Source organism: Molothrus ater, chromosome 7, assembly GCF_012460135.2.
Source record: "Molothrus ater isolate BHLD 08-10-18 breed brown headed cowbird chromosome 7, BPBGC_Mater_1.1, whole genome shotgun sequence".
Lineage (NCBI taxonomy): Eukaryota > Metazoa > Chordata > Aves > Passeriformes > Icteridae > Molothrus > Molothrus ater.
Window position 1 is genome coordinate 12,714,280 of NC_050484.2, and position 56,520 is coordinate 12,770,799.

A 56,520-nucleotide genomic window follows, 5' to 3' on the forward strand; every position below is an offset into this window, starting at 1 on the left:
GGCTAAAAGCTAAGGACTTCCCTGACAACAGCAGTAAGCTTTTTATAAGGAATACAAGAACCCCACCAAATGTCAAAATGTGTAAGTTCTCCTAGAATTACGTGAGAAGTCTGAAAATTCCGATTTAAAAACAACAAAAAATACCAAAGCCAAACACAACACACAATTTTCAATTTATTAACAGATTATTATTATTACTACTTTTCATAAAATGCCAAATGGGAACAAGTACTTCTGTGAGCAGAATACTAAAGCTTACAGAAAGACACAAGGAAAACTTAGTTCAGAAATGAACACCAAATCCTTCACTGTGTGTGTGGGCTTATACAAGTCATGGTCCTTTCTGTTGTGTAAGGTTTTATCCAAAAGACACTTTACAGTAACACATATTAGTTGATGGAATGATGTCAGTGAAGTGTCCCAAAGTACCCAGGTTGCTCCAACTCTCCATAGCTCAGGACCACAGAAAAATGGCCCAGAGAGACATAAATAACATATATAAAGCCTTGTAATTCAAACAAAATGAGTGATTCCATAATCAGCAAAGCCTGCTATGCTAAACACTGTTAATAATTATGTTTTCCTCCAGCTACGTGTACACATTTATTCACAGTGCCTAATGCTGAGGAGCCTACTGAGATTTAGAGGCATAAGAGGTAGTAGAGACATCTTCTCACTCAGCCAATGCTGAATTTTGAATATAATTAACTAATATTTCAAAGAAATAGTTTTATTTCTTCTTGTCATCATCTGTACGCCTGTGTTTATGTTTGAAATGGATCAGAGATGAGAATCATGTATCAAAAAGAAACATACTAACAGCAAAAAACTTTGTAACAAAACACTTTCAAAATCCACTGGAATCTCATGATCCTAGATGCTAATTAAGCCTTTGCTTTGATAGCTCAGCTCCAACTATTTTAGAAAAATCTTGTCCTGCATGCCCTTTACTTCTCAATTACCCATCACAGGATATTTCACACCTTTGTTGGAAGCTACTCTCAGAAGACTTAAGAGACTGTTTATTTGGTCCAGAGCAGGAATTCTCATCTTTCCATCCTGCAGTGGTGACCAAGACCCTCTGCAACCTGAATGTAAATAAATAAGGTTGGACTAATAGCAGAGAGGACTGGTGATAAAGTGTGGAGCTTCTTAACCACTACAATTACAGTTAATGAAGTATCAATAGACAGAAGCAGATAGTAAAAATACAATAGTATACTTTGAATTAACAAAGGGCTTCCCAGTAAAATGAGATGGTATTACAGCATTCTGCTGGGACAGCTTATTCCATTAATTTGTCCTCTATTTAAAGAGGTCTCTACAGATGCCCAACATACTCTGGACAACCTTCCCACAATTAACAGTCTTACTGTTTTGTCTTTGCTGAGCTTTAGGAAGACAATACCATTTATTTAATGCAGATTAAAATACACATTGATAATGAAGAACAGATTAGTGAAGTCTTAGTTAATTACTATTTTCAGTACAGTTCACTATCAATTAATTATATTATCATGTAATAGCTAGCATACATCTGTTCCCAATTGGTTAAATACTTCAGCTATACTCCTACTGAAACCCACAGGAAAATTCCCATTGCTGAAAAAAAGCTTTAATGAAGCTCCTAATACTCAGGAAAACAAGGTTAGTCATATGTACATCCATGTTGCTTTGCTAGCATTTGGGGCTTTAAACTAGGTAAAGCAAAGTTACTCTGTTGTATATAGGGCTTGTCCTATAGTTTCAGCTGTGTTATCTGCCACACAGGAGTGCACTAAAGCACAGGTTTGAAGGAGTTTAGCAGCTGGTGTAAGCAGCTCAATTTATGTCATAACTTGGGAATATTTCCTAGAGAAAAATCCTCAGATCATGGGCAGTGTTCTTAACATAAGGACTCTGTGGTTTGGAAAAGTGGCAAAGAGCATGTGGATTATCAAATACATACAACTGCAGCAGAGTAACTGAAACCCAGATATGCAAGAGACAACCATTGCTATAAAATTTTCATGTTAAAGAATTGGTGAAAAATTAGAATAAACATTTTTCAAAAATGTTAATATGCTGGGATTTAACGGTTAGCTTGACTCCAGAACTTGCCACTATTACACAAACTAATACCACATCACAGCTGCTCGAGACATTGCTTAGAAGAATGTATCATAACTTTGGGTTTTATTTAATTTCTCACCCTTTTCAGTCTTTAAATGCCTAAAGACAAGATCTTCTATACAAATGTGGCTCTTCAGATAAGAAAATCTTGAATTAACAGCTATACACTTAGAGTTGTTCTTCCCCTTCACAACATTCACTTGCATTTTAAATAAATTGCTAATCCCTTTAGCAAGCATTTGAAGACCTTGGAACTGTTTCCTCAGTATGTGTCTTTCAAGAAATAATACCAAGATGCCGACATTGTAACACTATTTGTGGAGAACCTGAGAGTCTTCATCACACGCACAGAATCTAAGGCATGGTCCAGAAATTCTTGAGGTCTGCACTCGGGGTGCGCACGACCTTGGGAGAAAGTCAAGGTTCATTTCTTGATGCACCCTCCTCCAGTAAGTGGTGTACAACCTAAAGCACCTATTTCATTGCTTTATCAAACTCACAAAGCTTATTCACTGCATCACTGCCCTGTCTCACTACTAACACAAGTGAGACACATCAGCACAGAATGCCTCATTAGCCAGAACGTATGATTTACAGAACATTAATGTTCTCTGACCACTCTGTGCTCAAGTGTACAATAAGTTTACTGGATGGAGCAGTTGGTCCAGGGATGAGGCTGACTTAAATCAAGGCAGACAGACCTGTTCTGTAGAATGGAAGTTCCAGAATACAATTCTGAATGCTGTACGGGGGACCTTTTGTGCTTAGGGTTTACACATTGTCCTTGTACAGAAGTTTCAGAGTCCAATTTGTCCTCCAGTGTAATTTCAGAGCACTGCTCTACCCATCAAAATAATGTATGTCCCAGCCTAAGAGTCTTGTCCATAAAGATAAGCAAATATTTTTTAAAAAATAATTTCATTCTACATTACTAAAACTAGCAGACTGCTCCTTTAGCTTGTTACCGTGTAACATTTTATTTTCAGCAAATTAAAATAATATTTGTATCTCTTAGTAAGTTAGTGAAAAGCAAATTACTCTCAGATAAATAAAGTTTTGTTAAATAAATTTATCCATCCATGAAGTACAAATTTTTAATTTCTCTGTTGAATGATTACATAATAGTCCACACAATCAAGATCTGGCAAATTTTTCCTCTTTACTTTCTCCTCCTTAAAAAGATTGAATTAATTTTTTTTTGTACAAGACACCAGAAGTATTCCATTTCAAGTTTTCCTATTCCAAACTTCCAGATTCAAAATGTTTCTCATTTTCTTGGCATTAAGCTTCTGGCTTCACAATTAAAACACATTAGATAGATCTTAGGATGTCACCAAAATGTGTAATGCTGTCGCGATGCATGTTTAAATTTAGGCAGGCAAGTAATCTGATTAAAGTCAGTATCTGCAAAGTCAAACACATAAACCCAAGAAAAGGTTTAATATTGTTTCTGCGCTCAGCTTCTCAAGTGCATTCATAGCTATTTCTCTAAAATGTTGAATTACCTGCATCCCATTTAAAAAATACAATTCCAAGATACTAAGTGTGCTGTACAGATATTCTTAAGGGTTCCACAGAGAGATGTGGCAGAGATTAGTTGTTCATGGTATGCCTCTCTTCCTAAAACACAAAACCCATCTAAATAGCCCAATTAAGAGAACTTGAACTGTAGTTGAATTATACTGAACTACTGAATTAAGTTGAAAGTAGCAATTCTATTGTTTAACACAATGGTTAATACAAGAAATCACTTTGTACAGAAACTTAAATTTGGTACTCGAGCAAAATCCTACCGATTTGGGAAGAGTTTTATGCCAGGAACTACAGTGATCCTTCAAGCACTTCTGAATTAGCAAGTGTTAGTAAGGCCGGCAAGCATCTGCAAAAGTGGGGTCTGAGAATTTGGCCCTTTATCTATCTATTTAGAATAAAAGAAAAGGAAATACTAGTTTATGCTGCATTTGTTGAATTCCTAAATTATTTAAGATAATTTATTTGCAATATTTCAAAGGGTTTGCGGTTTTTCAATCATCCTATACCTGACCAATGTTTGTAATCCCTGTCATTCCTATAATGAATTCTAGGTATAGAATATAAAAGTAGTTTTTGCTGAAACAGCTTACAAAGAGAATAATCATACTTCATGCTCCAAAGCATACAATAATGACTGGTAAAATTATGAAGGACCCTAATTTTATTGCACTACTTCTATACAAAATACAAACTCTTTTGGAATACAATATAGGAGCAACATATTTGGGTTTTTTTGTTGTTGTTGTTTTCTAACATCAGCAGAACTATCCATTTGACAGATTAATAACTGAAAAACAGAAAAAAAATCAAATAACAGAAAAACACCTCCCATGCAATAATTCCATTGAATGCAACACTCCAGATTATTAAAAATGAGCTAGGTAGACTAAGAATAATCTAAAAAACTCTGCTAACAAAAACAGTGTGACACAAAGATCAGCTGACTTTTAATTATACTTTAATTGAAACCTATTTATCTAAATGAAAAACCCACTATGAACACACGAGCTACCCTCACCATGCAGGCTGGGCAAACTCAAAGTATGTTTTGAAATGTGGATGTACCTAAAATACGGGATTTTTTTTTTTTTTAAGATTACAAGAACTGAACTAAACCAATATATTTCAGATTTGGCAGGGGAGAGGAGGAGGGTGATAATATACTAAGTAATTCAGTACTTCATCCGTATGACCTTAGTCTGACTGCAGTTCAATTAGTCTATACCACCTGAATAATTTTTACAATGGAAAAAACATAATGTATAGCTCATTAGTTTCCTAATTATTTCCTCTTCCTTCGGGACAAATAAAAAGGCATCTTTGCAGTTCATCTCTGAATAGGGCTGTGCATAATACTACTTCAAGAAACATTATCACAGATCTGCTGAATACAGTGATGTCTTCACCTACAGATACACCACAGCATCTGACACTGTTTTGACAGCACTTAATATATTTTTTACAATCTAATAAAAGAATCTGCAACAAAGGAAAGTAATATTAATTTATATTACAAGATACTGTAGTATAAATTTATAGCATTTCTCAACTATAAGTTAGGAATAATATTCATAAATATAAAGAACAAAGCCCCTAAATCAAAACAGTAAGTTAAAAAGAACCGAAACAGATTTTTAGAAGGCTGCAAAATGCTTTGAAAATATTAAGAACAAAACTCAACTGTTGCCCCCAATTTCTTGCTATGAGTTCTGTTTTTTCACAGCCCATCCTGAAGGGCAGACAATGCTAAATTTATGACAGCACAATTTCTCAGATATCTATCATAGGTTCCTCTCACTCACATTAAATCCTTCATTGTTTCTCTACACAGCCTACTCTAGAAAGAAATAAAAAAGTAAAAATTAAAAAAATATGAGTTTTTTCCTACCTGTATATCCAATTTTATTTACAATGCCTTGAGAGAGAGAAAGACGTTATGGTACAATTACACCAAACTATCCGACATCAATCTCAGCTGTTTACTAAGACTAAGAATACCAAAAAAAAGTTACACAAACTTTCACAATTACACACTAATTTTTAGAACCATCACAAAATGACAAAAAAGTTATCAACTTTAAAATACAGAAAAAAATTACATAGCTTTAAGAACAACGAAGTTACTAAAAATATTTTTTTTACCATACCTCCTTTAATTTTTTTTCCAGAGAGTTGATCTTTACAGATTATTAAAAAAAAAATTCTTCAGCGACGAGCCTTTGTATTTTATTTTTATTAAAAAAAAAAAAGTCACACAAATGATAAAATATTTTGTTTTGGCCATTTGTCTCCCTCCTCCAAATGGACACTTTATAAAAACCTTCTGTACTTTTTTTCCCCCTCCCTCTCTCCCTCGCTACTACCTCCAAGATGGTAGGAAAGTTGTTGTTTTGGAGGGCAGAGGAGCCGCTCTCTGATGTTATGTCCTCGCAGTGCCTGTAGTGGTGCTATAGGAGGCTGCTGGCTCTCTTCTTGAGCAGCCCCAGCAGCCCTGCCTTCTTTGCTGGAGAATATATTCAGGGATTCCCCTTAATAATCACCTACCCTCTGAGCACTTTGTAGTTTTAAAATAATAAAAGAGCCCCCAAAGCTTCCTCCCCACAAAAAGCAGGATCTTCTCAGAGACAGGGGGGCAGCAGCTCCTCAGCACAGAGCCCGAGCACATTCCCAGTCCCTCTGCTGGGGAGGAAACTCTGATCTGTCAGCCCAACAGAGGGAAAGGGGGGAGAGGAGAGAGAGGAGGGAAAAAAAAGCAGCTGGAAAGGTAAGCCAGGCCCGGCCTGCATCCCCGGGCTCGCGTAGCGCGGCAGGCGGTGCGGAGGGTGCAGGGCGGGCGGGGAGGCGGGCTACTCGAGGCCGGGGATCGGTCGGAGTGGCGTAGGCCGCGGTAGGGGGTGCGGGGAGCCAGGGGGGTTTTTGAAGCTTTCGGGCGCCGGGAGGAGCGCCGGAGGGGGGTGAGACGGCCGCCGGGGCACAGCGGGAGGGTCGGGCGCGGCGCCTTTGCCCGGGAGGTGAAGGGCGGCGGGGGAGAACGGCGGCGGGGGGGCGCTAGGCCTCGGCGCGGCGCGGCCCGGCCGCTCCGCTCCCCGCCCCGCCGGGCCCCCCGCGCCGGGCCCCGGGCCCAGAGCGGGCCGAGCCCCGCCGCCGCCGGGGCCGGGCGGCTGGGGGGAAGCAGAGGGGGCGCCGCGGTTGGGGCCGCTCTTTCCCCCCAAGCCCCCCCCGCCCCCCGCGCGGGGCGAGAGGGCCGCGGGACGGGGGGACGGGGGCGGCATTAATTTGCCGAAATGACTTTTAATGAGCGGTGCCGGGGTGGGGGGGCACCCCCTCCCCCAGCCCGGTGCGGGGCCGCCGCGGCGGAGGCGGTGCCGGTCCCGCGGGGCTGCGCCGGCCGCGGCCTGGAAAGTTTCGCAGCGTTTTTGGGGTGCTTTACCCCCCCTCTGCCGCCGCCGGCCACCCCCCGCCCGCGGCCGTGGGGACGGTGCCGGCGGGGCGGGGGCACCTCAGAATGCGGCCGCAGTTTCCCCCCCGCCCGTCCCGTACCCCCTTTTCCCCCCGTCGGTGACCCCCTTCGGCCGGGCCGGCGGCAGCTGGATTCGTCGCACAACTTTTTGGGAGGTAGAGGGGGGCGGTTTTGGGGGTGCGGGGAAGCCCTCGGAGTGTCTCCCCCCCCCCCTGCCCCCCAGGCTGCCGGCACGTGGGGCCCCGGGCCGGCCCCCGAGCTCGGAACGAGGGGCAGGGGCGAGGGGCTGCCCGTGGCAGCACCTTCGGTGCCGGGCCCATGCCGGGCCCGGCGGCTGCCTGAGCCCTGCCGGGGCCGGGCTGGGGTCCCTCGGCCACCCGCTGTCCCGGGACCCGTTAGTGGGACAGGAGCCACAGCCACTGGCACCTCAGCCCGGGGAGGGGAGCGCTCGGTAGCCCCTACACGGCAAGGGCTGTGTCTGGCCCCCTCTCATGTCCCTGTGGGCTGGGGGTGGTCTGTGTGAGGTGCTGCTGCCCCCCAGGACTGAAAATGAAAGGATCCTTTTTTTCAGGGAAAAGAAGGTCTGGTAGTTGTGAAGTGAGTGCACTGGAAGACCCATCATCGCACTTCACCCCGCACAGGTGAAATAGCTCCGGTTTCTAATGCGGGAGGTGGCACGTTTCGGTCAAATATTCCTTAATGTGTCTTTTAGGTCAAAAGTATAGTGGCTTTGTACAAGTAACCTCAAATGAATTTTAGAAGTGACAGTGACACTCACCTTAAAGCCTTATATTATACCATCTGATTAAAATACATAGAGTTAGTTCTCACTTAGTTACTCAACAACGTGCAATGCAGGTTTACTTTAAGGCCTTTTAGTTTTTGAGGGTTGGGAGACTTAAAAATAAAATTGACAAAATTAGGGCAATGCACTGTTCCGCTGTAGACAGGTGCCCTCCCCTGTGGGCTCACCTGTAGTGGCAGTGTTCCACGCTCAGGCCATACCCACCAGGTACCACTTCTGATGGCTGAACTGGAGAGCTCGTGTTTTGTATGAAGCTGTCACTTACAAACTGGTGACATTCAGCCTTTTCATGAACTGTTTGTAGTACATACAAAGATCACACAAGTTTTATTAATTGTAAAGCTAAATTATTTACTGGAAGCAACGCTAAATTTAAGTACTGGGGGTTATTTTGATGTTCAGTAGTTTTGTGATGAGTGATTGAATTTGTGTGTAGGACCTGGTCCTACAGAACTGTGTGTACTATGTTGTCATGGTATGGTAAATCATCAGGAGGTACAAATTTATTTTAGGACCACACTGAAACTCCAATAGCTTATACCTGCTGAAAGGCTCCTCTGTGAGGAGCTCTGTTGGTTTATTTATTGAGTATTCCTACTGAAGCAAGAATGATATTGTATTGTGAGAAAATAAGTTTATTTGTCTTTGTAGTATTGGGACTAAAAATAAGACAAAGGTATTTTGTTTAACCTCATCTGGAAAGGCAGGCTATGTGTTATTTGACTAAATAAAAGACTTGGACTTATTCTTTTTCCCCAAGTATAGATGCAAGGTGTGTTATGGTATGCTTAATCTCTACTTTATCTCAGGATATTGCTTTTGGTATTTTGAGATGTTTCTAAAGTACATTTCTGCCCTGTTGCAATGTCATAAAGGGTCCATTTGTTGCTGTATCTGAAGGCTGCTCTTTGCAGCCCTGCTCATCCTTGCAAAACCCAGCCCTGTTTATAACTACATTGAAATAACCATGCGTGACAACCTCCCTGTGAGGATGTGATAGCAGGACTGGGGCCTGGAGACCTTCTGCTCAAATAGAGAAATCCTTGTTCAAAAAACTTTCAAGATACAGAGCCCATCTTGAACCTTAGGTCAGGAATAGCCATGTATAGGAGATTACTTTTTGAAATCTGTAGGAATGTACTCTTGACAGTAGTTACAAATTTTCCTACGTAAGTTCTTTTTTCTTTACAAATCCTCTGAAGTTTCTAAAATTTGTAGAGTCTTAAATGTTTGTTGTTTTTTAGGGTTTGGGCTATCTTTGTCAGGTTTTCTCTAAGATACTATGAGGTGCAGATGAGTGAATCAGCTGAAATTAAAATTCCTGTTTAAGTTCATGTGGTGTAGGAAAACAAAAAGAACCTGTTCAGTTTGTGAGCAAAGACTTATTTTCCTCCTCATAGTTATGTTTTCTGCTCTTGATAGTAACCAGTTACAAGTCTGTAAGTTCTCTAGCTGTTGCTATTTTTAGGAATAATGCTTAATTCTGTATTTATTGTGTTATATTCTAAAACATAATCTGTTTTACCAGTGTTGCCTAAAACATTCTGCTGCTTTTCTGTTAATATATTGGACATCCTTATGCAGTGTAAACTGCCTTTTGCCAGAACTGAAGTAATAAGCTTTCTAAAAAGGCAGAATGAGGGCAATATTGCTTCTTTCTTCCCAGGTAGATCTTAACATATGAAAAAAAGTAGTCCAAAATACGATTCCAGGTGGTAACTAAAAATATCTTGTAAGATCTTAACATGTTGAATGCCTTGATCTGTCAGGGTACCTGCATGTGTGTTACAGTACCTGCACTTCAGAGGCCTTCCTGAGTAAGGACTGTACTCTAGTTCATGAAAGCGTTCTGTACAGGAACTCTTGTAGCTGATGTTGGTTGCTTCCCAGTGTCCTCTGTCTCAATTTGAGTGCTTTTACTGACAAAAAGAGTCTTGTTTCCACAATTACAGCATTCTTGGTTTGCTAGCTGAGTGTAGTAGAGAATGGAGCTGTTAAAAGACTAGAACTAAGTGAAACTTATGGTTAGATCACAGCATAGGGACAGAAGTTACAACTTTGTGATGTTGATGTTGATCACAATTAGATGTGGTACAGCTTCTCTTGATAGAACAAAACATTTCAAAGAGAGGTATTACTTGCTATGAAATAGAGAAAATGAATGTTTTAGATTCATACTTAGAAGTATACTTTTTACTAATACTGATTGAAAAGTTTTGCTATAAAATAGCTTTAAGTACCTGTCTTTTTGTCATGAACCTTATGGCTTCTGTTCATCTTGGGGTGGATGAAATTCCATGTTTCCAAACATCTTGCACACCGTGTGTTTGCTCGTTTCAGGAAATGGGTCTGACAGTGACAGGTACTTGTTCTTTCTTGGTCAAGAGGAAATGACAAAACTACTATTGATGTTATTTGTGCTTGTGGGGAAGCTGAGATTCTTGTAGATCCATGTTCTACTTCTGGACCCAAGCTGATGGTTTTGGGAACCTACGGAGATGATTGTACCTTGTCTGTGAGATGTCATGAACACACCAAGCAATTTAACATGAAATTTAGGCTAGTATTAGCAAATGCAAACAACACAATAAAGACCTCTGTAGTTGTGGATTTTGTTTGGATGCAGTGTGTGAAGCTCTGAGCTCAGTCCTCTTAATTATACATCTTTTAACCACCAGCATATAATTGCCTTGCAATTTACAATGCATTTGGGGATTCCATTGCCTAAAAGGGTCCTACGTACATTGAATGTCAAGTTCTGAGCATATGTTTAAGATGTTTCAACCCACATGATTTCAAATACTCTAATATTTTCAGCACAGCATTTGCGCAAAATTACCGGTCGGAGTTTTGAGGCTCTGGTGCTTTGGGCTTTCTGTTAGTGAGTAAGCCATTGCCTTCCCTGTAGATTACTCACAATGTCAGGTACCAGATTTCTGTATGACATAATGCTGCTACTTGGGTATGGTTATAGTAAAGATCATCCTCCAGAGTTTGCTGCTACACTGTTTTCCAGCCTCTCTGAAGGAGTGTTTAACTCTTTTGGAAGAGGGTGTGTGGAGTGCAGAGCTACAACTGTGTTGTCTTTGGAACTGATGTGCACTGCAAGGGAGCTGATTATGCCTGTACTGAAAAGCCAGTACTAAAAGGAAGTTGGAAGTTGGCTTCTTCCAGAGGGTGATAGTAGGTGTTGGCAGTTGGACAGGTGTGTTCCTGTGTGTATTGAAATCTTTCATTTCTCTTTTTGCAGTCACTGTGCAAACCACCTTCAGTTATCTTATTGACAACCAGTGGCTGCACTCAGCAGGACAAATAGCTCTGCTCTTAAGTGCTGATGTCTCAGAGTGTGACTTTGCTCTGTGTCCTGCATGTCCTTGCTATAAAGCCTTGCTGGGGTGCTAAGTTTGTTACTCTTCTTCACACGTCCAGATAGGACTTTAGCCAGAGGGAGGAGATTTTCTTCCAGTCAGCTGCTCAAGAATAAAAAATGGGACAAAGGGAGAAGTGAATGTGTTATGAAGTTACAAATATTAGTGATAAACTTATAAGAATGTGAAAAATACCCTGCTGGGTCAGATTACCTTGGATCCAACCTAATGTTCTGTTTAGGGCAGTAGGAATAAGTGATGCTACTTAGGAAGGGCATTAAAGCCCAGACACTTTTTTTGTGCTTTCTTCTCTTACTCCTCCACCACCCATATTTGTTAAAATGGTCGTGCTAGAGAGTGCATCACTTATGTCCCCATTGTCCATGAACTTCTCTATTGCCTTTTTGAACCTGATGGTACTGTCTGCTTCCATAGTCTCAAGTGATTGCAAGCTCCAGCAGTTCACTGCCTGTGAGTAGTAAAAATGAAGAAATACTTCTTTGATATGTTTTGAGTCAATCTCTTAGTAACTTCATCAGGTACCTCTAGCTGCAATATTTTGTGATCTGGTATGGCTGCTCTGTATTTACCTTATTCTGTACCATGATTTTTTATTTTGCAAGGGCACACATTTTTGGATTCCCTTCTGTTCTTTGCCCTGTTGTTTCTTAGTAGCTCAAAATCTTTTATTTAGAATCAGTTGTTTAAGGAAAATCTAGGTTCCTCACGAAGCAGCTTCTGGTTTCTCATTCACGGGTTGTGGCTAAAGTTAGTTTGAGCACATGCAGGCATAATTTTTTTTCCTGTCAAACCTTCCTACATCTTCAATGTAGAGTATAAATGCAAAACTGAAAACAGCTTCCAGAAAGTTTTGTATTCTGATATTTTTATAGTGAAGTACAGCTGCTTAAGCATTTGCTTTTTCCAGGGGAAGTCCATGTTTCCGTCATCTCTTACTGAATCCTGTGGGACAAAAATAATTTCTCCCCCACCCACTATTTAGCTAAGTGTAGTTTCAGTTCTCCTCAGTTAAGTGACATGTGCCTATTCCATGCTTGTGCTACTTTTTACGTAGCAGCAAAAAGCTCTGATAAGAACTCCTGTAAATTGTTAAAAATAAAACACTGCATTAGATGAAATCAGAATGAAGAGACTTAAGTGTCTTCATTATTTTTATATGTATATATTTATATACACACACTCTCTCTCTTATATGGTATGCCATGGAAGTAAAAAAAAAAAGCTCTTCTAAGATTAAGTCCAACTTCAGTCTCTGTTCCTGGCAATGTATCCACATAGTGACATGTCTTTCGGGGAGTCTGTTTAAGAATTTACCAATAAAGATATAATTGCAAGTTTGAGAAAATTGCTGTGTTGTTTTTTTAATATTACATTGGTTGGCTACTATGTTTGTTGGCTTTCTTGTTCCTTGCACTGTAGTTGTACTGTCAGGATTTTTAATATGGCTATTTTTGCATGAGCTTCTTTTAGTGTATGTATAGACCCAAAAACTCACGTTCATGCTTATTGGTTTCCCTGGGGATTATTGTCAGTATTTTTGTGTGAGTGTTTCAAATGGCATTGCCCTTGTGCCCTGTATCTCTCAGACAGGAGAGAAGTGAAATGCTATGCCTGCCTTGACACAGTCAAGTTAAATGCAAAAATAAGACTTAATTATGAGTTAAACCCAAAAATAAGACTGTGGCCACAAGAATAAATCTAGGATTAGTGGCTGGGAACTGTGGAGCAGTTTCCTTACAGAAGCTTAACAGAGGCACACAAGGTATGCATTTCTTACTGTTTACTTTGGAACCATCCTAAGGAACTCTTTCTTTGGTCTATTGCCTGCTAACCTTCAGAAAAGAAATACAGCTGGGTTGTACAAAAGAGGAGAAGGTTAGTGATCCATCAGAAACTTTGCAAAGCGTGATAGTGGTAGTTTAAAAGAAGGTGAAAAATAAACCAGAAGAAAATAGAGAGCAACACGTGGGTCGCTCCAGCTGCAAGATACACTTGGTCTTTCAAGTTTTATGTCCAGTCCAGTGTGCCACCTAATCCAAGCTTTGATAAACTGAGAGAAGCAGACTCTCCAGCAAAAGGCTTTCTGTCAGTGTTGTGTGTGTGGGTCACAAGTAGTTGAGACTCATTTGATTACTTTTGCTGCCATAGTAATAGAGGAGTCCATCTCTCAAGCACCTGGGATACAAGCACTGACCACAACTCCCGTATGGTCATCGTGTTCCTATGAGATTTATGCGTTTTCTTCATGTTGTTGCTGAATACTGGAGGATATATCAGTATCTGCCTGAGCCAAGGTTACTGAAAGGAATATTTGGTGCTTAACATGCTAAAGAGATTGTTCCCTTTTCCCATTCTGTCTTTTTGAAGCAAACAGTCAACAATGAACTTTCTTGTTCTTAAGACTGACATGTTGTAGAAAGTCATACTCCGGTGATTGGTTGATTTCAAGTATATGTGTGTGTATGTACATAGTGCCTTTGAGAAAAGCTGGGAAAGGGGATTGAAATTGGTCCAGGTGACTGTGTGTATGTTGTGGCTCTCTGGTGTAAGCAAAGCATGAGGCTCCTGCCTCTGGGGCTGGCCGCTTCCCTGTGTGCTTGGAAAGGGAAAATGTGTATCAAGAGGAAATACAAAGTTACCATTATTGTCAAATGATTGTTCAGGTTGCTTGTAGTAGTTACATTCTGTAGCACCTGTCTCTATTCATGTGCTCGGTAATGCTGTGTGTGTGCATGTACAGCTGTTCCAAGAATTTTAAGTTTTTAAGTGTTTGTAAGTCATAATACTCTTCTGTCTTTCTGCATTTACAGCTAGATATATGCTAATGAAGGCCAGGTTTATGTTGTTTACTCTGTGGGATAGGGTGTTTTGTTTTGCCCTAGTGACTTAAAATTGGTTTTCTAGATCCCCCAGTGCTGTAGTGCTTTGTCATTTTCTCATGGTACTTTTTTACAGCAGAAGGTGGAGGCTTGTACCTTTACAAGAGGAAAGTACATCTTTCCTGCAAAGTCTGTGTAGGTTTCCTCTTTGCAATTCTGTTCTTGCCATTTTGGGCCTCGGGAACAAGTAATTTCATTGAGGTGGTAATCTGTACATTTGTCACATGCCTCTAATTTATTACATATTTCCTGACTATCATGTCTATGAATATTCCTTTCCTTGTTGTACAACACATATGAAACTGAACTGAGTGCTCAAAAGAGTTCATTCCAGTGCTTCAGGATGACCTTCCTGAATAAAAGCTACCTTTTGCAGGTTAAGCTTAGTGTATCACAGTAGCTGCAGAATATATGTACTATTAATTTTTTTTGACACTACTTTGGAATGGTTTGGGAGTTTTGTTTGGTTTTTTGAAAAGATTATTGCCAAAGACATCCATAATGTTGGGATCTGAAAAAGTACCTTATGGCTGCATGGATTTGCACTGTAGGAACCTGCTTTGGGAACTGTAGGAACCACTGTAGGATCCCAGCCTCTTGCTGAATTGACATTTCAGCCCTTCTGGCATTCATGGGAGTACTGACTGGTATTAATGCCTGTATTTCCCTAAAATAGGTACAGTGAGGTAGGATAAACTTTGAAGAACCATGATGACCTCAGGTAGGACTGCATATGGATGCTTGCAGAAATTGTAAGCAGCTACAAAATCCGAAAGACTGGTCATCAGGTGTGGTAACGAAAGCTTTTCTTAAAAAAAGCTTTGTTGCACTGATTGGCAAAGTAATTTGCAGAGCAAAGACAGTCTGTGGTGGTTTTGTAAACAAAGATACCTTGAAGTAAACCCTCTGCAATCAAATGGGTTAATCATCTTTCAGCTTAATTTATGAAAGCAAGTGATCTAATCTGACACTTAACCTTTTTCAACTTGTAGCTTCTAATCACTTTCTGGTAGATGAGTGAAGTTCTGTTAAAGTGATTTAAGTGTGGTGGCAGTAGAATTTTCTTTCCCCCAGTAATTTCTTTAATGTTTTCCAAGATCTGTGACTACTGATTGAAAACTATTGTGCTGTTGTTTTATTGGATGCTAGCTGAACCACGGGCTTGGTGACTACGTGTGCCTGTTTACTTACTGTAGTAATATCTATTTTATTCCGACTGACAGTGACCCTTTTGATGTTTTCCTTAGACAATCTGCTTCATCTTGGTTCATCATCATTCCAAGATAGTGGTGTCCTTGGGGCTCTCTCTTAACACTGACATGGTGCAGAAGATTTAAAATCAGGTATTGTTTTGAATCCTTCTTTCCGGCCTGAATGAAACACACAACCTAGAACTGAATGCAGTTTTTCTTCCCTTATGTGATTTTTCTCAATATTTTGGTTCTTTCAGCTGATGTTCACAAGGAATAGAGTCACGTGATGTATGAAGGCAAACACATACACTTCTCTGAGGTTGACAATAAGCCCTTGTGCTCCTATAGCCCCAAACTGTGCAAGCAGAGGCGACTTAACGGCTACGCCTTCTGTATCAGACACGTTCTGGAGGACAAGACTGCCCCCTTCAAGCAATGTGAATATGTGGCCAAGTACAACAGCCAACGCTGCACCAACCCCATCCCCAAGTCTGAGGACCGTAGGTGAGTTCTGCTTTCCTCTCTGCAAAGTGGGAAGCGGCTGGGACGTTTTATTTAAGTTGCTGCCTGGTTTCAGGATGAGGGAGGGACTGGTCTGAGTCAATTGTATTCCAGGATGTTCCTTTGAGAATTTTGTTTTAAGACCAGTAAACTTTATTTTCTATGAGAGTCAAGTACTCAGTGAGAGGGCAGTGACTTAATCCCAAGGAAGTTTATGGGAGAGTTCACTGCTTTTCACAAATTCACTATAAACTGTGGATCAAACCTGCTACACAATATCAGCTGTTCTAACTCATTTGCTTTGTCACTCACAGTACATGCTCTTAGAAAGGCCTGCTTGTTAAGCCAGCAGTGCCAAAAGCACACTTCCATCTGCTTTTTCAGGACAAGTAGTTGAAAATGCTTATGTTCTGGACACGGTGGCCAGTGACATGTAGGGACAAATCCAGAATTACAATTCAGTGTTGGTGATATGGTACTGATCTGTAGTATTGTTTTACTGGAATAAATAAGTATTGGTTGATAACAGATGAACCAGCTGGGAAAGTGCCACATACTCCTTTTCTTCTTTGCTTCCCTTATTTCTTTCCCCCTCCCTGCCCAAATGAAGATGCCCAGATAGCCTGGGTATTAAATTCCTTGCAAAATATAGTCCTTGAACTTGTTGAAAGCTGGGAATTAAAAGCAGATTTCCTGAATTGCAGCCCATACTGTAACCACAAAGGCATTCTTCCTTGCTCCTTAAGACTTCCTGAACACCAGTCTCATTGGTCCTGCTCAGGCTGAAATAGCAGAATTTGTCTAATCGTGTCTGCCATCAATATATGACTTTATTTTTCAGAGTTGTCATTGCAGGTATTGCCAGCAATGCATTGTTTAATTAATATGTGTGTTAACTATCTGAGGCTTGTTCTTGTAGAAATGCTTTTTTAAACCTAAAATACGAATAAAATATGCCAAAAAAATCAAGCCACTATTCACTGACCTTTCACATTATTAGCTGCCATTCACTAACCTTTTGCATTATTAGTGGTGTTCCCACTGTGCCCTACATATAACTTCCTTCTCAGCTCACAGCTCCCTCTCTTGTCTGAAACAACAGTTGGACTGTGCTCTAAATTAACTTGCACTTCACCTGCCATTTCAGCTAAAGAGACTGATGAAGTGAGAAAAAAACATGAATGTTTGTCAAAAGCTGTAGGGCAAATGCTCAAATGGCACAAGATGAATAACTTGAAGCTGTAATTTGACAGTCAGTGAGTGTTTCTTTGCTACTGTACAATTGAGGCTCTTTGGAAATAAGCTCACAGAAATGATCATAGAAATTGTTAGCACAAATGGTATGCTGTAATTTCAGATGCAAGAGCTGACTGAGAGAGTTCCTGTTTACCAGGGGTCATACTGAAAAACAATAGAAGTAATAGTACTTAATGACACTTTTTTATGTCTCATATGTTCCCATGGAATTTGTGATTTTTCTTTACACCTTGAATTGAGTTCACACTTTGTTCTTTTTGATTTTTCTCAAGTTAAAGTGAAGTGTGGTCATGACATCTGGTGTATGTTATATTAGAATAATTCAGTTGCATGTCGAGTGTCACATTACAGTACTTGAAGAGGACAGCAGGTGTCTGAAAGAGAAAATAAACTTTTAATTTCAAATGAGAGGATGTGATAGTTGAAAGAATATTTTAAAAGACTGTTTCTCAGGGCAGAGTTTAATTTTAACAATAACATTTAATGAATGCTAGTGATAAGACTGTGACTGTTCTAAACTTCTTTTTGGCAGGCAAACCTGTATCTGTTTCTTAGAAGACTTTTTTCACACTCTGTTCAATATAAAGATGTTTGTAGTGTCTGAGTTCTTCACTCATAGCTTTTCATTTTCTGTGTACAGAATTACTGTCAGATGGTCATTTTGTCACAGTTTTAGACATGGAACTGTACAGGATCAGAAGCAGGCTGTATGATGCTCTGACAGCTATCTTCTTTTATACTTTTAGAAATTGTTAAAAAAAAGTATTTAAAGACAATGCGCGCATTATACGCCAAAAGCTTCATAAGTCTTTCCACAGATAATTAAGAAGAATTATCACTTGACCCCAGACAAATGAGGTGCTACCAGCCACAAAGATGGTTAATATGATGCCATATTATTACATTTCTTATTAACCACTAACATTCTACAAATTAAATCTATTAATATATGTGATTTCATTGCCTTATTTGAAGTCTGATATTTCTATTCACTATATTTTTTTAGAGAATATATATATGTGGGATGATACACACATGGGTTTTGTATCTCTCTTTTCTCTGAAGACATCTCCTACTTATTTCTTAACCAGATACACACAAAGATAATGAAATGCAACTTGATTTCTAAATATAGGTTTACTACAATATAGTTGAGTTAAACACTATTTCGTCTCTAATTCTCCTCACTGAAGAGAATCTTTAAATTCTTTGTTAATATACAAGCTGCTCCCCAGTTTGTTTGGGTCTTTTTTAAGAGGTGGAAATTTATACCAAACTGGGGTGTACTAAGAAGCAGAATACATTTGTAGGTAGAAAAGCTGACTATCTGAATTCTTGCCTTCCCAGTGGATGCAGGAAACAGTCCAGCTGAATTCTTCAGAGCCCATCACGTTTTGTGTGCTTCATGTTATGATAATTTTAATGGATATCAACCCACCATATTTGTGGACTTAATTTGACATAACCTGCACAGAATAAGTGCCTTTGGTGCTGATTGAAGAAGGGGACAACCCCTGTATTAGATACTTATTGTGATACTGTCAGCTGAGCATAACTCACAGACAAGTTACAGAAGTGACAAACTGAGCCTCTAAGACAGGCTTGTTGGAGTTGGCTCTTGTAGGACCAGCTTGACCCTAATGGGTTTTGTGCTCAGAGCTATGTGAAAAGCACTGTGCTACTTGCAGGTTCAGTTCCTGTCTTCCCAGTAACCTGACTTCCATGGGCTTGAACTACTAATGCAGACTCTGCAGCACCCCGTGAAGTCAGAGCCACTTTAGGTCAGGGCTGACTAAAAAGCCATCCTGGAATGTGCAGGATGAGGAAATGTGGGTCCATGCCCCCCTGGCTGTGTGCAGGGCTAGCAAGAGCATGACATGGTCAAGGCTGAAGTGGTGCTAGTGAGAGCTATGCCTAGCCAAAACTGCTTGTGTGAGTCTGCTTTACCCAGAGAAGACTAAACTGCTCTTTCTGGTTTCTTCTTGCTCCTGTTAGTCCAAGCTGGAACAGCCTTGGTTATACTGGAAGACAGGGAGTTGGCAGAGCCTAAAGCACAGAGCCAAGTCAGTGTGTACTGGAATCTGAATATTGTAGCCTGGCATCCGTGGGTTTGTGTCCAGGGGAGCCAGTTGGCTCTCAGTGATGCAGTATGGTCAGCTGAAGAGCCAAAGCTTTATTCTCTGCCATATAAAAATGATTCTGTTAGAGTTAAATGAACAAGACAAACCCTTACTAGCCAAAACTCAGAGAATTTTAGCAAGCTTATTACCTTTCCACAGACTTATTCACCTTTTCTATTTATTTTCTTACTGTTTTTGCAATGAAAACAGACTATGCAGTTCTACCTCCTCACATCAGCACAAGCACAAGATGACAGTAATTTAATTTCTGGACATTATAAGGGAAGCATTTGTGTTGAGTAGAACATGCATTTTATTGGCATAAGAGGGAAAAAAATTCCCTTGTGTTTGTTTAGTCTGTTTATTGGTTTTTTTCTTCTGCCATACCAAAAGTGCTGTGGTAACTGTTCAAACAACATATTTAAAAAGGGCTTAATTTTAAATATGGAAACAGTGCTTGTTGACTTTAAGGGAAGCTTTATTGAGCCCTCATTATATAATTTTATTTTTAGAAGTGCATCTCTCAGTATGAATTTACAGTATTCCAGTGTGTTCTAATAAGGACTGCACAAGTTGTTGGCTTTTAGCTTGCCTCATCTAGGTTTATTTTTTACTTAAAACATAATGTAATGAAGAAATTATTTAGGCAATAATAAGTAGCAGTGCTTTTCAGTGTTTTCTGATTTGTGAAATCTTAGGAGCGTGGTTCTTGAAAGAAACTATACATATATGGAGACCATTAAACAGCATATATGAATTTGCTTTCCCTTTTAAGGACCCTTTAGAGCTGTTCATGCATTGTTTCTTTAGAAATGGGTCGACAAGTTGAAAGTGACTAAACTGAAGTGCTAAACCTTTTTGGGGGTTATTTTGGGCTTTTCTGCCATTTTTTGCTCCATAAAGACCAGAATAATATAATGCTAACCTATTTTTTCAACAAAATTTACTGTTCACAGATTCATACTGATCCGATTTTAAAGAATACCTTCATGGTATTCTATTCATTATCTTGTCCATCATTACCTTGATGCAGGCATCACTCTTTCCTTGTATCTTTGGTCATCCATAAGCTGTAAATTATAGATGGGATTCTGCAAGGGCAAATTTTGATTGTTGGTGGGTTCTACAGAGGCAGGAGTGTCTGCTTGTGGCGTACAGGGAAAGGATCACATCATGGTTCCTAAATTTCTGTCACATACTGATTCCAATCAAACAAAAGTTAATTGCTTACTTTTTAGTATTTAATCTGTGGCATAAATTGTAATTATTTTTACTTTTGTGACAGATATCAAAGACCTTCTCGCTTTCTTTTTTTTTAATAGCATGACTTTGAAAGTTTTTCGTATTAGAAGAACTTAAAATCTGTGCTTTTGGATTGTATATATACATATTTCTGGCATTGTGTAAGTGTTTTCTAGCAGCAGAGAGTTTGTTTTAAGATAGATTTTTATTGAAGAATATTCAGCTAATCCTCTGGCTTTAAAACTCATCATGTTAAACTACTAAAACAGAATTTAAGTATTTATGCTACTTGTTCAGTAAGTGGAAATAGTGATCTTTCATAGCAGATAGATATGTCCTGAGATTGTCCCTATAAGAAACTGCTCCCTACTACAGTGGAATTCATCATAATAATAATAATGTTTGCATTGATGAAAATGTTAACTACTTCCACTGTAGAAAGAATGAGCATATGAAAGGAAGTAGTCTTCAATGTACTTTTTCTTAGGAGCTTTTGAACTGATCAGTTAATGGCTTGCATTCTTGCTACTTTTTATATCAGACTGTCCATTTGTTTTGTTCACTTTGGATTTTGACTGTTTACCCTATTAGAGAGTTAAGATTTTGAATGACTGTATGTGATTTTCCTATGAATAATGAATGAAGAATATTATATCTTAAGATTAGAAATAGTTGCTTGTGTAAGTTGGTTTGGGAGCACCACAGTTATCTGTATTAGAAGTTGTGTACAATTCTTATAAAACCTCTTCTGTTTATATTTGCTTGAAATGTGTCTGTGAGTTTCTCCTAAGTGATGCCTTGCCTTCAGATTTTACTTAGGGAAGTTTAGTTAATAACTGACTGCTCTTACTTTTCAAAGGTACTGCAACAGCCACCTGCAGGTACTTGGCTTTATACCGAAAAAGGAGAGGAAGAAAAAGAATGATCCCATAGAGGAGGTAAAGGTCAGGCATCAGATGGATGCCATGGCCTTCGGTCTGACAGTGCCCACCCTGGCCTTGAAGATGCCCAATGGACTGGATGGGATGTCCCTCTCCCCTCCAGGGGCAAGGCTTCCTCTCCACTACCTGGAGGCAGAATTAGAAGACCCCTTTGCTTTCAATGAGGAGGATGATGACCTAAAGAAAGGGGCAACAGTGAAGAAAAAGTTGCAGAGCAAGTTGGCTCACAACCGGCAGCGCCAGAGAGAGACAGAGATTTTAAAAGTTCGCCAAGAGCACTTTAGCCCCATTCCTGCACCTTTGCAGCAGCAGCCTCTGCAGCAGCAGCAGCACTCCCATCTGCCACCTTCATCAGCTTCGTTAAAGCCGACAGGGCTACCGCAGGGCATAGTCTGCAAGTCACCTCAACCTCTGAACACCAGCCTACCAATGCAGGGAGTGGCACCCACCACACACACTATAGCACAAGCGCGGCAGTTGTCCAACAAGAGACCTCTGCCTCTCCTGCCACCCGCCAGGGCTCCTGGCACGGACCCGCCAAGGACTGACCGGGTCCTGATGAAAGCCACAGCCTTCCCTCCGCACTCGTCCTGCATGAGCCGGCTCCAGAGACTGGTGAAACTGTGCACTCGAAAACAGCAGCTGGACACTGATCTGTTTCCTCACTTAGGTGAGTAGGTCACAGATGCACTGCAGCCATATGTTTTAGCCTGGAACCAAAAGACTGAATGGGAATGTCTTCCTAGCCCTGTCCTGAATTCCTGTGCGGTCCTTACAAAATAACCCTGAGCTAGGTAATCTCTTGGCATCTTGTTTAGCTCTATTGTCCATGAAGGGAATGCCTGGACCCATCCCAAATGGTTTATGGCATTTTGGTTGTTTATTCTTCTTAACATTCTGTTAACCATTTGAGAAACCAAACTGAGGTGTAGAAAACATTGTTTGGGTTGTAGAGACCTTACGTAGAAGGTTTGCAACTTGAGTAGTAAATGTGACACAGCAGTACCACATGAGTGGACAAAGTTAGATTGGGACATTAGGTGTGTGATAAGTGCACGTGACATAATGAATATAAGTGAAAGTGTGGCCATCAATCTCTGCATATTTGAAGTTCCAGTTGACTTAATTGGAAAATTGGAACACATGAGAATTTTTCTTGACTGGGCCATATTTATGTCTATGGATGAACAATAGGAAAAGACCACTTCAGGAGAGCAGCATTGTTCCAGAAGATAGTTGGAAGGGTGAAGTCTTGTCTCCATACCGTGCAGAAATATTCTTCCTCTTACATATAATGATCAATAGCTGCTTACGAAAATATGAGCAAATATAGCCAAATTGGTGTTATAATAGTGCTCTGTAAGCTTTGAAAAGGCAACTGACCTTATGGCTGATTTGTCTTGTGAATATAGACCTAGGCACACCTATCTGTCCTTTTTATCTTCCTCACCCTCCCAAGTTACTTTTCTGCTTAGTTTTAGACTGTACATTTCTAACAAGTAAAATACTGGCTGGGAAAAGGAAATGTGACTCTGTGTGATATAAGTAGGAACACCATTTATGATGTTTAAAACAAAAAAAGACTTCAGATAAACCTGGACATTTCCTATATAATGTCTTATTTAATTGCAAACATCTGTAATTTTTGCAATTTCAATTAACTTTTTCTTAATTTGCTGCGAAGATCTGCCCTTTGGCACTCATGGGATAGTTTGACTATTTGTTCAGGAGATAATTAGCATCCAGTATCATGTCTCCAAAGGAAATTGTTCTTCAGAAAACAGCTTTGATGGTCCTGTATATAGTGCAGGTCTTTAGAGGGATGGCAGCTCTAGAGGCATTTCTGAGTGTCACAGTCCGCAATACCTTAGAAAGTGACCTGTGTTTTGAAAGACTGTAGAAAGATCCTTTTCTGTGCTTAATGTTCAACATTCTCAACTGGTGAAGAGAATATGTGCTCATTTAAAAGAGGCATAGTAAAACTAAAAAACAGTTAGACCTATACATGTACAGCTAGGCAGGTGCATAACTATGTGGATGCATGTAGAACAGTTTATATTTAACAAAGTAAAAGAATTTACATATTAATTACACAAAATTTATTTGTGGAAAATTTATTTGTTATTTATTCATTATAAGCCTTAATATTAAAGACTTAAATGCCAGATCAGAAAATTTCAGGATTTCTTTTCTATATTTGAGCAGCACTAGAGAATCTTTCAAAAGATTAAGCCAGTTTTATGTGTACCAACATCAGAGCCATGTAATTGGATATTAATGTAACTGCAGTCTTCAGTGTCAGTACAGTTGAATCTGGATTAGATTTTATTCCTCCCTTTTTTGCAGTGCCCAGGAGAAGCAAAACAACTCAGTTTCTGATTTTGTTTTTAAACTTAGGGTTTAAACAATTTGTTATGTGGTTGTCAATTGTGGACATCTTTATGGAATGATTAAGTTGTTTTTTCATTCTTTTACGGAAGAGACAACAGGAAAAAGAAACATTTAAGTTGAAAGTATAATTCTGGCATTTTATCAAATGTCTTAAGGTATCTTAATTTAGTTCAAATATAAGTCTTAAAAAATAAAAATAAAAAATAAGTTTTGTAGGATGCTGAAGTTCATGAAAATTTGGATTTCTGGTATCAGTGGTTTATGTTAAAGTGCTGATTCTATATGATGAAGAGTTACCTGATAATTTTACTCCAAGCTTATGTGTGTGTGTCTCTAACTCTAAAAGTGCTTGACCAAGTACTGATGCATTTCCCAGATTCAAAGCATCTGACTTCAGAATCATCTCAGATATAGTTGTTTAATTTAGTTTTAGCAAAAATGAAATGCTCCTTAACTCTATCAATTTTCAAGGAGTGCACAAGGAAATGAAAAAGCAAAGAATGCTAGCTTGTAAATGCAGGAATGGGATTTTATCCCACCTGCTGCAATAAAGTGGCAAGAATTTCACTGGGTGCGTGAGAGATAATAGAAACCAAAAGACGAAGCTCCAGATAAAATGTTCCACCTGAGAACTTACTGGCTGCTTTCTGGCCAGACTGAGGCTGCTGGAGCACACTGTAAGTTGGTCATAGTGCATCATCATTACGTGAAAACATGCTGCTTGGTGAAAGTGCTGGAGTGTTTGTATGTCTCCCTTTAGCTCTTTCTTCCCACTAATATGTGCATTTGGCAGGCAATTACAGAGACTGAGCAGAGGAACATCCTGGGTAGCTGTGTATCTATCTCTGTCCCTGCTGCTGTGTCTTCCAGTTTTCATATTCTTCCATGTTTTGGTGCAGAAAGGGGGTCAGAATATAAACAGAAATGAAATTGGCCTATTTAGATCATACAGTATTAAAATTTCCAAGTAGTCAGTTCTTCATGACAGGGACTTCTCTCTTACTTTTGTACTTGGTTATGAAAACTAGTGTTTCTCTGCGGGTAAGATAGTTGGTGATTTTTCTTGCACTGTTTATGGGTAAAGAAGCCAATAAGAATTTTAAAAGGAAAATTTAGTTATGATAAAAATCAGTGCATGCTATTTGCACACTATAGTGGAGCTGTTACTGTAGCTTTTCCTGCATAATTGAGAATGCTGCATAATTTAATCAAACATAATTATGCTTGCAACTATATTGTACATTCATCTTTTGTGCCAAAGGTTGCTCAGAGGCTTATATGAGGTGTATGCTCTTTTCATCCAGTTTCCATATTTTCAATTCCCTTAGGGCTGGATTGGTCTGAAGACAGTGGAGAAGAGTTGGAGGATTCAGAGCAAACCTCCCCTTACCAGGTCGCGTGGTCTATCCGAGAAAGCCTCGGCTATGAGAGACCTGAGTGAGTATGATTCTTTAGTATTCATGCTGGCCTTGATGGAATAAATCATGTAAATGTGAGCTTCACTTCAAGTGGAGTCAGTGGAACCTAAGCACTTGTTCAAGTGTTTTGCTGAAACAAAGGATTGTTTGAACTCATTTGTTTGTAAGAGCTATGGAACAGCTTGTCGCCTTCTGTCCCAGTTTCCAGCTAACTTAGAGACCTTTGTGCAGTCTGCTATCAGAAGGATGCATCAGGAAAGGATTTAAGCTTGTTTGCCTGAATTTAATTGAGTTTAGTGGGATTTATTCATGAACTTGTGTGCTTTGATGATTGGAGGTGCTGAATTAGAATCAAATGAGGTTGTTATTGGTTTCTTGTCTTTCTACTGGTTGTTAATAACTTTGTCAGTAAACTTGCTACATTTTACTCATTAATTCTTGTAATAATTATGCAGGCTATTGTTTTAATGGGGATTTTAAAAGGCCATGGTATTTCTTTTCATAATTAAGTTTTGAATAAACCTCTGTCAGTACTTGTGAGCATTGGAAGGAAGCTTGTGAGCTTGGGATCAAAAGGATAAACAGAGCAGGAATTAACTGCTGGTGCAGAAAGGCTTATGATGTTCTCTATATACTGCTAAGTCATAAATCTAAACTTAGAGCAGGATATGATAATATAGGTCTACTAATGTAAATTTGAAGGTGCACAATTAAAACAAAGCATCCCAGGTGTAATATTGTAATACTGTTGTATGTCATTAACAAAGAAATTGAGGTCTCACTAGAATTTGATTATAGTTTCTGTAACATGACTCTCATTCAATGTGCAACTGGACTTTTTGATTCTACAACTTTCCCCTATTTTTTTAGTTTTTAGCTATCATGCTTAGAATAATGATGTTAATGAAACCTTATTTTGTTGTTACATTCTGAAAATTCTGAAACTTACTAGAATTTCCTGCCATCTTCGAAGATTATCCTCAAGGTGAACCACAAAGCTGTATCTCTCTCATCAGGACACACACCAGGATGCTAAGTATTAAGAGCCTTCAGTGAATCAAAGCTATTAAGCAGAGTGTAGACTTCACTTTTTTAAAATAAAGGAGTCTTTTTTTATTATGAACGACCGCCATTTTTTAGGGCATCAGCAGTTTTAGAGTGACCTTTCACAAACATTACTTCTAACTTAAAAGGCAACTTTTAAATAAAATGTTCTGGGAAATCGTGGACAGACTTTCAGACTTCTAAATCATACATAATTTTTCACAGCAGATATATCTATTAAATAACTTCCCTTACACTCTTCTTTCTTTGACATTTGATTTGATTCTTCCATAGATCCCTATTTTTTTGTGAACTTATAAAGGTCATCTCTGTGTGTTTTGTCTTCTATTTGTCTTAACTTCCTTTGGATTCTTCCTACTCTTTTCACATACTGAGAGAAAATAATACCTTGTCTTGACATTTTCTTTTCCATTCTAGCACTCTGTGCACCTCAGTTAAATGCTGTCTTAACTATCCATGATGGATAAATTTTTGAATGCAACTGGCTGCTTTTGTACTTCATCAGCCTGCTCAGTGTTAGCTCTTCAACAACCTTACTAATTTTGGCCATGGATAAGCAGTCACTTGATGTCAACCTTCTAAAACTCGAGTTCCTATTCTGCAAACTTCTGTAGTGGTTTTTATTACCTGAAATGTTTCACTTTGACACTTCTGCAGTGTGGTCTGCCTGCTGCTGAAGATGAATTAGTTCAGGCTGTTTCTGGGGAGATTTGATTTGTCAAAATGACTCTGTCCTGCTGATCTGGTGGTACAGATTGGTGCCTCCTAAAGTCAGCCAGTGACTTGTTACAGCTCTGAATTCTGGGGGCTTATTTTATCAGAAAACTGGTGGAGATTATTACCCAAAACTTTTTGTTTTTGACATCTAAACTAAAGACCTAAACTTAGGGGATTTGCTTGCTGGTTTTCATAGTAAAATTAAAGCTCTTTTTTCTGTTTGTTTGTGTCTGAGCTTGTGGTCCCCACCAGCTGACTGCATTCTGTCTTTTTCCTTTTGACTGCATGGAAGACAGTGAGAGTAATGCTTTTCAGAATAGACTATTGAAAGAAAGTGAACAGTTAATTTCTGCTTCACTGTGCAGCTGCTTCTCAGCATTTCTGCTTGTGTGATTGTGGGAGAAACCTCTGTTGAACTTCTTGTGTGATACTCTAGCTGCTCTTAAACTCCCAAAAAATCACCAGATTTGTTTAAAATTATTGTCTTAACAGTGTCCTGGTTTGGGCTGGGATAGTGTTCATTTTCTCCTTAGCAGCTGGCACAGTGCTGTGTTTTGGGTTGGGTAGGAGAACAGCATTGATAACGCTCTGATGGTTTGGCTGGTGCTAAGTAGTGCTAGCCCTAAGTCAGGGACACTTAATTTCCCTGGGCTCTGCCAGAGAGGGGTGCACCAGAAGCCATGAGGCAGCACAGCTGGGACAGCTGACCCCAGCTGGCCAAGGGGATACTCCACAGCCTGGAACATCTTGGCCAGGACATAAAGTGGGGGGAGCCAATTGCTGCTTGAATATCAGTCAGTGGGTGCTGAGCAACTGTATAAGGCACTTGTTTTTCTTGGGGTTTATTTATTAATTTTTTTTTTCATTACAATAAATAGTAGTAGTCTATTTTACTTTGTTTTCATTAGTAAGCTATTCTTAGCTCAACCCACAAGGTGTTTTTTTTCTGATTCCCCTCCCCATCCCACTGGTGGAAGCAGGGAGAGTGAGCATGCAGGGAGAGGGAGCATGCAGCACTGTGGTACTTAGTTCCTGGATGAGGTTAAACCATGACAACAATAGTACATTTTTTGGTTCACTTGCCTTCTGGCCTTTTAATCTGTAAAATTCATACTGTTGCAATCATCTGTGGAAACGCAGGCCAAATGTTTGCTTTTATTATTCTGTGCTTTAATTTTGAAAAATTGTGTTCCTATGGTCCCAGGAGTTCAGGACACAGTGCTTCGAGGCAGGCACAAATGTTTGAGTTCCAATAGCACAGGAGTTGGCAGTGGGCACGGTGCAGGCTGGATGCTGGCAGAGAAGGTTGCTGGGGTGGGAGGAATCCCTTGTGGGAGCAGCAATTTGGAGAGCAAGCAGGGGCTGTTCCCTGCTGCAGATTACTGAAGCTTCCCCCTAGATTATTTGATTACTGACTCTGGTATCTTAGAAAGTGCTGGAAAACAAGTAACTTTATAACAAAGTATTTTTTCACTTCATACTCTGAAATATAGATAAAGCAAATGTTTCAAGTAGCAAGTTTGAAAAAGGAGTATGAGTCCCTCCTCATACCACCTCCCTCAAAGGATTAAATATCAACATTGTTTTGTCAAAAGTTGGATTTAATAACTCCCAATAAGTAAAATAACTAAAAGAAAGAAGGGAAGATTCTTCAAAACACTCTGTAAGGAGGGATTTGAAGTATAGTTGCTGGGTTGTCTCAGAATAGAGAGCATGTTCTCCTCGTTCCCTGGTGGTGCCTGGCTGCTCACCCTTTTGCTCTTCCTTTCTGCTGCTTCGTGCTGTCTTTGTTTTCTTCAGGAACACTCAGCAATAATCCCCCTGATGTTTCCACATGACAGTCTGAAAGGGAAAGGTTGGGAGAAAGCATTTTGGATTATCAAATGGCTTGTGTGCACTTTCAGAATTCTTTGTAAAAATGAAATGCCACACGTAAAGTTGAACTTCAGAAGTTCTATATGCAGCTTAGGAAAATAAACTAAATAGAATTTGGCAAACTTGCTTATGAAAGAGCAACAATAAAAGTATCTTTCATTTTCATGCCTACTGAAGAAAAAAGGTTTTATTTTGATATTTTTAGGTTTCTTTGAACCTAAACATATAAATGTTTTGGCTAATCTTACTGGCCTGGGAACAAAGTTCTGGACAGGTTTTTAGAAACTGGCTTTTAGAAATTTTGGCTCAAAATAAGCCTTTGCACACTGCAGGCGTTTCTTTCTATACCTTTGATATATGTCTTCATCTGTTTTTTAAAAAGATCTCATAAACTGAGGATCAAAAATATTTTAGCATACAATGTCATTTTTTCTGGCTCTTTCAATGTGAGAGAAGTAAAAAGTCTCAAATATTGAGAAATGTATATTAAAAAACACTCTTTCACATGAAAGTAACTTCTTTCCCCTAAGGAATACTTCTGGTATTCTTAAAGTTAATTTTTAACCATATTTAAAAATAAATCAGTTACTTTGTTTAAAAGTCTTGGCCCAGAGCAGTAATGAAATATCTAAGATATTAAACCTACCAATAAATAGATATGCTATCTATGTTTTCCTCCTTTAGTAATACATTGGAAAAGGAAAATCTAAATTAAATAGCCCACAGTCAATTTTTTCTAAACAGGTAGTTTTCCCCAGTAATCATTCTTTCCTAAGAGATCTTAAAAGTGTATTTATTTTAATTTTCAATGTAAAAATATTCTAAACATTGCATATGTTAAATATTTTTAACATAGATTGTATTTGCTGCTAAGCATGTAATTGCAGAGTTTAAGTACTTGTAATTTATGCCTCTAGAAAATAAGCTGTAAATTGTTTTAACAGACAAAATACATAGTATGGTTGACTTTACATGAATCTTCACAAAAACATGCATTTGTGTCAAAGGTTTTTGTGGAAAGCCTCAGTGGAGATGGCTGCAGTCTCTTCCATTTGGCCTGCATGTAAATAGAGTCAGAGTTTGCAGAGAAGAAAGTAGGTCTTCACCATACTGTCTTTCAGGGACAGATCTGCTGTCTGCATTTCTGGATCTTACTTTATTTAGTAAATATCATGGTTGGTATTTCACGTCTCTTGTGTCTCAGTGGTGGCCTCCTTTGCTGTGTGCAGGTTTGGGTGTCAGCTCCTGCAGTCCCATGGGCTCTGAACATTGCCAGCTTTTGATTTGCTTCATTTGTTTCATTTGTTTGCATTTCTCTTCTCTCTCCTGCCCTTTTTTTTCTTGTGTGTTACAAATAGGGAAGTTGGCAAAAAGTTTCTCTGTTCTATGGGAAAAAAATTGGAGGAAAACCTCAGAGTTTTTAAAAATTAGAGGAAAAACAGAGTCTGCTTAGATTCAGCACATGCATTTTGTTGCTCCATGAAAAAAACCTCATTCTGCAAACTAGTGCTTGTTGTGGAGAACTTCTGGGTAGCTTCATGGACCTTGTTTTAACAAGTTCCAGTGATAATTTTCTGTTTCATTTAACTGACTTTTACTTCATTTAACTGAATGTGTTGACATGGTTTGATGGTCTTGTTTATATGTGCCTGGACATTCAGAGAGCCAAGATAAATGGAGAAGGGCTTTCTTAAGCCAACACAGAGTTGGATTAGTCCTTCTTCCGGTCATTGCTTAGCCCTGGTTTGATCTTTCCCTCAGTATCTTTGAGTTAAATATGAATTTCTTCTCTATTATTGTACCGTAACTCAACTGCAACTCTGCAGCAAGGGGAAATCAGTATCAGCTGTTAGCTGTAAATAGTGTGTATTTTGGTTTAAAAAGGAATATACCACCTGGAAGAGTAAAAGGAATTGGACGAAGTCAGAAGCTTAGCTACTTGTTAGAATTTGACCATCTTCTCCAGCATGATCATTCCCCAATAAATTTCTACTATACAATTCCCCACCCTTGTCTTCTCCATTAATTGCACTTTAAGATTGGTCTCATTTGCTGTGACATCTACAGTAAATAAAGGTTAACAGTATAGATTTCTTTTTGAACAGCAGGCTCTAGACATTTAAATGTGTCAGATTTGATGATAAATTGATGTAATCTCTAATAATGACATACTAAGAAGGGCAAATACCTTTAGAATTTAAGAGGGATTCTGCTCTTGCTATTTCTCAAGTAACACTGCCTGATTTCAGCATTTGGATGTTTGTGCGGCTAGAAGATGGATGCCAATTTAACAATTCTATTAGAATAACAAATTAGCTTAGCAGGGAAAAAAAAAGTAGTATCTTAAAGCATATTTGTTTTTATTTTCCCTTCTTCAGGTCCGATGATGACAATGCAGATGACAGGAGTTCCAGGGTGACCAGACTTTGCACTTACTTTCAGCAGAAATACAAGCACCTGTGCCGCCTGGAGCGGGCAGAATCGCGGCAGAAGAAATGCCGGCACACGCTGCGGAAAGCGCTGCTGCAGGCGGCCAGCCGGGAGCCCGAGCGCGCGGGGCAGCTCCTGCACGAGCTCCGGAGGGCTGCGTGCGCTTGCACCAGGTTAGACCTGCCCTGCCGCTGCACGGGCCTGGGGCTGGGCAGGGGGACGTGGGCTGAGCATCCCGCAGCTGAAATGATGAGCTCTGAAACCGGGAGTCAACAACAAGGCAGGAAAACATGACACATAAATACTCCTCAGTGGAGTAAAAGAAACGTGGCATACAGTTTTCCATGAAGACAGGCCTTCTCCAGATTTATGTTGTAAAATGGGGATGGTTTGTTCAGCAGTTTCTGGGCCCAAATATCTGGTCCTTTACTGTGCCAATAGAAGGTGTACAGTCTGGTCTATAGTTCACTGCTCCAATTCAGATTTTGTTTTTCAGACAGCTTTTTTTGAAAATCTGTACCTCCTCTTAATTATCTTCCCAGCAAATTTAAGCTCATGCTTTTTGTTAGATTTAACTCAATCTAACATTAAATAAAACTTGGCAACAAAATACATAACTTCTAACAACTTTGAAGGTTATCTTCTGTGGGAATTCTTTCTAGTTAATGTCAACATCCCTCTAGCTCTCAGCATATGGAGAGTTGGTTGATTCATATTCATGCAGGAACAGACTAAGTCTGAACCCTGGTGTTACATTTAGGGTATCAGAAGCATCCTTTTGCTGTTGGGGTTTTGCTTTACAGGATGTGTGACTGTGGGGTGCAGTGTATAGTATGAGATGCAGATTGGAGCTAGGTATTGAGAGTATATTGTGTTTAATGGGGATGCTTTTGTTCCTGGTTCAGTGGATGTATTCATGACAATTGAAGTGTTCATTGTTGGGGAGGTGGACTGATTCTGAAGAACTGCTCTGAGGTGTAATGTAGAAGTCCATTACCGGTTTACGAAGTTGTGTATAAATTTCTCCAAACTTAAACACTACAGCAAAAGTTCACCTGAACTGACAAGCTCTTGCTGTTTTTTTTTTCCCTATTATTTTTGCCTTTTGTTGAGCAAAAAAGTTTACATTGTTTTGGGTAGACCAGCAAAGCCAGGTATGCCTGTCATCACTGCTCTGGTCAATTTAAATAACCACCGAGTCTTTTCAGATAGAAAATTTTTCACAGGAGTAATGCCACTAACTAAAACTTTACTCAGTCAAAGTGCAGTTGATGACAGAAATGGCTGAAGGAAAACAGTCAGGCTACAGACAACTTTTTGTCAACCTAGAAAACAACGTGTACAGAGGTGCAAGTGAGCCCTGGAATCGCCAGCTTTATCTCCATGAAGGTGACACGTGCCTGGAGAGCAGGCCACCCGAGCGAGCTGTGTAACGCTTCAGTGCCCGTCCACACCGCTGCCTGGCGCCTGCTTGCAGCTCAGGCTCAGAGCACAGAGGCTGTGCTGGGAGAGCCCCGGGCACCTGCTGGTGGATTGGGCTGTAGCACGTTGATGAAGGAGAGCTTTTATCCATGTTGAGCACGCTCAGGCTCTGCCACTCCAGAGCTCAGTCTCAGTTTGTCTGAGCACATGCTTGCATGTAAGCTCTGGGGATGCTCGGCATGTTTGGATTTATGAACAGGCTTGGAAGTGCACTTGACTCCCATCTAGGCATACCCAGTACATTGAATTCTAAAGACTGACCTCATTTTGAGGGTCACCTGTGTTGACACTCACCTATTGCTGCCCTTTCTGTTGCAAGGTATTGTAATATTTACATGGTAGTAGCACATAGCACCTCTCATTACAATTAAGGCCCTGTGAAATAAGAAATAATCCTGTTACTACAGTCACACCTTCACCTGTCGTTGACATCTATTCTGTGTCCCTGTGTAGAGCTTGGTACTAGTGTGCACCCATCTGGATCATGACACACACACGTGTGTTACGATTTTTCATCCTACTGTGCTACATTCAGTATAATAATTGTGTTAAGTAACCACAAGACTGGGGGTTTGTCTGTAAACTCTTTTATGCTTTCTTTTCAGCACAAGCCAAGCAAGGCAGAGAGATGCAGAGCCAACAACCTGCAGTGGGACTTCGAAGGGAGAGCAGTGCACTAACAAGGCCCTTCCATTCACCAGGCACTGTTTTCAGCGTATCCTCTTAACTCTGTTTGGGAGTGGCATTCAGGCATGGAAGCTGTTCTGTTTTAGGGGATTTTTTTGTTTGTTTGTTAGATTTATGCATGATAACTAAGTTTTCACAAAGAAATACCTATTTGTTAGTATATCATCATACTAACAAAAGCAACTTCTTTGCTTTTAATTTGTCTGTGTGATTTAGGTATATGGATACTGAGGATAAGTACTCTGCTACTGGCATTTGTAATAGGAACATCATTTTACTTTGTGAGCTGTATTTAGTGTGGGCAAGAAACCTTTACAAAATGATCATCCTTCACAATGACTTGGTACAAACCATGTGCTTTTCAGCCTCCTGGCTTTCATACAGCTCTTAGTAGATTCCAATAGACCACCTTCCTGTGCCAGTTTCATGGAAAAAGGTTTTTATACATAGTATAAAAAGAGGGCTTAAACTGACTAGAAAGATGGAAATCATACTTTGCGTTGTTTAAAGAAGCAGAATAGAAGGAGTCACAGAACCTCTTAGTCCAGATGAGGAAGGGTTCCCTGTGCTTGGAATTTCAAACAAAGCCTGGAAAGAATGTTGAAAGTCAATGGCTGAAGATCTCAGAAAGAAGAGAGCACAATAGATGTGAGTTTTGGTTCTGAAGATTATAAAAAGGCAGACTTATGACTTGTAATACTTAAAAATTCTGGAGCCTTTTTTTTTTGTTTTTAGCTGAAGAATTGTTGTAGCTTTTGTTGGGGTGACTCCTATTGTTGGATCTTTTGGTTTTGGTATTAAAAGTGACTCGTGCTGATGTACTCAGCCACTGTCAGACTGCAGCACCTTTCCAATCTTTTTGTTTTGCAGATGCCTTGTTTTTATTGTTTGATTTTTTGCAGGCTGCTTAAAAGCAGTTTGCAGAGCAGTTCCAAACCTCTATGAGAGAGCACCATGGCATACAGCAGTATTTGGTTCTGATGGGATTTTTTTGTTTTAGTAGTTTTTAATTTTAAGTGGTCTCGCTTGTTGGTGTGTATAGAGCAGGATAGTCAAGACTAGTGATTTTGCATGTATGCCCATTTTTTCTCTCTGCATTTCCTTCTCTAAAATGAACAGGCTCTTGGTTCTGACCCATCCATCCAAGTCTGCTGTCTGGATTGTTCTGCAGGTTTTTCATTTTCTTTGTCCTTTTTCTTTGTTTTAACATTTTATAAACATACATAGTGATGTTGAGGTCTGAGAACTGTTCAAGATGGAAGGAGTGCTTCTAGTCCTGTTTGAAAAAAGACACAATGAAATATCTGTTTGATTTGCTGTAAGTCTGGAAACATTTTTACTCCTGCTAAGGATTTTCTGAAGGAAATCTCAGCAAGCTTACGTTTGGATTTACTTGACCTTTCTGTCTGCTTGCACATCTTTTTTTTCAGAGGAGCAGGAAGGATCTTGAAACTTCTTTGTCTGTGCTCTAAAGATAAATGCCAAGAATGTACCTTAAAAGATTGAATTAAGAAATACTCTTTCTTTAATGTTTCAGTATGGATTGTCATTAGTCTGTAAGGAAATAGTCCTGGTGACTACACTGTTCCAACTGCTACTATTGATCTATTGATTAAGACTCCAGGAAAAGGCTTCTTTTTGCTAAGAACTCATTAGTGAAATAGCTGCTTTTATAAAACTATCTCAGTATATAATAAAATCATTAGAGATTCTGCATGAATGCAGTTTTTCACTTTAAAAGTTGGTTTGAGCCTTACCTAGCTTTGAACTTGAATAGCAAATTTAAGGCACTCATTAAAAATAGTATCTATGGACAGATAGAGTTGAAGGCTCTGATCTTTATCAGATTGATAAATCAAAGGGCGTTCCTCCACCACTGTCTTGTGTTATTCCTGATGCAGAAATGCACAGATATCTTATTGAACCGTTCTCAGCAGCTCTTCTCGAGTTGCACAGCCAAGTTTGCAGATGGTCAGCAGTGCTCTGTGCCAGTTTTTGACATTACACATCAGACACCTCTGTGCGAAGAACATGCCAAAAAAATGGTAAGTTACAAAGCCATCATTGTATTTATTTGTGTATTGGGATGATCAGGAGTTTTAACCCCAGTATTCTTATGAAGTCTTCCTTGACCACTAGCAAGTTTATGAACTTAAGAGCTTGTTTGCTATTATTTTTCTTAAAAGGGTAAAACTAGACAAACATTCCCAATTAGTATAAAGTATGTTGTGAAAATCTTTTATGTAGTTTTGAGGATATAATGAAGTATACATGGGAATATTCTTCACTGGAGGAAATTTGATTGCTGTCTTAAATTGAGAAATAGAAGATCATTGTGAGAGATCCTGGGATTTATTTGGGGTCACTCCTGGTCCTTGGATCTGAATGTAATGTAAGTGTGATATTACTAACACTGCATCTTAAACAGTCTCAGTACACGGGGCCCAAAGTACTTTCTAAAGGTAATGTAAATAGCAATTACAAGGATGCAAATAATGGGTTTGCTACTTTATTTACCTTTTAGTAACTATTAGAATTATCTCGAACTTCCTTCAGGGATCCATGGATCCCAGAGAAAAAGCAGTGGCCTACCTCCCTACCTCAAGCTGAGAGAATGGAGAAATGAAGTTGATGTCCTCTGCTCTCCTTTTTATGATACCAATCTTCCAGAACAAAACCTTTATGATAATTCACAAACCCACTTCTTCAAGGCTTCTTGTCCTACCTTCAACTAGGTGTAAAACTACTTTTTTTGTTGTTTTGTTGGGTTATTAGAAGTTTTTTGTTACTGTTTTTGTCCAGCCTCCTAAAATTGTGAATTATGGAGTTTTTTTGGCTTAAAATGTGAGGGTTTGTGCTACACAGATCTGTGTGGGGTTTCCCCCTCTTCTAGGCAATCTTCAGTTTGTCCCTCAAGGTTTACCTCTGTAACAAGTATAATCCTCTGCCATACCCAGTATGATGGCAACTGAAGACTGATGATGGTTTGATTTATTTTTTAATGTGTCAGTGATTGCTGTTTAGAAGCAAAGAGGCTTAATTGTTTACCCACATCCTTATCCTAGTCTAGCAGTATTAATTTTGTCTCCTCTGTGCTGTCCCTCTGTTATGTCAGCAGGCACTTGAGGATTGTGGCTTCGGCTGCTGCCTATTATCCACATTAACACCACCTCACAACAGCGTTTTGTCTTTAATACTTACAGGAGTGCTGCTAAAGGTTATGGTTTTGCACTTTTTAGTTAGGGTTTGCTATGATAATTTTTAAAGAGAAACTGCACAATCTCCAGTTTACAATATCTCATAACTTGGTCTATGTTATTTTTGCCATTGGGGTCAGTGAGGAAGGAAACAGCTCAATTTTTGAAACTCTGTCTGTGTGTAGGCTAACAGTTCCTCTTGCCTTACATTCCACATGTATGTGGAATGACCAGGGTGAAAAGAGCTAGGAAAGTAATACTTGTTCTTAATATGCTCCCATTGGTATTGTTTTGCTCCCAAAGGATAATTTCTTGAGAGGGGACAGCTCCCGTAAAGTTCAGCACCAGCAGCAGAGGAAACCCAGGAAAAAAACGAAGCCACCTGCACTTACCAAAAAACACAAGAAGAAGAGAAGGCGAGGCCCACGCCGGCCCCAGAAACCCATTCCTCCTGCAGTGCCCCAAGGGAACCTCACCATGCCTGCCACTGTCTCACTGCCAGTAGACATACCCCACATACGGTCAGTGCTGCTCCTGCCCAGTTTCCCACTGCTGGCCTGAGCGCTGCCAGTGAGCTCTGTACAAAGCTGCCAAGCAGCATCTGGAGCAGGGCTAAAAATTCCATCTCCGTGTTACTGTTGAAAAAAACCTTTAGAGTGGGTCATTTTGGATTTGAGCAATGATTGGGTTTGATGGGTAAAATATCTTGCTCCTGATGTTGCCTCTTACGTAGTTAATGAGTAGCCTAAGTGTAAGCTTCCTAAAGACACTACCTAAAAGCATTTTTTCCCTAGATAATGGAGGAAAAAATGTGTGGGGAAGCATCCATTGTAGATGGATGTGCACTGATAGTTGTCCTTTGGAGCAAGCAGAGTTGAACACCAGGGACTAATGTTCCTTTCTGTTCAGGAGTCCCTCCACTCCAGAGCTCAGTGCCGATGAGCTGCCTGATGATATCGCCAATGAAATCACAGACATTCCACATGACTTGGAATTGAATCAGGAGGACTTCTCTGATGTCCTGCCACGGCTGCCTGATGACTTGCAAGATTTTGATTTCTTTGAAGGTACCATTCTATTTTATGCTAGCATGAACACAGTCAGTGAACTGAAGAAGTGAGTGTTTCTAAACTGCATTTTGAGGAGTTGCTTGCTTTCCTACAGAGGTAATAAATTCTAGAGAAGGAAGTGTGCGTTTGCTCTATTGTTTGGGAGCTCTGAAGTAAAGCAGACTTTAAGAAGGCTGTGTGCATAGTTCTTTGCTTGCTCATGTAATTACTGCTCTGAGAATCATAATTGGTTTAGTATTTTAATAATTCATTTTATATTTTTACTGCCTGTCAGTGTTACAGTTTAATCAGGAGTGTTCTCAGTAATGGCATCTTTCTGCCATCGAGTGGGGCTGGAATCACAGTCAATGTTGGCCTTTGATAAAAAGAGAAGAGAGTGAGAATAAAATCTTTAAATACATTTTTGAAACTAGCTTTTGATCAGAAATGTGCTTGAATTTCTGCATTCTAAAGCTCAGTACCTATAACTTATAACAAAGAAATTAGAACAGCCTGGAGTTGGGTATGTGATTTCTTTGGTCATTTTCTGATATGTGATATCAGACTGTGTTTGAATTGAAATTAACCTGAATTATACTGTCTCTGTAAATTTTAGGCCCAGGCTGTAATGTGGTAAGTAGAAAGAAGACCATGTGTTATTGCAGCATTGAAGATCTTACTTCAGCATTTTTACTTTTAAGTCTAGGAAGTTTAAGAGGCATCTCCTACTATAGTATGTGGAAGAGAAGGGGAAGAGGGAGATTTCCATTGAAGAGGAAGGTGTAATTTCATGGTTTTCTTACCTTGCTTGTCTAGTGAACACCGATGAGTGATACTTTCTCTGTACCATGCTGGAAGGTTGTCATACAATGCAACTCTGTACTGAACTGTCTGTACATCTTCATCCTTTGAGTGCCAGGGCCAGGCTCACCAGAGAGCAGTGCACTAATTGGTGGTGTCCCTGTTTCTGCAGGTAAAAATGGAGATCTTCTTCCAACCACAGAAGAGGCTGAAGAACTGGAACGGGCCCTGCAGGCTGTAACTTCTCTTGAGTGCCTGAGTACCATTGGAGTACTTACACAGACAGATGGCGTGCCAGTTCAGGAGCTGTCAGATAGAGCGATAGGGGTGTTCTCTACAGGTGCTGGAGCTCCAGGAATGCAGTCCTTGAGTCGAGAGGTTAACACGGATCTGGGGGAGCTGTTGAATGGGCGTATAGTACACGATAATTTCTCCGCTCTGGAGCTGGATGAGAACTTGCTCCGTTCTGCTACCTTGTCCAACCCACCTACGCCCCTGGCAGGGCAGATCCAGGGGCAGTTCTCAGCCCCAGCCAACGTTGGCCTTACTTCTGCCACTCTGATAAGCCAGAGTGGCCTTGGGGAGAGAGCCTTCCCGGGACAGTTTCATGGACTTCATGATGGCAGCCATGCCTCCCAGAGGCCCCACCCTGCCCAGCTGCTGAGCAAGGCAGATGACCTGATCACCTCACGACAGCAATACAGCAGTGACCATTCACACTCCTCACCCCATGGAAGCCATTATGATAGTGAGCATGTGCCGTCTCCCTACAGTGACCATATCACATCCCCTCACACCACATCCTTTTCTGGTGATAACTTGGCAGCTACCTTCTCAGCAGAGATGCCCATGATGGCACAGCACTTGCTCCCAACGCAGCTGGACGTGCCACTTAGCGGGGTGGTCAACCCCAGAACTCACTGGGGAAATCTTCCTGTCAATCTTGGGGACCCCTCTCCGTTTAGCAACCTTCTTGGTGCAGATGGACACCTCCTGTCCACCTCCCTGTCCACACCACCTACCACCTCGCACTCAGAGACCACACAGCCTGCCTTCGCCACTGTGACCCCCAACAGCTCCAGTGTGCTTCCGGGGTTACCGCAGACCAGTTTCAGTGGCATGGGTCCTGCCTCCGCTGAACTCATGGGCTCCACCTCCCCCAAACAACAGCTCCCTCAGTTCAGCGCAGCCTTTGGGCACCAGCTGAGCTCCCACAGTGGCATTCCCAAGGACCTGCAGCCCAGCCACAGCTCCATAGCTCCTCCCACGGGCTTCGCAGTGACCGGTGCCACCGCTACCAGTACCAATAACGCATCCGCGCCCTTCACCACCTCCAACTGAGCTTGTCTGCCTGGCTCCCTGCAGGTAGATGGGGGACCTGTGTTTTCTATCTTTCCTTTTTTCCTTTCTCTTTATTTTGTCTCTCTTCTCTTCCCTTTTTTTTAAGAGGGGGTTGAGAAGAAAACCCCTGCTTCAGTACTGACCAGGGTTAGCCCTCTGTGAACCTTGCTGTAGCATTCACATGTGCTCGTTAGGCACCGGTGCTCATTTATTGCAGGCAGGTTCACTGTTCCCCAATAATTCCTTAAGGATACAGCACAGTTACTGGATGTAAATGATCTTAGCAGTAAGACCTAGAAATGGGAAGATACCTCAGATCACTGATGCATGTTACTGATCCCTAGGGTTCGGATCAGTGCTTGCCATCCCATTAGCATCTGGTAGAAGGTTTTCCAGTGGGCAGGAATCTCTTGATTTTTTTTTTTTTTTAATTTACTCTTTTTCCAAAGGTAGAATTTGGCATAGAAAACTTGGCTGCACACATTGATTTGAGAGTGGTGCACTGAAGTCCTAAATCAAGATCACAATTCAAGGATGAGTTTGGCAGTTTCTTGAAATAGTCTCTTGACCTCCTCTGTGTGTGTGTGTGTGTTTGGGGTGCAGGGAGCAGCAATTCCTTTTCTTCTTTTGGTGAAGAAGTAGTTGTCCCCTTCCAGAACTGGTCACTGTTTTTACTGCATGCTGATTTTTGGGTTTTTTTATTATCACGATTTGTAATTCATTGAGTAACAAAGAGATCAGTTGACTGGTTGCCCATAAATTTGAAGGCTGTTACGAAGTTAGCCCAAAAAAACAAAAAGAAACAGAAGGATTGAAATATAGATCATGGATTAGAGAAGATTCCTGTGAGAAACTTCCTTCCTTGCTGAATTACTGTGGCCTTGTAGCATTGATGATTTGCCTTTTCAAGTGTGTCTTTGTCCAGAACTCTCTGCCTGACAGGCTGACGGGAATTTCCCAGCTGGAACAGGAAGAATTAGGTTGGTTTTCTGCCCATCCACACAAGTCTAGGTCAGACCCATTGTAAGTTTCAAATGGATGCATTTCTCACAATATGTCTAACTAGTGAGACTTTCTTGGACAGTTTTTAATCCCCTGAGAGCCATATAGTTTTTCCAACACTTGTAGGGTTTGATGCTCTGTTTGGGAAGCTAAATGTAGGTAAGGAACTAGCAGGTACCTATCAGCAGTAATGGCAAACCAAAAGAGAAATCACTAATGCAAAATAGGTGACAATTCCTTCTGTCTGCAGGATGGTTTTGTTTGTTCTGATCACCTGCTAATGACAGTATTTACTCTTTGGTAGTAATTGCAATTCCTAAAGAAAAGAGTCAGCTAGGTTTTAGATTTCTTAAAATAATAATTTTTTTAAAATTTTGTTCTTTAAACAAGAGGTAATTGCAGCAGAGATTCTGAGCTGTTCACTTGCATCTCCTTATCAAGAAGGAATTTCTTTATGACTCTCGAGGGCTCAAACTTGCTACTGTACCCTGACTTGGACTGTAAAAGTAGATCCTGTTTAATACAAGTCTCTACTCTTCTTGGTTTGTTTCAGAGATGCAGATGAGAGAAAATAGAAAATTCTACATTTCAGTCTTGTACTGTAGATGATGGATTTTATTCTACCTGTGTGAATTCTAGTCTATTTCAGGAAATTAAGAGAACCAAGCACATGTAATAGGAAGGCTTAATACATTTTCTGAGCAAAGGATCACTGAATGGAGTTTAGTTGCTATAGAAATTCATTTTGTTAGCAGTCAGGCACACACCAAAATACCTGACTCAAACCTCTCCTTCCATCTTCTAAGGAACAGAGTTTAAATGGGATAGGTCTTGTGTCTTCTTACTATTGTAGCAATCATATTATCCCTCTTTTCTTGAATGATCTGTCCTCTTTAAATATAAAAGAGTATGGATGATGCATATGTCTTTTTCTGAAATTGCAGGTGTATGTGGGTGGAAGAAACAAAAATTATTTTCATGCTTCTGTTGTTATGAAGTCATTATTTCATACTTGGTAAAATAGATCTTAATAATATAAGCCGAATATTTTAAGTGGTGATTTAAATATGTTTGTAACACTTAAATGTTTTTAAACCACATAAAAAGTTTAATTGAAGCCTATGAAATCCTGCTTGTGATTGTCCTGCTGATTGAGGAATGCCCAGTGATATTGTGAATGAGGCAAATCTGACAAGGCTTTTATTTATTTTTATATTATGTTATCCATACTTTGTTGAGGAGACAACTGTTTGATTTGCAGATGATTTTTGTTGTGTTAATATACCTTCTTCAATGTGCTGGGAAGTCTGACTGAAAAAAAGTGGAGAACTAGTATACCAAATGGTTAATTTCTTCATCTGCTTGTGTATTCATGTAATTTTAGAGGGTGTTAATTTCTATGTATTGGTTTCAGGACTTTGGTCTTGAAATGGTTCTTGTGCCCATCAAACTTCTAATGAAGCTGCAGCTAGTGCAGAGTATATTTGCCCCACACCACATTTCTCTTTCTTAGCAAATGCTTGGGGGAAGAGAAGATAATAGGAGCTGAGAGCCAAGTTCTACTTGGTTGTGTTGGTTTAAATTACAGAGGAGCTTTCCAGTCTAAGGTCACGGTGAGTTTGTAGTGGTCTAACTCAGAACTGAACCCAGCTCCTCATCTGTGCATTGATTTAGACAGGGAATTTCAGAAGCTGTCAGAGCAATGGAGGTCCATGATTACCGTTTGAAATCAATGGCCTTTATGTGCCTGAGTTTCTTTAAAGTAGCTTGGGACATCAAGTCTTTTCCCCACTTAGATTTCAAACTTTGTGTATTGCTTGACAACTCTTGCCTCAAAACTGACTGCGTTACATTTTTCCATGAGCAAACTAAGTTTGCAATAAAACTGCACTTTCAAAAATAAACTTCAATTTGTATACAATTGAAATAGGAATCTTCCTGTCCTGTCTGCCACAGTGTTCTGAAACAGGCTACCACTCTTGCCTTTTCCTGGTTCACCTCTCATTTTTTCACTACCACCAAATCCATGGTTACATGGCTGCCAAGCAGTTACGGGTCTTGATCTTAGCTTTACAAGGTGGATCATTCCAGGTGGGTTTCTACACCCACACAGCATGCTGACTTCAGTGCATCAGTGTCTTACTGTTGGATGCAAGAGATCTAATTGAGAGGTATGTGTAGTCAGAGATATTTCACACCTCTTCCTCTGGGAAATCCTGCTGGCCTGGTTAAGGTGGTCCTCGAGGCTGTTATTTATGTGGTTCCCAAGTAGATTCCATGCTCCCTCACAAATGTTTTTGAGTATCAGCTCTTATAGCAATTAGCATTCTTGTCACCCCTTCACCAAAGAGCCGGTGTAGCAATTTCAGATGCTCAATACCTGTTGTGCCCTTTATGTGTTGACAAATGGAATAAGGCTAGTTGAACCGAAAAGTTAATTCCTTCACATAAGATTGGAGTTTTAAAGAATGAAAAAATTAGACGTAATTTACATAATTTTGGCAATAATAGCACCTCAATTAGTCTCTGTACTAAAGTATTTAACACAAGATGAATTTTGACAATGTACAGAGGCTTATCAGGAATAGCTTCATGCTCTCCTGGTGCATAAGGCATTCTCTAAGACATGCTTTGACGTTTCCTTTCACCCAGGAAGACCTTACACCAGCTTTGAGGGGAACCGTATGCACTTAGATACCTCAAAGTTGATTTGTTCTTTGGCTTCATAATTATGATACAAGAACTCTGTCTCCTCCTGCCTTCCAATTCCTCTGGGTTCTTGCTTAGATCCCTTCTCATTAGTAGCATGCTTCTATGTATGGCTGAGCATAAAGGCACTAAATTGATAATGCTGGGAGGTAGCACAGTTGCAGGTCTGCCTCAGGCACTGTGGGGAAAATGGCAACAGCTAGATTTCCAACTGAAAATGGGGATTTGCAGTTCTGGTTTGGAAAGCACTGAAAGCCCTGAGAAGCTTAGTGCCTGCTAGGCAAAAATCAGAGAAAAGAAATTGTCAAAGAGGAATTGTACCTAATAGCAGGGAGAAGCCAAGGGAAGTGGCCTTTTATTTATGTTTTTTTTTAATAAAAGGAAGATGAGTATTGAAAAATTAGGATATTCTGCTGTGAGCTGTCACTGGCTTTAGGGGCATGGCCAAGGAAAGAGACCTAGGACTGAACCTGCAAACCAGTAGCCAAATTCAGTTTGAAGCTTTGTCTTGCTGTAACCACGTCTAAATGCACTCTGGGTTTGAATCTGCTTGCCAAGAGAGTCCTGCAAAGGTGTACAGTAGACAGTGGGCAGTTTTCTTCCCTGAGAAGCTGGCCCTGGTGGCTACCTATGCTGCTTCTGAGCTCCAGCTGCTCCCTGAGCTCCTGCAGCCTCCTTGCTGCTGGATATCCCTGTAGGCATTGTCAGGCCTCCACGGGTATTTCTCCCTGTCTTTGTGCTGCAGTGAGCTAAATCCGCTCACGAATTCTCCAGCAGTATGAGCCTTTGGGCAGAGAAGAGGGACTTAACCTTTCAAGACTTGCAGGACAGTGGTAGGAGGTGCTTTCAGCCAATGAACAATAGAAAAGTTACCTGCAGTGACCTTCAGCAGTGAAACATTTGTGTGGCTGTCCAGGCAGCTTCCCTGGTGGAACTGGGGTATTTTTCCTTTTGTATTTCTACATGTGAAGGAGTCTCTGTGCAGACCTCTTGCAAGGTCCAGTAGTGGCAGAAATAGTAACTGAAGGAATAGTTTGGGGCTAGTGTGCTGGCCAGATCTTTAGGTCTTTCTCACCTTCTGACCACAAGGTCTTTCTGATCTTCTGGGTAACGTTTAATGATGGGGATCTGTGGGCTACTTCTTGTACCTTCTTTATTTCCTTCCACTCCACATTCTTCATCATTCTTGCATCTGTTTTCCCATTCTCAGACACTTACTTCCAATGTAAGTTATGCCAGCTGGTAAGTCTTCTGTGGTTCTGAGCAAATCTGACTGTAAGATGAACAGGAGGAGAGATTTCTGCAATTCATAACATATATTTGGATGCTAGAATGACAGTGCAATAGATCAAAGTATTTTTCATATCAGTGAGTAGGGAGATGTTTCACAGCATGCTAATATGTCATGAACTCGATGCTGAGGGTACGACATTGATCATGGGAGTGCATATGCTAGCAGTGAACGTTGAGGCATTTTTAGCAAGATTTTACCTTCTGAGACGTTCCTCTTCATTTGAGATGTGTATCAGTAGAAAGTCACGAATTAAAATTTAAATTACTCTTTCTTAATACACACAAGCCCAAGTAAAAGTAAGGAGGGTTGGTGACAAAAATCTATATTTGTGTTCACTAAACTTCAACTTGGACTTCAGGAGAGGTCTGGTCATAAGAGACCTTAGTTCTGATCAGTTAAAATTTTAGTCTTGTCTTTAAAACTAGACAAAAGCACTGTTGTTGGGAAAAAAAGTTTGGGGGAGGAGAAGGAGTTAGAAAATATGCATCTTAAAACAATTCTCTCACTTGTGTCTTCAGCCTCTTTTTAAAAAAAATCCCAAACGGTATTGACTATTTTCCCTTTGCTATCTGGTACTTATGGTTGTTGAGTTCTTTGCTTTGCCCTGTTTTACTCTGCTCCTTTTGTAGCTACTGTGGAATGAAGTAGTGTAGTGGAAGCATGAAAGGACAAAGTGAGCGTGGCTGTAAGTTGAGAGCAATAGTTGGAAAAGGCTTTCTTTATCTGTCTCCTTGAAGTAAGTGTTGGCACCTTTTCAGTCTACTCTAGGTCGTAGAATTCGGTCTGAAAGTGAATAGGATGAACCTTGGGCTTTTGACCATAAAGTGTACTTGCTGTAGAAAAATGCATTCTTCCTCCTCTTCCTCTCGCTAGTCCCCCAAACACACACACAGTGAGATGTCCAGAGTTACCCATGTGTCGACCACATAGGCATGTTGAACTTGGTCCAGTGATGCTAATGTTTAACCTGCTTTCTCCTTGTCAGCTGGTGCCCACGGAGATGAACTCTGGATAGGTAACGTTCCCAGATATCCTCTGGAAAACTTTAACTTTGGTGCAGATTGCTCTGATGTAGCTAACTGCGATGGCATTGGCTTCTACCTTGGAGTGGACTGATTTACCCTGAAATGACTCTCTAACCTGCATCTTAAACAGTGTAGTTGGTTCTGGTGCAAGTAGATTCATTCTGAAGTGATGGACATTTTGATTCTCATGCAAAATAGCTACATCCTAGAAGGGGTTGAACCAGTTTCTCTGAACAGTGATGACCTTCACTGTACAGTTTTGGGTATGTCTCAGGGATTCCTTGTGGAAATAAGGGCAGTTAACAAAAAAAGAAAAAAAAGAAAAAAAAAAGAAAAAAAAAGAAAAAAAGAAAAAAGTTAATAGTTTTAAAAGTAAATAATAATTTAAGTAGAGCGTCACCTAAGTGAGAGCGCAAGAAGGAGAAATCTCTGTTCAGTTTTATAGTCAACAGTGTCTGGCTTACGGACTCTTTCTCTTCTCGGGGCTCTCATCTCAACTTCAACATACAGAATCTTTTTCATCACGCTCAGCTTTAAACTTTTTATTTAAAGATACCCTTCCCCAATGAGCTTTCAGAATACTTATTGTAGATTTTAAGAGAAATGGTATATTAATTTATGCTATTAACATCACCTCATAAATTATAAGTTTTATACTAAAGCTGTATTGAGTGTAATGAATTATGTTGCATATGTGTTTTTAATAGCTATAAAATTATATACAAGCTTTTTTTGGAAAAACAAACTAGTGAAGCACCTTTTTACACTGGATCTTTGCCGTGTCAAGGTGTACAGCTATTCTTTGCTACCTTGCAGATATCTATATCTATATATAGATATATATATAAATAAAATAAAATGGTATCCTGTATCAACAAGTATAGAACTCTTTTTAACCCTTATATTACTGTTCCTATAACTCTTTTTAAATTTTGAGTGTTACATTCTGCAATAATTTATCCGTGGTTTGTACCTATGATTAGAAATTTAGTTACAGGGTAAATAGATCAAATTTAAAAATCCAACTACTGTAGCTGGGAGTTGTGAACCAAGTTTGTAAGACCTTTTCTTTTTTAAAATGTATTTATTTCCAGTTAGCTCTGTGAGTTGGAATTTGAAAAGTTGGAACATTAGGAATCTACAGTGTCTTATTCAGGAATTTTCCCCTCCTTTCCTCACAAAGGAATTCCCACTGTGACTTATAAATAGAATTAGACTGCTTGTGTGCATGTATGTATTATATATACACACAAAAATATGCATTGGGGGGGGGATGTATGTGTGATACGAATGTGTATATTGTATGTAGGTCATAGTTTTGTAAAGAGAAAAGTAGTCAAGAGGTGATGGAATGTATTGTAGAAATGTGATTATTTAGTAGGGGGTTGTTATGTCCTCACTGTTATATAAATAACTGAAACTCTCTACTATATAATCTTCTGTTATAAGGCTAACTCTGATATCATGTCAATTTTACTGTTTTTCAAATGAGTTGCTTTGAGCCCTGTTTAAAATGCCATGAAAATACCAAGCTCCCAAAGACAGCCTTTAAATAAAACAAATGGGGGAGGAGGAGTGATGGAAGAAAGGAGTTTTCCAGGACAAACTGAATGGGAAGGTTTGCATTCAGTTGGATGGAGAGGCATGAGAATTGTTGTATCTTTGCAAATTAATACCTGAATCTCCTACGGTCTGACTTGGAAAATGTTGTCAACCAGCGTTCTTGTGTTTTCCAATTAGATTGTAAGGGGTGCTGTTTGTGCAGTGGTGTCCTTTCCATAAAAGGATCTTGTCTCCAAAGCAGATTTTTTTTCTCTTCTGAGGATATTTGTGTGTATCACTTTTGCCCCAAAATTTCTGTTGTGGGATTGCAGAAGAAAATATGCATTTGGTCAAGGGAGTTTCATTTAGGCTGTAAAATTCTGAATTTGATTTTGACCACTTACCTTTTTTTCATAATTGGAGAAGAAAGATTTCTTTATGGGAGCTCTCACTTGAAATTGTGAGAAGTCAGAAACGTTCTTCAGATTGGCTTACTCTTCATATTGTTCTATTTAGGCTGGAGAAAGTAGCCTAATTGTTATTTATTCATACAGTATCACTTTTATGATGATCCCAGTGACTTTAAAAACCTTTTTAGAAAAACAGAGCTTCTAGTATTGAATGGAAATTTGAAACTTTTTGCAATTTTTCTTTTATTCCCTTCCATATCACGATGTTGATGCTTCCCCAGGCATCTTTCTCCCTTTCCTTCTCTCCACAATTTGTTTCTAGCACATATGCATAGAGGCAAAAGGGTAGGGAGGTGGAAGTTGTCAGAGGCCTTTTCTTCTGCTTATTTGGTGGTAATGGGAATTAGGAGCATAAATCTTTATGCCTTTATGGAGGAGAATAGACCCATTTTTGTGTACAGAGAGGTATATCTGTATGTGAGATAACAGAAGCATTTTGCTGAATGTGGACTTGGCCTCGTAATGTACAATAAATATGTATGAATGCAATCAATCTAAATCTATATATACATGCATACAGATTGATAGGTGGAATATACCTTGTATCACACACCTGTACATTAGCTGTAACACCAGTGAGTGTGTGAGCTAAAGAGAGGGACTGTCCACATAACATATGTGTAACAGGTAAGCACTTGTGCCAGACAAGTTGTTTTAAATTCTTCTGAGGAGTCTGGATGACTCAGAGACTGATCTGAGCTTGGCCACCATTGGCTTGTGTTACCTCAGCCCTCACAGTGGAGTTTCCTTTCTGTGTCCCTGCTTTTGTTTTATATTTAGTCTTGTTGAGGCCTCTTGCAAAATGCCAACTTCTTCTGCTTCTCTGCTCCATTGCCTCCATTCCAGCTCCTCCTTGTCCCTGCATCTCTGCAGTTTCTCTTGCTAGCAGCAATCAGCTTTAATGGCCCAATCCAGCTCTGCTTATGCATGAGGGAAATTCTCTTGGTGACTGGAGTGGTAGCTGAATTGGGCCCTGAGCATCTTCTTGAAATTATGCAACTTCCCCAGCTTCAATTGTGATTCAGTAGGACTGTGATTGATTTGCAGATGAATACGAACTTTTCATGGAACCTGATGCAGAGCTTCCTAGCATATTAAAAGGTTAACCCAGCCTTATATTTAAATGGTCAAAATGAGAAAACTGCCCCCACCAAATACTACCTTCCAATTTTCAACCCTAGGGAGAAAAAAGAAGTTTGATTTGTATCTCCCATAACACAGGAAGTAAGCAGAAGGCAGCCCTGTGCTCTGCTCTGAGCAATGGGGTCGTCATCGAACATATCAAAAGAAACACAGTTTGTTACACTTTACCATAAACCAGATTTAAAATGGAGTGCAGAGTTGACCATTAACATGCTAGCACTTTGCATCTAGTTGTCTATTCGGTAATATTGCTTATGCAAGTAAATTATGGGCTTAAGTGTTTTATTTTCTGTTTTCTGGCTAAATGGAGCTTCTATATCCTTTTAGCAGAAAGCAGCTGTCAGCAACCTGCTCAGTCACATTGAAGTGCTGTGTATCTTAGGCTTCAGTTTCAGAGGAGAATGCTGCTCCAGTTCTGTCATCGAGCCATACTGGATTCCATGTTTTCAATATGGCTATGACACAATTTTTCTTGGCCACAATTCAGCCATGGAATTTTGTCTTCCTTGCATTTCTGTTAGAAAAAGGTAACTGGTGTACTGTTCCATCTGAGCTTTCATGCAGTCACACATGGCTTCTATGATACATATGTTGGGGCGTGTGTATGGGATGTCTGTGTACTGTGTGTGGACAGTGTGGATTGATACGCACACGCCTGTTATGCTATTTCAGTTTGTGTATGTGGAGAATGTACCTGTTGGTTATCTCCTGATATATACTCATGCATACCTATATTAAATATGTATATAGAGTGTAGATGTCCTGCATATACATGTGTATATGTTACGAAAACTTGGTTGGCATTTTTTTTTCTCAGTTTTTTTTTTTTTTTTTGCAAATTGCTGTCCCTTATTACTTATTCTCACTGAAGCTGCATTATATAGAAGAAATGGAGAAATGTGTTATCAAAGTTTTATTTTAAAAAGGAGACTTTTAATTATCTAAAGCCATTTGTAATTGTCTTTTGAATTTTTACTAGAAGGGTTGTTATTTTAAAAAGGAAAAGGAAAAAAAAGGAAACAAAAAAAACAAAAGCAAGCAGGCAAGCCCTTATTCCCACCCTCGTTTAGGTAAAAGAAATGGAAACACAAGTTTCTAAGTATTTATTTCCTTCAGATGTTTCTGAGGCATACAGTAATTACATTCTGCCCCATCCCCCTTTTGTCCAATTATAATAAATGATTCATGATTTTCTTTTCCCCTCATTACTTTTGTAAATCATTGTTCACCTCCTACATTCAATAGTACTGATATCACTAAGGAGATTTCGTGTCCTTCTGTCCTTTTTAGGAGAAATACCAGTGCATCACTATTGTGTTTCATTTTAACATACTTTGTGGAGGATGGATGTTTTTATTGAAGATGTCTGTAACCCGTCTAACTTATTTAATGTGAGAAGCCTTCATTGGAATCTATCGTCTGTTTGTTTCCAACAAGTTCAAGTTTCTGCAACTGTTTTTTCACCAACATGTTAAATAATTCCCTTCTTACTTTTATGCCTGAGGTTTTAAAATTTGGGTTTGTTTTTTGGGATTTTTTTCCCTCTAATTCCCAAAAATATTTATCTGCAAATGGAGCAAAACAGATGTCAGAAGCTCGACCAATATCCTTTTTGCAGTTCAGGGTAAATATATTTATCCTAGACTTAAGAAAATAAGGTGGCAAATGGACAATCTGAAGTGCTTAGAGGGAATGCTCTCTCTTTTTAAGGCTGTCTCCGAGAAGTTTGTGTTTGGTGTCATTTTAAAGGTAGCTTGATCATGCTTTGATATCAGAAACAGCCTTGTAACAAAGAGCCTCATACAGTTGTTCGGTCACTAGAGTTTAAAATGTAAACAAGTTGCAGTGGGAAAGCAAAGGTGAGGCAGTGTATTTTGAACCAGTGAATTGTAGCTTGCAAATGTACTGATTTTGAAGTAACTGCATGGTAGCAAGGATTAGCAGTCTCTTACACCCCTTCCTTCTTCCCTCTCATATCTGACACATGTGTTCAGCATACCATACATTGGGAAAAATAAGCAACTTCCTCCAGCAAGGCTAATCCACTGAATGACTGCTTAAAGGGAACATACAAACGGGCACTGCCACGTCCCATCTCATGGTATTAGCTGGAAGCCTGGCTAATACGCACAAACAGCCCAGCCCAGCTCGCTTCTGTGCATGTGTCCCTTGGGGACAGTGTGGTGAACAAGGGCTCCTTCCTTCAGGGGCCCTGGCAGCAATGGCAACTCACACCACCTCCAGTGCTGGAGGCTCACGGACAGCATTCCAGGGGCGGGGAGGAAAGCTTGTGTTTGTACTTTCCCTTTAAATAGGAAAGGTTGGCTCACATGTTCCTCATACTTCTCAATGAATGTACTGTATTACCATTTAAAAAAAAAAATCAATTAAATGATAATAGATTGGTCTCCTTTTGTTATCTGGTCCTTGTTTAATTTGTTTAAGGGTTTTTGTATACAAAAGTTTACATTTTTATGTATATTTTTCTTGTGTAAAAACTGATGTAATATGTGTATAAAACACTGTATGTATTATCTGTATATAGTGTGACAAAATGATTTTCTTTCTTTCTTTTGGATGTATTAATAAATCTTGCTGTGAAGTAGCTGTGTTTACTATGATGAAACCCTCTTCTCCAAGCCATTTTGCCAAGTCCAAGATGTATGGATATTGCCCAGGATGAAATCTACTCCATTAAGTGATTTTTTTTCCTTTTAAAACATATCGTAAGTACAGTTATTAAACTGTCCTTTGCTTAGATTGCTGTAGAGTCTGAGTCGGCTCTTGCTTATTCTCTGTTGCTTTCTAATGACATTAGCTAATTAGTTTTGCTAACAACCTGGGGTCTTCAGTCTCAGTCCTGGTTCTAATTATACTGCTTTCTAGCTCTGGATCACTGGTCTGGCAACCAGATCATCTTCATCCTGTTTTCCAGTTTGAGGAAGTATAATTTAAGGGGTATAGAATAGAATTTTCTCATGTATGTTGTTATGTTTTTTGAGATTTAAAAAATATATACTTGCTTCATCAACAAAACCGGTTAAGTTGGAGTTTGGCGTTATTTGGTGATTAGCATGTGGATGAGAAATGATGTTGCTGTGGGGCTCTGCTCAGCTCTCAGGCAGGCTTACCAGGCCAAGGCATGGCTATGACCTACAATGGTCAGACACTGGGAATTGCCACCACATTGTTCGGACACAGCTGCTGTTTGTGCCACCCTCGTGCCAGCAGGGCTGCCTTGGCTGGCACTGCCCTTCCAGTGCCAAGGTTGAGCTCCCAGAGTGGCTTTTCCACAGTAGCTTGAAGGATGTCCTCTCTTTAGGCAGAACTACCCCTTGGACACTTCACAGTAAGTAGATGGCTGCTGCATCTCCCTGTCACCATTTGTTTTGTGAAGTCTTTCTTCTCTGCTTCCTGACATGAGGGTTTGTGCTTCCAGTGGTGTTTGCTTTGCTTGTCTGTCTCCATCTCCAGTGTGTTTGAGGTTGTGACTTGTGGGGGGGCAGCTGTGTCCTTGGTGAGGTCATCTCCCAGGTTCTGTTTTCATTAGCAGTCTCAATGCTGACCTGGTCATTGGAATAACAACCAACAGAGATTGATGAGAGAGAGATTCAGTAATTTGACTTCTCTTTTAATGAACAGTGGCCCAGCTATTCTAAACAGTCTAATTAGGGCAGCATTTCACAGTCCCTGGTTGTCATTCAGGCTGAGGGGTAAGTAGTGTCAGTGAACGGTGTAGTCTTTCATGCCAACATGTGCTGCAAAGGTTTCGTGGCAAAGATGAAACTGCTCTAATACCTCATGTTCCTGGGAGATGGGAGTGCACTGGAAGTGTCGCATCCAGACCTTTGTCAAGACAGAGTCATGACAGAAAAGAACAGATGCTTAAAGCCAACTAAAGGAGAGTACAGCAGTGTAAGTTCAGTGCAATATGGCTTGAGAAAATTACCCCAAAATCTACCCCTTGTCCTTTCTAGGGAATTCTCCAGGTTATGGGCCTGATGCAATTGGACACTCTAGGGGTAAGAGAGATGAGGCAGTTCTGGTCTGTTACTGATGCAATTCTGGCTGTGCATGTGGATATTACAAAGCTGATCCTTCAAAGTGCTCCATCTCAAGTAGCACTCAAGAGGGCAAGAGGAAGAATTGACTCTTATGGAGAAAATACTTGTTTAAAATCTGTTTATAAGAAAACAGCAACAGTAAGTTGCTGTTTGGTGTAAGATTTGAGGCTGTAATGAGGACTGAGAAGGTGGAAGTAAGGAAAATGGGGGCTCTTCCCTGGGGATGACTCCCTGGCAGAAGCAAATGTGTCCACTCTGGTCCTGAGCAGGACATTCCCCAGCGTGATGAGAGACTTGATGAGAGATGGATTGAGACTCCTCTGCTGACTAAGGCAGAGACTGACTGACCTGTGGCTTTTTACCCCACTATTTTCATGAGCAACACAGAAATGCTGCTCTTAGAAAATGATTGCATGACTCTCAGTCTGAAATACAAAAGCAACTGGTCATTGTTCTAGTGCCACATTTCAAAACAAAAATAGGTTTTGTTTGAAGTATCAATTCAGGAAGAATGTGGTACATTTCTCTTTGTATTTTAATAGTCCTCTCAAGCTCCAACAGTAGCTTTTTAATAGCTGGCAATTATTTTCTCAGGAAAGCTCATTTAGCTTGTACTTGAAAAGCAAGTGACATTTTGTTACAAGAGCAAGTGTTGCTCTGGTATTCGGTGAAGCAATTGGAAGGAGAAACCTTTAATAAATTTGGGAGCTGGCTTCCTGCAGAGGTGAAGACAACCTGTCTCCCACCATAGTTACAGGCAATTGTCCCATCTGCAGGAAAGAATGGTGGCCATCTTCCACAGTATCCCCTGGACCCTATACCTCAAGCACAGGGTTGGTACTCTGCAGCTTTCAGGTCTGAACTAGAGATAGAGGATGCTTGCTTTAAGGGGCTAAGAGATCAGTATCATATTTGCTGGCATGAGGTTTGGCCAAGGAATGGCTGCCTTGTTTTATTGTTATTGCTAATTTATAAATTGTGGAAGGTGCCAGTGAAGAGTCTTGGTGCCACTGAACCTAGGGAAAAAATTGAAGTATTGTGCTAGAAATATCCTGAAGGCAAAGTATCTTTGATATTGAGGTGAATTCTCGTATTTCTGTGGGGGAACAGTGGCACAGAAGTTCTGTATCTACATCCAATACCTCCCTTGACAGATGTTGTTAGGACCAAGAGATTCAGGCCTTGTTCACTGCCCACATCTCATTTGTGATGGCAAACATCTCCTCCATGGTGTAGAGGAGAGTCCTGCAATGTAAACTCAGTCTGGCTCTGTTTCTGCTCAGATTGTGCACGAGTTTCAGGTTCCTGCCTGTTCAAAGTGTTTACTTTCATACTGTGCAACTGTGGTGGAAAAACCCCCTTGTAATCAGCCAGCCCAGGGCACTACTGCAAATCTGATTTGTGGGGCCCTACTGTGGTGCCTGCCAGGCAGCTGAGGCTGGCTGGGCAGCTGGTGCAGCCCTAAATGCTGCCCCATTCAGCGGTGCCTCTCACAGCTCCCGTGTGTTCAGCCAGCCCATGTTTCCTGGCAGGGTGTCATGGACTTCAAACACTTCCAGCTTCCCCATTGCAGCTGTGCTGGTTGTGGTGATGGCCCTTTGCAGCAGAAGAGAAAGTGCTCTTGTGACAGGGAAGGGGAGGGTCTTCCCAGCTGCAGACCAATGCCATGAGCCTGTGCTGTGACCCAGGGAGGGCAAAGGCTTGTGTCAGGAGCTGGCATCTGATAGGGCACCCTCCTGTCTGTCTAGTCCTGTGTCAGAGCATCTACAACATAACAGTGTAGAGCTCATGCTAAAAAGAACTTCACAGATTAAAAAAAATCCTGTTTTCTTCTAGGGTTTTAAGTGTGTTAAACCTTTCTTCTCAAGCTGAAGCTTTCTTGCACCAAGACTTTGCATGTGCTGAGAGTGGCAGCACTCAGGAAGGAATGCATTGGGTTCAAACTCCAGCTGAAGGGGTAGCAACAACTCTTCCTCAGCCACCTTGTGCCAGAGGAGCAGCAAGAACAGAGAGGCTGATTTATGTCAGATCTGGGCCAGTACTCTGCCAAGGTTTGATTTCAAGCTGTGAGTCTCAGTTATAATACTGCCACTTTGGCAGAGCTGGCCCACATTTGTGCCAGTGGAATTTGTGCAGAACCAGACCCTGGAATTGTTCACAGAATTTCCCAAAGTGACTGTTGTTGCCATTTCCACATGGGACATGTGGTACATGGTTACAGCTTCCCTCTGTCTCTCCATGGTGGTTCCAATCCCTTTCAGGGTTAGGAGAGCTGCCTGAGTTCCAAGGGCATTAAAAGTTCTTCCAACCAGTTTTGGATAGGTTTAAAGATAACCTTTGTTGGATTTTATTTTCCATTTGCTAGGGGAAAATGTTCTTTGCCATCACCTCATTAGGAAGAACCCAGCTGGATGGCTAGAGAAGTTTAAGGGGTGATTCTTTAAGTGCCCAGAAGATAGGGATGGGTGAAATCCAAGACACGTGGGGTTCTTCTCTGCATGTTCCTATTGCCTGTGGCTGCAGACATTTAAACTTGCTGCCTGAATCAAGAGCATTAGCATCAGCAGAGGATACCTCCTTAAATGTGCATTTTTCTATAATGTGTGCTCTCAGCAATAGGCATACATTTGCTATGGTTGCTTTAGTAAAAGAGCTTTTTTAGTCCAGTTGAGTGTTTAAGTCAGTAAAACCACTTGACTTATTTCTGAGAGCATGTGATTATTGGGTTTTTGTTGGGTTTGGATGGTGGTTTTTTGTTGGTTTTTTTTTTTTTTGGTGTTTTTTTTTTTGTTTTGTTTTGTTTTTTGTTTGTTTTGGTTTTGTTTGTTTGTTTTTTTTTTTTTTTCCCAACTGGTTTAATGCCTTGTTTAATCCTGCAGAATTTAATTTTTCTGTTTACCAATGTTTGCTCAGTGGAGCCAGCCAGTTTCCTCCATTAATAATCTCATTTTTTTTCTGTTCTCCCTTGGGTCCTACTGTTTAATATAGCTTTTAGATTGTTTTTTTCTCCTCCTTTTTTCTCCCAGTGTTTTGCTCATTCTATACAATGTTTCTGTCTTGTCCTCTCCATCTCCTATCCCCTCAGACTGCAACAAAAATTGTTGCTGAAGAGATTCTGGTAAGCAAAATTAGATTCCTAGAACTCAGAATTGTTCCCTGTCAAACCTTATCCTCATCACTCGTCTCTTTTATCTCTACCAGCTCTGCCCAGGTATGAGACCTTACTTGGCAGAGCTATTCCTAATATCCCTAATTATGAAATTAGAATCAGGCAAGGTCTCAGCTGGCCCTTTCATAGGTGATAGGGATGAGGATGTTGACAAACAATCTCAGAAAAATTCAGTAAAGCTTCTGTGATATTTTGCTTGTCCTGGCTAAGCTGGCTG

The 56,520-nt window shown here is 40.1% G+C and overlaps 1 protein-coding gene across 1 annotated transcript; it reads left to right on the forward strand.

Annotated features, from left to right (window-relative positions):
• Positions 1-6,161: 6,161 nt before the first annotated feature.
• Positions 6,162-51,838, forward strand: INO80D (INO80 complex subunit D). Its single transcript, XM_036386618.1, has 13 exons — positions 6,162-6,409; positions 7,677-7,746; positions 15,426-15,521; positions 15,629-15,875; positions 21,351-22,102; positions 25,152-25,260; positions 31,277-31,501; positions 33,416-33,525; positions 35,409-35,542; positions 36,998-37,215; positions 37,604-37,761; positions 38,717-39,909; positions 45,876-51,838. The coding sequence occupies exons 4-12, from the start codon at positions 15,658-15,660 to the stop codon at positions 39,883-39,885; spliced, it is 3,093 nt and encodes a 1,030-aa protein (XP_036242511.1). The 5' UTR covers positions 6,162-6,409; positions 7,677-7,746; positions 15,426-15,521; positions 15,629-15,657; the 3' UTR covers positions 39,886-39,909; positions 45,876-51,838.
• The last annotated feature ends 4,682 nt before the right edge of the window (positions 51,839-56,520 follow it).

Coding starts and splice junctions, on each gene's coding strand:
- INO80D (XM_036386618.1), top strand. CDS start 15,658: ATGTATGAAGGCAAACACATACACTTCTCTGAGGTTGACAATAAGCCC. Junction 22,103..25,151: donor TGATCTGTTTCCTCACTTAG/GTGAGTAGGTCA, acceptor CAATTCCCTTAG/GGCTGGATTGGTCTGAAGAC. Junction 37,762..38,716: donor AGATTTTGATTTCTTTGAAG/GTACCATTCTAT, acceptor CTGTTTCTGCAG/GTAAAAATGGAGATCTTCTT.